The 69951-nt window shown below is 46.3% G+C and overlaps 6 protein-coding genes and 1 non-coding gene across 12 annotated transcripts; 6 read left to right on the forward strand and 1 right to left on the reverse strand.

Moving 5' to 3' along the window:
- Positions 1-10788: 10788 nt before the first annotated feature.
- Positions 10789-13615, forward strand: LOC101783273 (putative NAC domain-containing protein 94). The gene is made up of 3 exons (XM_022823702.1): positions 10789-11383; positions 12083-12387; positions 12729-13615. Exons 1-3 carry the CDS (start codon positions 11197-11199, stop codon positions 13404-13406), a joined length of 1170 nt encoding a protein of 389 aa, XP_022679437.1. The 5' UTR covers positions 10789-11196; the 3' UTR covers positions 13407-13615.
- A 2965-nt stretch (positions 13616-16580) lies between these two features.
- LOC101782870 (probable galacturonosyltransferase 9) lies at positions 16581-18505 on the forward strand. The gene is made up of 2 exons (XM_004953808.4): positions 16581-17835; positions 17946-18505. The coding sequence occupies exons 1-2, from the start codon at positions 16642-16644 to the stop codon at positions 18222-18224; spliced, it is 1473 nt and encodes a 490-aa protein (XP_004953865.1). The 5' UTR covers positions 16581-16641; the 3' UTR covers positions 18225-18505.
- A 4671-nt stretch (positions 18506-23176) lies between these two features.
- LOC101781929 lies at positions 23177-28215 on the forward strand. Of its 5 annotated transcripts, none has more exons than XM_004953806.3 (4): positions 23177-24034; positions 24580-24696; positions 24791-25155; positions 27733-28215. In XM_004953806.3, exons 1-4 carry the CDS (start codon positions 23414-23416, stop codon positions 27884-27886), a joined length of 1257 nt encoding a protein of 418 aa, XP_004953863.1. In that variant the 5' UTR covers positions 23177-23413; the 3' UTR covers positions 27887-28215. The 5 variants fall into 5 exon arrangements, with proteins under 5 accessions (XP_004953863.1, XP_022681895.1, XP_004953862.1 ...); XM_022826160.1 differs by having other exon boundaries at positions 27738-28215; XM_004953805.3 differs by lacking the exon at positions 27733-28215 and adding an exon at positions 27012-27690.
- A 143-nt stretch (positions 28216-28358) lies between these two features.
- Positions 28359-30597, forward strand: LOC101781523 (sphinganine C4-monooxygenase 1). The gene is made up of 2 exons (XM_004953804.3): positions 28359-28937; positions 29710-30597. The coding sequence occupies exons 1-2, from the start codon at positions 28704-28706 to the stop codon at positions 30250-30252; spliced, it is 777 nt and encodes a 258-aa protein (XP_004953861.1). The 5' UTR covers positions 28359-28703; the 3' UTR covers positions 30253-30597.
- Positions 30598-31558: 961 nt separating this feature from the next.
- LOC101781128 lies at positions 31559-36332 on the forward strand. 2 transcript variants are annotated; one of them, XM_022825205.1, is made up of 8 exons: positions 31559-31934; positions 32429-32510; positions 32610-32662; positions 33068-33420; positions 33664-33875; positions 34797-35053; positions 35147-35325; positions 35726-36332. In XM_022825205.1, the coding sequence occupies exons 1-8, from the start codon at positions 31766-31768 to the stop codon at positions 35834-35836; spliced, it is 1416 nt and encodes a 471-aa protein (XP_022680940.1). In that variant the 5' UTR covers positions 31559-31765; the 3' UTR covers positions 35837-36332. The 2 variants fall into 2 exon arrangements, with proteins under 2 accessions (XP_022680940.1, XP_012702209.1); XM_012846755.2 differs by having other exon boundaries at positions 35729-36332.
- A 307-nt stretch (positions 36333-36639) lies between these two features.
- Positions 36640-39868, reverse strand: LOC101780726 (cullin-3A). The gene is made up of 2 exons (XM_004953803.4): positions 39539-39868; positions 36640-38994 (listed from the first exon to the last, which is right to left on the reverse strand). Exons 1-2 carry the CDS (start codon positions 39706-39708, stop codon positions 36954-36956), a joined length of 2211 nt encoding a protein of 736 aa, XP_004953860.1. The 5' UTR covers positions 39709-39868; the 3' UTR covers positions 36640-36953.
- Positions 39869-50256: 10388 nt separating this feature from the next.
- Positions 50257-50328, forward strand: TRNAM-CAU. The gene has a single exon. It is a non-coding gene; the product is annotated as a tRNA-Met (tRNA).
- Positions 50329-69951: the final 19623 nt, after the last annotated feature.

Consider the following 69951-nt stretch of genomic DNA (forward strand, 5'->3'; position numbering starts at 1 on the left):
TAACCCAAGCTGGTTTAAAGCTACATGCTCATTCCCATATACTACCAGGCATATACTACTCTCTTCTTTATGGCTCGCCTTTTGTCATCTTCTTTTTGGATTTGCGTAAATTTTGGTTCCCCAGTCCAAGGGAGTAGCTTGGTCTAGGTGATCATGATCGATTTTGTTACCCAGCCGTCACTGTCCTTGCATGATACTTAATGATGCAAACCTTGTTGAGAAAGGCGGATCGATCACTAGATTTTTTCTTCAAAAGAAGCATAAAGAAAATTTAAATAAGAAAACTGGATTTGGAATCAACAACTAGCGGCTTAAAGTAAGCCATCTGTAGTTGGAGCCTGATGATATTTGGGACGGATGCTAGACCATCATTACCTCTTTCTAACAAAGCTAGAGGCTCACAATTTCAGACAGGTGGGCTCTACATGCATCTTTCCGTGAGATGAGACAGGATTACACAATCATGGTGATGTAACCATTGCAACACGCACATTAAGAAGTGGTGTGCCGCGTGCGTCTAACAAAAGTCTTCATCAGGCGTTTAAGTGGTCCGTTCCCCCAAGTGCCCGTCATACTCTTCTTTGGGAATGAAAAAATAAGAATGCAGATGAAGAACAGTGTTAGTTCCAAAATCTGTCATCTCAGTGCAGGAGGACGTGTCATACACACAATGAAACGCTGCTGCACAAATGCCGCTACACGGTTCGACTCTGGAATAAAATCTTCGACTGGACGGCCACACACACCACCCAGGCAGGATTGGTCCGCCTTTTCATCCGTCAATGAATGGTGGACGTAATTAGGATTTATACCTGGCACGCTCCGGAAGGATTTCAGATCCCTCAGCATTCTTGTATCATGGGAGTTTTGGAAGGAACGCAACGAAAGAGTTTTCCAACGAAAGCTCAAAAGCTTGGACCAGCTACTGCGCAAAATTAAGGAGGAAACACGATGTTGGATTCTAGCGGGTGCAAGACACCTGGGCGATATCTGTCCGCTTGAGGAGTGACTTCATTTTTTTAACATTGCTGTATAGTTTGCTTCTTTAATTTTTTCGGCCTAGGCCTGTAACTCTCTTCTCTATTAATTAATACAAGCCCGGTAATCTCTACCGGATCCGCAATTTCAAAAAAAAAGTGCAGGAGGATGGAACTTAGCTCATTAGAGATGCACAATTCACTGCTCGTTTTATGGACATGGGATCCGAGAAAAAGATAGCCACACAAACAAGCCGGCACTCTTGATTCTTCGGCACACTCCCAAGGGTTCGCACAGTCGCACCCACTTGAGACAAAGAATACTATGATGCCTGTCACTTAATGCCCCAAAACTGTCTTCCCTGTCATGGCCTCACGCCGCAGAAACGCAGAATCCAATCACGCATTGATCGGACACAATCGAGCGAGTCGTTATATGCTCGGCGTTCGCCATTGTTCCAGGGCCCCCAAGCATCTAAAAGCAGTCGCTGAATGGCTTCGCTGCTGTTCCGGTTGCTGTCGTGGATGGCCTCCTAGCCTAGGTTTGGGGCCGTCGCTAATCGATCTTGCAGCCGGGAACCGGTCGCCATGGCTGGCCTACCATCTGTCCGTCCGTCGGCGTCGCCACTGAATTCATGGCACTGTTTGAGAGAAAGGAGCATCATGGCGTGCTCGAAGAATCTAGACATCATTTGATCTGTGACCACACTTTTTTACTCATAAGAAAGAGGATCATGCTTTACACATGATATAACAGTGTTCCGTACACCACTCCAACAACCTATCTTCTGCACGACTATAATCTTAGGAGCCATAATCTCTACAGTAAAAAAAGCAAATCGCCTTTCGATACGTCGGTCCGCCATCGATCGCATACTGTCCCTCCATTGCCTCGCGATGCAGCCGCGCTCCTCACGTACGCCGTTGATCCGATCGATCCCCTCTAAGATATCCCTCACCTCCTACGACGACCGCGCCTCCCTCTCTGGCCCTCCGATCCAACCCTAGGCGCCCTCCCTCGTCACGTTCGACACACATTCACCGCCGCCTCGCCTCGACCCCACGCCGCTGTCTCCTCTCCTCCAACACCCGGTGCCATCGTCTCCTACGACCCGGCTCCACCATCTCTGCCAACTTGCCGTAACAACCGCGAAGGCAACACCGTCTACATCGCACTATGCCTCCGCAAGGCGACAATCCAACCCGGCGAGTGGTGTTACGCTGTAGCCCACATGAAGAGGAGGGCCCTCCCTTTTTGCCTCCGCCGCTTCACTGCGCTCTCCCTTCTTACCTCCACCGCTCCTTGCCCCGCTGCCGCTCCTCACCACATGTAAGAGGTGAGGGGCGAGGGGGGGGGAGGAGAGGGGTGGCGATGGCAGGGGTGACAAGGGGATCAATCTGTGTAGGGGAGAGAGGCGCGGGTGAGAGACCGGATGAGGGGATGAGCGGATAAGTACGTGTGGGGAGGGGGGTGAGCGTGGGGTGAGAGAGAAGGAGGGCTGACACGTGAGGGGAGGTACCCGCTTCACCCGGTACTAAAGGGGTCACGGGGGCTCCTCGGGGACTAGCCGTTAGGTCCGGTATTAAGGATCACATTAGTACCGGGCCAAAATGCAACCGGTACTGAGCCTCGGGATGAATGCTAAGTTTTCCAATAGTGCTAGATACCATGACTTATTCACTTGAATACCATTGCTTGGATACTTGAATACCATGATTTAGATATCAAGAATACCATAGCTTGAATACTTAAATACCATGATTTGGACCTTATCATAGTTTGGTTTGCATTCTTAGGACCTAGAAAACCTACAAGATACATGCTAGACAAACTGTTAGTCCCAATAACTATGTTGTCACTCAATCACTAAAATCACAAACTATGGTTTAATGGGATCATGTTCGCTACAAAATATATACTTATGGCTCATGCATGTATGCATACTTGGTTTGTATGGTGGCACATAACATTTCTATATTTACTCTGACTCTCCGAGTGCTACTGCTGTCAAAGACCTACACGTCCACCGCTACAATCGCTACCAGTAGGCTACTGAAACCAAACAAAGAAGTTTCAGTTTGCACACGGGCCCAGCGCATTGAGAAAAAGTGTAGATAGATCATAGATGCATCGCACGCATCGCGCATCATTGGCCACTGGTTAATAGCGAGGTGACGGTAACGACAGTATAGTACGACACTGAGGTGAGCTACAGCTACTCATTTGCGTGCGACTACTACGCCACGTACCTTTCCTTTGGAGGTCCAAGCTGCCGCCATGGAGTAGGACGACGACCCCCTAGCGAATGGGGCAAGGTCGTCGATGGCTTGGATGATGGGTTGGAAGTTGGAACCATGCAAGTCAACTTAGCAGGCCGGCTTTGTGGATAATAGAGAGGAGTTGCTGTTGCCTCATTGCCTGTAGTCAAATGATTAAGATCGCAGACTACCAAGTTGCGAACTTGCCTATCTGCGATGAATAATGTAGTAGGATAGGAATAGGATGGTCTCTCCTGGGGAAAAAGCGCCGCGCAAATAATCTGGGTCGAGGACGACAGTCACGACGAAGGGCACGAAGGAGAGGTCGATCATGGAACACTCTGCTAACGACGCTATCCTGATAGACACCAGACGGTCAGACTCTGATCCGGCCATACTCCGGCTCCAATTTGGTGGGTTCGTCGTCGATCTGGTCTCTGATGAGACCAGCGCACACTCACAGATCATCATCAGTTCCTGAACATCCTAGACCTGATCTCGTAACGCAGTCGTATGTGCACCACGAGTCACAGTGCTGATCTGAGACTGAAAGACCGGCGTCGCTTTACTGCAATGCAATGGCCACCGGGGCTAGCAAAAGCAAGCAGCATTGGCTCCTGAATCTCGCCGCGTGCACGTACGGGCAGCATAGTCATGTCAATTATTCGTCGATAGATGTCACGTAAGTCGATCTGACAGCGAAAAACTACCGTCCCGCGTGGTCAGTATCGAGTGACTCGAGGACCGGCCGGGACGTGGAAAAGCACGCTTTTCCGTTGCCCAAGTGAAGTGCTCTGCTTACCCTGACCAGCAACGATGTGCTTTCAACCGGCCGTTCCATCCGCGCGGGCGATCGACCGGCCACCCGGCGGCACCTCACCGGCGCCGACATCTGACGACCCGGCCCTCCTCGCCACTACGCACGCCGAAAGACGCCTCACCCCCAGTCCCCACCGCTAGTGCACCGGGGTCGCCGTCACCTCGACCGCGCGACGCCCCCGAAAGAAAACCCACGCGGCGACGTGAACCATCCAAATCCATCACACACACGGCCGCGACCGGGCGGCCGGCCTCCACGCGCGGGCGAGGCCGGAAGCGTACGTCGCGACAAGCTCTCCGCGTCTCGTACGCGGACGGGGCGAAGTCCCCCGAGCCCCGGTACGGCGAGGCAGCGCCACGCCGCGCGCGCACTAGCGACTAGAGCCAGCCGCCCCCGTGACTTCTCCCGTTCCCTCCTCAGGTGCGCGTCCCCATCGCGGGGCGCGTGCGGTTAAACTCGTGCCCGCACCACCGCCGCCGCTTTTCCGGTCGAGGTAACGAGCGCTGGACTCGCTCGCCGTATGATTGATCGGTCACTTGGTCTGCTGGTCACCAGGGCGCCTTTTTTGATCGGCCGCGGTAGCGGCAGGATCTTTTCCGTCACCAGCTTTTTGACGGATCTCTGGAGAAAGGCGACGCGGCTGTGCGCGATCACTGGCGCACTGGTGCACTACCAGCAGATCCATCCATCCATGATGCATCTACAATGCACAGCCACAGCTCGGCCGCTCCCGTGTCCTGTCCGTGCGGGTACAATGCTTGTTTATGCTGGCACGTATCCGGCGTCGCTTTACGGGATGCCACAAACGCAAAAATAATCGAGGCCTTTTGCTCCGCGCCAGAGCTGGAGGACGATCAGTGGTGGCTGGGATCCGGGTTTATCTTACGGGTCTGCTAATGCAATCTCTTTTTTTTTGGAAATATCAGAGGATCACTTTACTAATCTAATCTAGATTGATTCAAAAGCAGGGGGACAGTGGCGCTGGCGCACTCGTCACACGGTTTCATTCGCTTTACGACTGGTCAGGTGCACAGCAAGAGGATTCAAATTCACCTTGAACGACGCTAGAAGAGACGGGGTATCAGATTGTCACGTGCGGCCGGTCCTTTGTTTATGAAAATTAGTGGACGCATCAAGCAGATTACTCCACCTGGCACCTGGCGCATTCATCAAAGTGCCGGTAGATCCATAGTTGCGTGATTCCTCAGCGCAAAAATTGCTTTTTGCATCTGCAATTGCATCTCGTCCATCTGGAACAATAACGAAGCTAGCAACAATGCGATTATGCAACCCCACCATTAGCTGCTTTTGATGCTCGATGTGGCATCTATCATGCGCCCTTTTTTTAGAAGTTGGAATGGCCATGCGTTTTGGGTGGTCGTTCTTTGATGTTCTTTTATCTCCAACCAAGATATATGTGCGCGCGCATGATTGGGATGGGACTGATCAGAGCTTACTGCGAGCTGAAGGAACTGGAGTGCATCCATATCGTCCTTGCCGCGACAAATTTGTCATGCGATAAAGGGATTAGATTCAGATGATCATGTCACCTTTTTTGTTGGACATAAAGTACCTGTTACTTGCATCATCCGCTTTTTAGGCTCCAAAAGCTCTTAGATACAGACAAGAATGTAGGCACCCTTGTTCCTAATAACACCACTTATCAAAAAAAGTTGCTCAGCGCAGTATATTGTTGCAGCCTTCCTGCTGGCAAATTGTGTTTGCTTGACTGCTCATTGCAACCCACAAACATTGGTGGGCTGCGGTTGGGTAAGGCCCATTAGTCTTCACAGCAGAAGCCTTCCTTCTGTGAGCCCAACAAAAAAAACATCGTCTTCCCAAAGAAATTCAATATGATTTAAAAATTAAAATGAAACAAAGAAGTACAACCCAACAAAGTACGTTGTTTCTAAGGTGTTGTCTGCATCAAGAAACCTTTCTATTGTACTGCAATAGCATTAAACCTTTTGTTGTCCCTTAGAATGAACGGCTCATCTCTGTTTTGCATTTTCGGTAGGACAAATGTTTTGAATTTTCTGCCAAGAACCATGCTTAACCCCGAGCAATAGTAATAATACTACTATAGCACTGGGTTTAATGGGCCTGAGAAGGAGTAAGAGAGGTCTGAGTCTGACCAAGAGAGGAGCCGAGTGATATGGAGATTTGACTGCATGAAACCTTGCAAAACGTACCACTACCGAAGAATGGATCTTTCATCCAGTGTATTAGTGCCGGTTGGAATTGAACCCGATACTAATGTGAGCATTAGTACACGGCTAGTTCTCTAGGACCGCCCCGTGACCCTCCTTTAATACCGGTTAGGGGCACCAACCGATACTAAAAGGTGCACATTAGTACCGGTTGGTGTCTTTAGTACCGGGTGGAGCCTCCACCCGGTTGGAAAGGGGTCACCCATCTTATCTTCTCACCTGGCCCTCTCCCTCGGTCCCTCCACCCTCTCCCTCTCCTCTCCATCTTATCTTCTCACCCGCCCGGCCCTCTCCTCTCCGCCCTCTCCCTCTCCCGCCGGACCTCCCACTATCGCTGCCCCTCCCCTCCCCCATTTGCTCACCCCTCACTCGTGGCAATGAGGAGCGGCGGCAGCGCACGGGGATGCGGCCGCCCACGCATGTGGATGCGGTGGCGACAGTGAGCCCCCCCACACTCTCTCTCTTTCTCTCTCTATGATCCAAGGGCGAATCCAGCCGGTGCGGCGGCGCGAAGCTGGGGCGCACGGCAGGGGATGGCGGGGCGCGGGGCGCATCTCCGACGAGGGGCCCAAGGGCGGCGGGATGGTGCAGCGGGCGGCGGCGGGAGGGCTCGGGCAGGGTGATTTCGTTTTTTTATTTTTAAATATCCTTTAGTACTGGTTATTTCAACCGATACTAAAGGTCCCTCTTTAGTACCGAACTAGCAATACCGGTTGCGCAACCGGTACTAAAAGGAGTTCCCAACCGGTATTGATGGAGCTTTCCCTAGTAGTGTACAACACCTAGAAGTACTGCAAAAGTCATGCACTTACATGGGTGGCTCGTAGAAACGCGACCTTTCAATCAGGAGCACTTGCTTTACACCCAAGCAACGCATGAAGCCTCAGTCAGCGTTCCCAGTGCATCGTACACGCATGGTGAAAACAGGGTGAGGCTGGCACGCTATCTTTGTGTCGTTCCGTGCTCAGCATTCTTTTTCCTCGCTCGCCTCGTTCCCAGCCGACGCGAATCGGTTCCCGGCCTCCGTGTTTCCATGGAGCTGTTCTTGGTAACAAGTGTGGAGTGCGGACTACTCATCGCCCCTCTTTGGTTTTCCCCAGTTTGGGAATCGGTGAGTGTAGCGTGGCTTCGTTCACAGATGTACTAATTCTGGCTATAAGTCTTGGAGTACAGTCAAGATGACGCGGAAACAAGCGACAAAATTCGATGCACTAGTTGAGTAGGACTGTAGGAGCATCTTGAAGCTTGAGATGCCAAGATTTCCATGATCCAGCAGAGTCAATCTGTCCTGAAACTTATTTTCTCTCTCTAGCTTTTCAGTAAGTGCAGTGAACGAAGGTTATAATTGACAATATTCAGCATAGAAAGCATGTGGAAGCCTGAAATGTTGCCTGCACTCTGATCTACAGCAAACATGTTTAACTACAGCCTACCCTGCTTGGGACTAAAAGGTTTTGTTCTCGCTTTTGTCATCGCCAACGGAAACTATAACTGTTCAGATGCTTAAGCCTAACACGCGCCTGAAACACTAGTTGCAGGTTTGAACTGATGCTGAAACGCCAAGCATGTTTATTGGGCCCCAGGAGCCACTGTCCCATGCCACACGTGCACGGGCGCAATGCCGATGTGCGAGGCTCGGCGCACAATGCAGGTGGCAGCGTGTGTACACGCACAAACACAGCTTGAGCACATCGATTAGCCGCGGAAAAGAGTGCAGGGGGATTAAATTGGGAGTCTGTACCCTGGAAACATGGGATCCTGGATGCTAACAAACTTATTACCGCAGGGGGGAGGGGACGCGCGTGCCGAGGCCGCATGAGAAGAAGAAAACTTGAAACGGAAGGGTTTGACCCACCCGATCGAGTAGGGGCGTAGCAGAGGCCGCACGAGCGGGTGGTGTGGACGTACGTGTGGTGTGGCACAACAGCTCGATCGAGGTCAAGCAAACAAGAGACAAACAACATACCTTCCGAGGTGAGGGAGAAACGGCAGCTGCATTTGGCCCACCCGTCAGTGTCTCCAACTGGCATCACCATTTCCCGCCTTTCAGGTTTCGGACACCGTTAATGTGCGAGCATTGAGGTCAAGAGATTAACTGGCAAGTGCAACTTAGGCGACTGAAAGTCTGCAGAACAAGAGCATCAGCAAGAAAAATTAATCTGAAAGATTTTGGTAGCAGTACTACTGACAATGGGGCCCATGATTAAAGAAACACTGGTAGTACAAGAATAAGTATAAACTCTCAATAGAAAATTGCGTCGGTTACCACAAACCGACCACTGGCCTACGTGCTCAGAGATTTGACCCTAGAACCCTCTATAAACCCCTGTTAGTGACCTCTGGTTTCATTAATCATAAGCTTCTTACACTGTTGGGTGCTTGGAGGACAGGGTTTGGAAAACATGGCCCATGGGATTTTGGGTTCCATATTTTTTTTTGCCCTTGCTTTGTTATTTCTGGGCCATGTTTAGTTACTCCCAACTCCCAACTTTGACACTATGCAAAAAGAAGATTCCCCATCACATCAAACTTGCGGTACATGCATAGAGTACTAAATGTAGATGAAATTAAAAACTAATTGCACAGTTTTGTTGTACTTTGCGAGACGAATCTTTTGAGCCTAATTAGTCAATATTTGGACAATAATTCACAAATACAAACGAAACGCTACAGTGTGCTACAGTGCTGTAACAGTAATTTGGCACCTCCCAAATTCCCCAACTAAACAAGGCCCTGGTTGCAAGGGAGGAATGGGAAGGTAGCACTTGGATCCATGCAGGTTTTTCGCATCAATGTCTGTGGAAGTTCTGCTGACGAGCCCAATGCAGCACCGTGTGCACGAATGGGCAAGTCTGAAGGTTTTGGTTAAAGAATTGATGGCATGTGACTATGATGGTGACCTAGTGATCAGTGAGGTACCTTGGATTTTGCTCATACATTTTTTGGTAACCCAGTCAGCCTGTTTCATCTCATCCCTGACACCATGGTGCACTGCACACATCAAGCTGTGAAATTAATCCAATGACCGAACAGTTTCTTCAGAAGAACAAAAGCTTTAATGGCTAGATTATACTTAAACCAAAACATATAAAGGTTGTCAAGTAAGCAATCCTTGTTGGAAGCATGTATTGGCTGCCAATAGTCAAGAAAGGTGTGCATCCCAGTTCATAAAGGTTGTTGTCCATCAAGGACAGGCAAATCCAGAAATTTCAGAGTAGCGACAACCAAATGGAGCAAAAATCATCTCTAAACGACAAAGGTAGTTAATAGGTTATGTTTGCAACCCCGCAATGGCGGCACATTCGACAGCAGGGATATAGAAATTGATAATCTAGGGATGAGCATCATCTTAAGTTCCTGACAAAGCCCCTTTGGCCGTAATACCTTATCAGCAGCGAATATGTCACTATCTACACAGTAAAATAATGATCGAAGGATTGAGGTTACATTTCACAAGAGTTTGACTAATCACAACATTACAAAAGCCAGAGACAATGGCATTGTTCCATCAATGAATGGTAAAGAACTTTTGCAAGACATGACTCCGGATTTTAGCTCTATCCGTGGGATGTGAAAAGCACACTTCCCTCAGCTTAGCTAAGTTCCATTTGATTAGATGGCAAGGGGAGCAGAATGCCAGTTCGGCACTTTCATAGCTCTATCCGGATTCATAATTAGGTGGCATGCATAAGCTTTTTTACAAGCAGTTTCATAGATTGATTTATTTTTCCCATATCTGATTCGACAATCTATATTATTCAAATAAAAAAGAAAAAAAATCCTTCTTTGGAAAAGAACAGACTATGCCATGCGCCCACATGCTACAGAATATCAGAGACCGCTATATGGTACTCAAAACTGAGGAAACGACATGTACATTTTTCTTGGAAACTTTTTTCAAATCCTTTTTGTTTGTGTTCAGAAACCTCTCCTCCAAATTTAATTATAAAGGTGAAAGAAGAAAACTATATGAAAGAAGGGGAAGCGTGTGGACCAAAAATGATTTTGGGATCATGAGAGAATGAAAGGTATATATGCACATACCAATGCAAATATATATATTGTGAGACGGAATTAGACTCCAAGAATATGCACAGTTACTGTTCTAATATAATATTGTAAGTACTTGGAATATGCAAGTCTCTTAATGCCTTGGGAATTGTTCTTATCTATCACTGATAGAAAATTCCAGGGAACACAATTTTAAATAATAAGGTAGCCGTCTAACGAGCTAGATTATTCTGTAAGCTGGCCTAATTATAAGCAACAAGACATAAATTAGAGACAAAGTACTTGGTGTTCAATTAGTTTATTAATTAGGTGAGTTTTAAATCCAAAGATTGCTAATCCCAATCTTACTGCAGAAGTCGAACATCTCATTGAGATGCTCATCATGAAAGGTCTAATGAGACCTTACGTGAGTCACAGTAGGTAGGGTTTCAAAAGTTCTGCTATAAGTAACTGTTCTTTAGTGCACGCAAGGGTGCAAAAGATTAGCCAACTAGTAGGAAGGTAAACCCTACAAAGTGAGAAACCAAGAGAGCTAAGACTGCAAGTCTGGCTTCCCTTTTCTCTTTGAGTATCTGCGTTTTCTCTTTGAGTATCTGCATGCCATATTCTCTCAGAGCTTTTGTGCTAGCTTTGCTCCAAATTCAGCTCCTTGTTGACAAGAGCACAAGCAGTTCTTAGAAAGCCACCTTGTTAGGTCTGTAGAAGTCAGTGTCATATGGTGGCCTTTCATTAAGTGGAAGAAAGTCCAGCAATCAGTAGAAAGAAAAATCTTTGGCAACTGCCTACCGAGTGAAGTTTAACCATATTAGAGTTTGTAGCTGGTAACTTCTTGTAAGTTGTAACTAGAAGGAGGTGAGCACTGAGCACCACCTGAGACACACAGCGTCCAGCCAGTGGTTTGTTTTACTGTGGTAAACATATGGATGAGATCAGAAGTGATGACATGGAGAAGCAAGACGAAGTTATGTTACCTGGCTTCAGGTTTCATCCAACAGATGAAGAGCTCGTCAGGTTCTACCTTAAAAGAAAAATCCAGCAGAAGTCTCTCCCAATTGAGCTCATCAGGCAGTTGGATATCTACAAGTATGATCCATGGGATCTCCCAAGTAAGCATCAATGCATCTTTTCTCCTTGTTAACTACGTTATGTTTCTCTGTACAAATCATTAAAGAATGTTTTAAGATAAGGCTGTTTTGCTACATGACGCTTATGAGAAGCGTGGGTCATGCATGTTTATCTTGCACTCTTGCTTATACTATGCATCTTAGTATATCTTCAGAAACTTCTACATGCATATGTTGCTTCGTCTGTATCATTTGAGGTTTTACCTACTTGAAGATGCTGTAGAACGTTCATGTTTATGAGGTAAAATAAAACTGGTTCTTGCATTCAACTAAATCTCATTAACACGGATACTAAGGTTTGCACAAACCCAACAAACAACAAATTACTTTCCTGATGTATTTACTATGTCTAGCCTGCATGTTTAAGCTTTATGTGATCACATGATTACAGCTCTGAGCTATGATCCTGTAAGTTCTTGCCGAGCTTATGCTTTCAGCTGTATGATGCTGTGCTTTATAACTGATTCAAGATTAGGCTATCCAAGTTTAAAGAGCATGCAGGCAGTACACACCTTATATTATGCATGCATGAATGCCTATCACATCTTATCTGTTGAACCTCCAAGTTTCAATGATGAAAACTAAGTTTAACTAGATCTTTGGTTCTAAATGGTATAATGAAAAGACACCATGAATCTAACATACAGTTACTTATGGAATCTTCTTCCTTTTTCCATAAAGAACTAGCGAGTACTGGAGAGAAGGAATGGTATTTCTACTGTCCAAGGGATAGGAAGTACCGGAACAGCACAAGGCCGAACAGGGTAACTGGAGCAGGTTTCTGGAAGGCCACTGGAACTGATAGGCCAATCTACTCTTCCGATGGAAGCAAGTGCATAGGCTTGAAGAAATCTCTTGTCTTCTACAAAGGTAGAGCAGCCAAAGGGGTCAAAACTGACTGGATGATGCATGAATTTCGGCTGCCTTCACTCACTGAACCGTCACTGCCACCGAAGAAGCCACTTGAGAAGACCATTCCACCAAATGTAAGCACCTTACATGCTGCAACATTTGATAGAGAAAAAGTTAGCACGGAACTATTTGACCCTAGAAAGGTATAAGTGTAGCTTTTGTGGTATGCACTATAAACCATTCATAGCATCACCGAACAATACAGGTCTCCAGAGATTACACTGAGATAACTTGCAGTAAGAGCTGAAAAAGGCCTAGTGTTTATAGCATTATTTAAATGGTTAAAACATAGCACATTTTAGCACAATTGCTGCAGTTTATTTGTATCTTCCCCTGTATACATTGTTGAAATAGAAGATATAAATTATCTTGAATTGAAAACCAATAACAAATTTAATTTCCTTTTCATAAGCAGGATTCCTGGGCGATCTGCAGGATTTTCAAAAAGACCAATTTAACAGCACAGAGAGCCCTCTCACACTCATGGGTATCTCCTCCATTATCCAGCACAAATGAAAACTACATTCGTCCTTCCTCGCAGGCTACACATAGAAGTCAGCACAGCTCAGAGAACACATCATCTACAATGACCAACATCGTCTCCTCCACCATCAAGTTCAATGGCAGCAGTTACATGCCTTCAATAGTTTCCTCTAGCCGCAACCCTTTGAGCATCATTGATAGCAGCAGCAGCAGGCCAGCTGCATCCCTTGTGCTTCCCCCATCAGGTGCAGAGCATCAGACCATGAGTGTCCTTTCAGCAATTCCGCTTGATCTTCCAGCAGGGATGGACAACACATCAATGGTCCTCAATGCATCGCACAATACACTCCAGAACCTAGACAGGATCCCCACAAACATCGAGTTTGGCCAACCACACCATCCCAACAACAGCATTATCATGGCCAACAGATGCACGCTTGATTTGCCTGACATTGGCAACAGTGCCAACAGCGCTCCACGGTCGATCAACTTCCCATTCAACCTGCAAGGAGCACTGCCTGATGACTGGAGGATGACACTGCCCTGGGATTCTCTCCCTTGCACAACTGAGGTCTCAATAAACTACCAATCGACCAAATGCTATACTTAGTTTGTACTCTGTCTGTACTAATGTGGGCTTGGTTTTACAGTGCAGCAGTGTAGTGCCTAATTCACCCTTTGGAGCTTCTACCTCCATCTGCTAGTCTTGCTGTTAGTGTTAGCATGGAGAAGTATTAGAATTTCGTTCTGCTAACAGTGAAGCTAGCAGAGTCATTAGGATGTTTTATTCATGACTTAGTACCTTTTGTGCAATGTAGGGGCAGTTGCAACCTTCGCACTTCATGTGCAACTCTGTAAGACTGCAAGTCTAACTTAGCTTCAGTTTTGTTCATAGCTCCATGCACTCAAAAATCTCAAATTGCGTCCAGTGAAGTAGATCCTCTGACCCCACCAGTTCTCTTCAGTATCCTTGTTTTCAAAAATGGGGAATTATCAGTGCACGTAATTCAAAGATGGACGACTATTACGAATCAAACTCTTGTATGGTAGTAACAACTCAAGGAAGCTTACTTGCAACCTAACTGCGAGGACCATGTGTGCCGTAGCAAGCAGGGCCTGGACTCTGAATCGGGTTGGACTACGTACGGGGACGGTTGGGCTTAGCTTCCGCCGTCCGGCGCCCCGGTTCGCGCGCGCGATGCAGCACCGCGGTGGCGAGCCCGAGCCTTCGCCGTTGCGAGAGGAGGTTTTATGTGGGGCATTTCGCCGGACGGGTGGCGCGCATGCCCAGGCCGCCGACTCGGTATCATGCTCCAACGGCAGGGCCGTCGATTGCTTGGCGCAAGGGGCCTCCTAATCAGCAATTAGTAACACACTTGATTGCAAATAAACCTAGGAAAACAATACTTAATTAGTCCGTTACTCCTATCTGCTATTGGTTAATCTCTTTTCATACGTCAGCAACCGACATAGTTATACAATGGAATCTAAATATATTTAAGTTTATTTGTATTTTTTAAAATATAATTTCATTTTATATTTCGCACCGGGGCCTCAAAAATCTTTGGTACGGGCCTGTCCAACGGTTGAGGTTAATTAGCACTTAGCACCGGTCATCGCCGGCAAGCCGACCGCCGCAGCGCCTCGCTAAATCGCTGGTGTCGAAACGCGATCTCGACGGCGCAAACAGAGTCCTAAGCGGCGGATGCCTATATGAGATGATGATAGAATCATAGAAGGGCAGTTGGCGGCGCCGCTCTGAACTCCCCCGCTGCCGATTTGCTTAGAACTCTGCTTCAACCGGCAATTGGACCCCCTTCCATGAAAGATTAGTTTCGGGCAAAGCCCATAACCGCGCAGTAGAATCATGGAGAAATTCCCCATGGGCCAAGCCCATAGCTGTAACTATAGTAAGTTGCCTATTCTCAATTCTTCTTTAAATCGTATTATCCTCACCATATGTTCACCTAAAATGTTACTCCTACGTACCAAATTAATGGCGTCACTTAAAAACGTCATTAACACCTTTCATCTCCTCTCCCGGTTATTAACATTAACGGTTACGGGCACTTAATTGGGGTTTACGCTCTCTATATGAATGGACTCCAGGTGAACTAATGGTCGTTGCTGACACGTCCAACCCCAGAAAGTACATAGCAGAGTCGACCAAGCAAACCAAGAGACAGTTCCAGCATGAAGCGTGGTGGCGGCCTCCTGACCATCCTGTTGCTCGTGGTGTTTGGAAGCGTCGCATCGCCAGCACACTGTAAGCATCACACATTTCACAAGTCCTTACGAGTCTCCTCCTTTTTCCAACGCTTTTTACACGCGCAGTACACTCTCAAATCAATTAACATTTTTCTATCAGGCCGTACACATCTTCGTGATGCCAGAAATGCAAATGCTGCATCAAGCAACTCCACGTCGTCAATTGATGAAGAACAAGGTCCACCTGGTATTTTGCGTCACCATTCCATGCCCGGAACGGGGTAATTTTGGCACTAATACGACCGATACTAAGTATCACGTAATCCCTCCGTGCCACTGCTGCCAACAAGCGCAGCAAGTGTGTTACAAGACGGAGGAGGAGTGCAAGGCCAAATGCGCGCCCTGCGACCCCCAGTGTCCGCAAAGACCATGACCTGATGGGTCATGTTTCATCATAAGTAAAGTGATCCCGCGTCATCGATCATCAAAAACGAGTAGAAAAATAGTGTAAAAATGCACGTGGTATTGAGTTGAGTGGAATAATAAAAGATCAAGCTCGTATGGTTTATTTGGGAGCAAAATAGACATTGGTCCAGTTCTTGTGTTTAAGTAGCTAAATCCCGACCTTAATTTTCTTAGCCACCGCCGAGGCGCCTATACACGGCTACCGCAAGTCCGCAAGCCAGTGGTCTAGTGCCGCTAGAGATACAAGTGGTAATGGTATTTTTCGGCCAGCTATTAATTAATTAATTACATCACACGTTATTCTAGTTTATTTTCTTTCCTAAATTAATTACGTGTCGTACAATCCATACAGCTTGTATTTATATTCACCTACACATGATCTCAGATCACTGCATATAACACCGTGAACTTTCTGACCTATAATGACGTTAGATCTCATCGTAGTTCGAGGGGCGAATCCAACATTGGGGCTGTGGCTCGTAGAGCCCTCCAAAGCCCTACTACAAGTTTTAACCATATATGAAGAGGAGAAAAAAAATGGAAAAGAGAGAAGGGAAGATGAGCCCCACTAGCCTGGGGTCTATGAAGAAGGATCTTAGATATAAGCCATGAACAGCGTGATGCGACTCCGGTTACCATGGTATTTAATTTGTTAGGCAATCCTTACGCACGCCCCTCCTACCCAATCAAGTAAACATCCGAGAATCCGACCAAACCAGAACCACTATTCCGTTAATCCTTTTATTAATCCGAGAATACTTTTAACACGCAGTGGTTAATGCTGAGCCATGCAACAAGCTGACAGTCGGCCCGGACAGTGTTAGCATCACTACTGCACTAGAGCACCCAACTCGATCACTAGTGCTTCACCAAGTGCAGGCCAACCAGACATGCCGGACAAAATCCACTCCAAAAGTCCACTCACGATCGGTGACGGCGCCACTAAATCAAATGCCCCCCCTGTCAGCGACATTGTCTCCCCTCTCACGTCAAACCGTTCAAGACCCAACTATAACTGGCTTCGAGTCGCTGACAAGCGGACCCACGAAAACACAACCGAGCCTTCTAAAAAGGTCCAAACCAAACCCACCTGGTGTTGGAAAGCACTGCGCGCCATTTCCTCGCCCCGGCCCTCGATCGGACTCGCCCGACCTACGCTACGCGCCCGCGCCATGGCCGGCGGCAAGGCACCCGCACGGCGTCGCGCGGTGCTCGCGGCCGTGATCACGCTGATCCTACTCGCCTCTGTCTCGTTCCTCCTGTCCGCCACCGCCACCAGCTCCGCCGCCGCGAACTCCCCGGCCTCGCGCCTGGCCGTCGTCCAACGCCACGCCGAGGACCACGCGGCCGTCCTGGCGGCGTACACGGCCCACGCGCGCCACCTCAGCGCGCTCTCGGCCTCCCAGACGGATGCGTTCCTCGCCATCTCCTCGCGCCTCTCCGCCCTCGCCTCCCGCCTCTCCGTCTCCACCGTGGGGGCCCTGGAGAAGGAGGCCAAGGCCCAGGTCAAGCGCGCGCGCTCCCTCGCCGGCGGCGCCAAGGAGGCGTTCGACACGCAGTCCAAGATCCAGAAGCTCTCCGACACGGTCTTCGCCGTGGGGCAGCAGCTGCTCCGCGCCCGCCGCGCGGGCATCCTCAACGCCCGCATCGCCGCGTGGTCCACGCCCAAGTCGCTCCACTGCCTCGCCATGCGCCTCCTCGAGGCCCGCATCGCCAACGCCTCCGCCATCCCCGACGACCCGCCCGCCCCACCGCCGGAGCTCGCCGACCCGTCGCTCTACCACTACGCCGTCTTCTCCGACAACGTGCTCGCCGTCTCCGTCGTGGTGGCCTCCGCGGCGCGCGCGGCCGCCGAGCCCTCGCGCCACGTCTTCCACGTGGTCACCGCGCCCATGTACCTCCCGGCGTTCCGCGTCTGGTTCGCACGCCGCCCGCCGCCGCTCGGCGCGCACGTGGAGCTCCTTTCCGCCTCCGACTTCCCGTTCCTCAACGCGACCTACTCGCCGGTGCTCAGGCAGATCGAGGACGGGAACAGGGACGTGGCGCTGCTGGACTACCTCCGGTTCTACCTCCCGGAGATGTTCCCGGCGCTGCGGAGGGTGGTGCTCCTGGAGGACGACGTGGTGGTGCAGAGGGACCTGGCGGGGCTGTGGCGCGTCGACACGGGCGCCGCCGTGAACGCCGCGCTGCACACGTGCTTCGGAGGGTTCCGGCGCTACGGCAAGTACCTCAACTTCTCGGACCCCGTCGTGCAGGGGAGCTTCAGCCCCCGCGCGTGCGCCTGGTCCTACGGCGTCAACGTCTTCGACCTCCAGGCCTGGCGCCGGGAGCAATGCACCGACCGGTTCCACCGCTTCATGGAAATGGTAATGTTTGCCTTGATCTTTGGCAATTGCCAATTGGCAGGGCACAGCCGATGAACCAAAACAATTCCTGGGCTCAATTTGCTTTCCGTTCGCGTTATTTTGGTTGGCAGAATGAGAACGGGACGCTCTGGGATCCGGCGTCTGTCCTGCCGGTCGGGCTCATGACATTCTACGGCAAAACGAAGCCGCTGGACAAGTCATGGCACGTGATGGGGCTCGGCTACAACCCGCACATCAGACCCGAGGACATCAGCGGAGCTGCCGTGATACACTTCAACGGGAACATGAAGCCATGGCTGGACGTCGCGTTCAACCAGTACAAGCATCTCTGGACCAAGTACGTCGACACCGAGATGGAGTTCCTGACGCTCTGCAACTTTGGCCTCTGAAAGACTGACGGAGCCACATCAAAGTTCAGACGTAGCTCCGCGTCTGAACATCTTCAGTGCTGATGACCCGCTTGATATTTGTTGTTTGCCTGCTGAGCCAAGCATGTGGCCAGCACGAGTATGCTCTGATTGTATTTATGTAGCTCTCGGGTTTTCTTCTGCAACTAAGCGGAAGTTGCAGCCTTGTTGCTAGACAGCATTTTGCCTGTAGATGCCGTAACCTACTTATTATGATTTGACCCCGTTTTTCTAATTAACTAGGTTGTGCTTGCCCATTCTGATAGGATGAGAAAATGAAAATTCGTTCAACACGGGTGCTCTTTCACAGGCGTTCGGTCGGATGGCTCTCATAGTCTCATGGAATCCGTCCACCCCGGACATGGGCAGGCCCCGTGGGCACGCGGCTCGCCAGAGCGCCACCATGTTCCCGGAGCTGCTCGCCGGATGGTGGTGCCTGGTGCGTCTCGGGAACATGGTGCCACGCCACGGTTCTACTTGAGTTAGACTTGCATCGGACCCGGCATGGAACGGTTCCGTCTCGACTCTGTGCATATCTAATGGAGGTTAATTAGGGGCACGCCGGCAGCCGCCTCAGATGGCCTGCCCGGGCGTTCCCAACGCCGTCGATGTCGCAGCCGTTGAGGCCGTACGTCCTGGGGACGCCGATCGTGGGCACAGGCGGCGTCCTTCTCCGGCACGAGGCCGTCAACGTCGTGTTCCCAGGGTACGTTCGCAGACACTGCCGACGGAGCACTAGACTGGCAGGCGCTGGCGCGCGCGTCGCTTACGACCGCGTTCACGCCCCACCGGCACGAGTATCTGCAGACTGCAGCTGTAGGCCGTTCCATAGCGTGACCAGAGTGAGAGCTGGCCGCTCTCGAAGGAAGCAGCCGCGATACTGTCAGCGTCCTCATGCAGAGCAGTCGTCACCGTCGAGCTCCGCCGGCCGCTGCGCCGTGCTCGCACGTTCCACCCGATCTGGGCCTCAAACCACCCGACTTGAGGCTCCCGATCGAGAAAGCGAACGAGTTCAATGCGGCGTTCGATCGGATGGCTCGGAGGGACCCCAGGGGTGGACGGAATACCGTCCACCCCGGACATGGGCAGGGTCATGGGCACGCGGCTCCTCGGCGAGCCTGGTCTGCCAGACCCATGAGCCAGGCTCGAGCTAGCCCAACTAGGCTCGTGAGGTGTAGAGATTACGTTTGACAAATTTGCATCTGGTGGTCCTGGCTCATTTGAGATTATATTTGTTAGCCTGTGCAAATTGGTGGACTTACCTTACGGTGGACTTGCCTTGTGTTGACACCAGATTTTGGATGATTTTCCAATAAATTTCAGAATAAGGAAAATAATGGATTCACACTGCATGGCGAAGGGCGAAGGAAGTACAGCATGATCCTGTCTGTCCGGTTCTGATGTGAGGCGTGCGTACAAGGAAGTCCAACGTGTTCCGGCCAGGAGGAATCCGTGACGTCTACACGAAGGAAGCAATGGTATATAGAGCAAATCACGTAAGATTCCCATTATCTAGAGTGATTAGCAAAGTGGCTAGAATATCATATTATTTCCTTTGGGTCTTGTACGTGATAATTTGTTATTATACGTATGGCTAGGAGGTAGGATATGGGATGTTAATTATGGTAACCGAATTAAGTTAGTCATGTTCGGTTTAAGCCTAGAGTCTTGCTTTGTACGAAAAGTCCACTGCACCTATAAATATAGGTACAAAAAGTCCACCGCACCTATAAATATAAATATAAAGGGTCATGGCTCATTGACAACGATCAATAAACAAACATATTTATCTTTACGCATCTACTTTTCGACTTCACGCCATTGCCCTAGAAATAGGAGTAATATAGCTTCTCGACGAGTTCCTTCAAGCTGGGCTGCATCGACCTCGATCTCCGGCGAGTTGCAAGTTCCGTCACTAGATGTTCTAGACTTTAACTACCGGATGCATCACTATGGTTTCGTCTAGTTTCATCTACCAGTTATCGAGTATCTTGGATCTTCGACTTACGGCGCATCGCTTCTGTCTCGATCTACGGTATTCACCAGTTATCATGCTTTGATTAAGCTTGCATCGGCTGATATTTATCTGTTCTATCGTCTTACCATTCAGTTTGCTTTAATTAGCTTTAGATCAGTTCATCATAGACGATAGATTGCTTAATAGCCTGTTGCATCTTAATCTTGGCTACCCTTCGAGTACTGTTGGAATCAAGTTCCATTGTGATTAGATTCATCGGCTCGCGAGGTTTAGATTGACGCTCTGCTGAGTGTTTCTAGGCTACAACTACCGGACGCATCGCTGTGGTTTCACCTAAAAATATTGGTGGTGACGTTAGTTTAGATCTCATCGGTTTGTGGCTCTAGCTATGGTGGAGCAAGAACTCGACGGCGCTCCATTTCCTATCAGCTTACTAGCCAATGGTTATTGCTAAATTATGTTGAATCGGCTGGATAGCCGATGAACCATTAACACTCATCAAGGTACTGGAATCGGCTTCATAGCCGATATATTTATTCATCATGCTTTATTTTGCTACATCATTATTACTGCTGGTGCCAAGATCACATCGGCTTGATCGGCCGGTTGCCTCGGACTTCAAGAGGATCATCTTCTTTTTGTCAGTTGAATAGTCAAACTGGCTGGTACGCCTATGCACACTATGCGCACCGATCTACAGGATCTGCACCGGAGTATAGCAGATCTCCCAAGCCTTGTCGCCTACTGATTTTTGCGTCAACACCTTGCCACCACTCGCCTGCAACAGCTCGCCGCACTCGCTGCCCCGCCGGCCGCTCGTGTCGCCTCTGCTCGCTCGCCCGCCACCCGCTGGCGCTAAGCAGGTTGTCAATCCACGTGAAATTTCACCAGAGCAGGTTTCCCGCCACCCGCTGGCTTGCCATGAAATTTCTTCAGAGTTTTGGTGTATGAATTAGCGCAAGCTTGGCTCATAGTCCGGTCTGGATGCTCAAGCAGGAACAACTCAACAAGGAAATCCATGGTGTAAGTGCTCGTACTTTGATGGGTATGAAGAATACTTGTTTTCTGCCGGCCGCTCGTAGCACTCCCCGCGTCCGCAGTGCCACTCGCGCGTTACATCGTCAATTGAAGCCGAATCAAAGCAGCACATATTCAGGCTCGACCTGGGACGAAGAGGACTCGGCGTCGTCGAAGGTGTGGGAGTGGTGGGCGCGGGAATGTGAGAAGCTGACGAGGGAGACGGAGAACACGACGGCCATAGCTGCCGTGAGCGCGAGAGAGCCCCCATTGATGAGGAGGAGGAGGACAGGGGCGCCCAACCCAAACGCGCCCGTAGCGACAAAACTTCTGAGCGACCCATTCACCGCCGCCGTCCCCGGCTGCCGCTCTGCCTCCACCGTCGAGGCATCCATCTCGCCCACGGGCTGGGATGCCTCGGGAAGGACCATCAGCACCGCCGCTTCTACTGGATCTAGGAGCAGGGCGTCACATGGAAGCCCTCCTTGCCGAGCGGCGAGGAGGGGGTGGCGGCGACCGTGGTATAGGTGGGCGAGCGGCATGCTCTCAGCTTGGGGTGCTGGTTTGGAGGCCGTGCGCATGTTGAAGACTACGTCGCCGCCACCGTGCGCAGGTGGTGTAGGAAAAGGAAGCACAGGAGGTCACCGTAACCGCTTGGGCCGCACGCGCCTGCGTGCGTGGAACACCGATTTTCGCGTTACATGCGATGCAGATTGGGAAGCATCTATTGCACGTGACGGACGTATGGTCCATGATCCCGTCTAGCCTATCAATCATGACTATCTGCATCATTTGAGCATGGTCCAAAGGGGATGCAGGCTGCCAAACGAGCCCAGAGCTGCTCGCCGGATGGTGGTGTGCCACGCCACGTTATTCGTGGCGGGATAGCGGTGGCGCTACCGACCATCTTGCCTGTTCACCAGCATCCAAGAAGGTGTCAAAGCACGAGGCGGCAGTCAAAAATTTCGCAGCTGTAGTGATGCCGTCACCCGTGGTCGAGGTCGCCACGGTATGCGTCGGTCGGTTGCCGACGAGGGCCTTAATTGAGCGTTCTGCGAGCTCGAGCACCTGCAGGGCGCCGCGATCGCATCATCGGTCGCACGCGTGGTGCCGACTTACACAACCCAGTTGTTGACGCGTGCTCAACTGAGTAAAAAGATGTGCAAAGCTTCGCCATAATGTTGAAGACATATTTTAGCCTGAGTTAATTCCGAAAACCTACTGCTAATTTAACATAATGTTAAAGACATACTTTTACGCTATTCTTTGATACAAGTGTGCATTGCATTGAGCCTCTTGACCCTAGTGGTAGCCTTTCACTTCCCTTTCGAAAAAAAAAGGACGGGACTCCTCTGCACTGCAGCTGTGTGCTGACGTGTGGGGCAGAGAGGTACAGAGGATCCTGTAAAAAAAAACAGCCTTTCAATTCTAGTATTGCCTCTTTCATCTTCCTCGACTGTGTCACCACCCCGTATAGAGGGGTAAACTGAAAAGGCCTCGGGAAAGAATTGGATCGTCACCCAATCGGTAACGCAGCCTCCGTCCCCGCTGAGCGCTGACAAACCACCACGCGCGCCGTCATATTTAGGGCCTGTTTGGCTCCATGGTGTTAAAGTTTAACACCCGTCACATCGAATGTTTGGATGCTAATTAGGAGTATTAAACATAGACTAATTACAAAACTAATTGCACAGATGGAGTGTAATTCGTGAGACGAATCTATTAAGCCTAATTAGTCCATGATTTGACAATGTGGTGCTACAGTAACCATTTGCTAATGATGGATTAATTAGGCTTAATAGATTCGTCACGCGAATTAGCACAGGGTTCTGCAATTAGTTTTATAATTAGCTCATGTTTAGTTCTCCTAATTAGCATCCGAACATCCGATGTGACACTGTTAAAGTTTAGCACCTCGTATCCAAACACCCCCTTACCCGTCGTCTCCCTCGCTTCGCATGTTCGTGCGGTCTCCTCACTTGTCTCGAATCCTCATCCAGGGTTTATCCCCCTCAGCCAAGCTTTCGTGGAAAAACAAATCCATCGCCTGCGATTCGATTAGATCGTACCAGAGGAAGCCCACATGGATCTAGCTTGATTTCTAGCGGTCTCAGTGCGACCAATCCGTGGTGATCCGATTCGCTCTGGTGATTTGTGGGAGTCGTCCCGATTAGCCATGGTGAGGAAGCTCAGGCGCAAGGGGGACGCCTCCGCGGCGCCGGCGCCCAAGGCCGACGCCCCGGGGTCGGCCGAGAAGAAGGCGGTGAAAAGCGATTCGGAGAAGCTGAAGGCGGCCGCCGCTGAATCCGCGGGCACCGCCGAGGCGTCTGCTTCGGCACCGAAGCGGGTCGAGGCGAGCCCGGCGTCCGCCGCAGCGGCTGGCAATGGTGGGGTCGCTCTGAGCAGAAAGGAGGACAGGAAGGCGAGTGGGAAGGAGCCGATGAGGGGGAGGGAGGAGGAGAAGGTGAAGGGGCAAGACAGGAAGACGAGCAGTAGGGATGAGGATAGCGTGAGGAGGGAAGAGAAGAGGAGGAGGACGGCGGGGGAGGAAGAGGAGGATGGTGATGAGAGGGGGTTTATATTCATGTGCAACGCGAGGACGAAACCGGAGTGCTACCGGAGCGGCGTGTTTGGCCTGCCCAGGGGGAAGATGGATGTGGTGGAAAGGATCCGGCCAGGGGCGAAGCTGTTCTTGTATGATTTTGACCTCAAGCTGATGTACGGGGTCTACAAGGCGGATACAAGTGGAGGTTTGGATCTTGTGCGACACGCATTCGAGGGGAAATTCCCCGCGCAGGTGATTCTTGTGTCTTAATGTTTCCTTTGCTTGTAGTGTAAATTTAGTTTTGCAGTTGAGCTCAGTAGTATATACTTGCAGGCTAAAAAATTTGTCGAACCGAGGTGATAAAATGGTAAAGAGATAATGTGCTATAGTTATGATTGTGGTCATCCATAGGACACAGGAGTTTCTTGGTTGGGTCACTACTCACTACTATAGAGTTCATGATCAAGACATTCAAGAGACAATACTTAATACACTTGTATCCTTTCCTCTAGCTTTCACTGGCCTATTTTTTCTCTTGTGTATATCTACCATCCTCATCTCTAACTAATGACCAGACTTTAATTCACATGAACCAGTAAAAATGCAGGGACCATAATGTTGGTATTTTCTTGATGAATTGCTTTTGTCCAAACTTAATGGCTGCAAAATATCATGCACATTTTGTTTTTCCAGTCATCAAATTAGAAATTTGACTGTGAGATGGATGGCAAAACAAAGTGGATTATGTTTGAATGGTGACATTTTTATTGCTTAACTAATTTGTATACTTGATGCAGGTTAAGTTTAGCGTTGACATAGATTGTCTTCCTGTTCCGGAGAGTAGTTTTAAGCACGCCATTAAGGAAAACTACAATTCAAAAGGCAGATTCACCCAAGAGCTCAGCCCTAAACAAGTGAGTCATGGGAACCTTCTGTATTGCAAAGTTGTATATGTAAAAATGTTGTGAGGTTTATTTCATCCTTTGAAGTGATGTCATTATCTTGTAGGTTCATAGGCTATTGGAGATATTTCAGCCCATTGGCCGTTCTCAACCAGCTCCACAACATATTGAAGAAACACGCCGGCCACTTCTTGTTGAAGATAGGCGAGAATCATATGACTATGAAGAAATACGATTACCAGAACATGTTGAAGAAAGAGGCATACCTATTCATGCCCGTTCATATCCTCTCGAGGATCATTACAAGATCACACATTCATTACATCCTCCACTTCTTGATGAGCCTAGGTGTATTTTGGTGCTAGATCCTTATCATATGCAAGAGCCTCAACATGTTCCTCCAAAGTACTATCACCAAGTGTCTACTAGTTCTTTAAACCATCAACCTCACATGGATATTCTGCATGAAAGGTGAGTCTTCTAACTGATATCTTTTGCATTTCTTAATTTGGGTGCTGGGGCCAGTTTTGTAAATCTTAGCCTTTTCCAAATGCCTTGAAAGCTCATTTCTATCGCCTTTGCCATGTTATGCTCCTTATTTCTGAGCTCGAAGGCCGTTTTGAAGCTTTTATAGATTTGTTGGGGGTTACACTGTTGCATGTTACAATTGTTTCAAGGGGCAGCACGTTCATTCTCATTGATGTCATCTCCACACTTGATATCCTTTTCCAGTTAGATGTTTTGGACTTCCAGATTGAGAATTGGGACTTTCAAGATTTTCGGTTTTCGAGAGAAAGATTTGAAAATTTTCAGTTCAAGATTTGAACTCTTAAATTGGAACGAAGGACTTTGAACAATAAATTTTACATTCAAGTTGAAGATTTTAAACATTAAGAGTAAAGTTTGAATATTTAACCGTAGGTTTCAACTTTCATCAAGGGATATCAACCTCCAACTAGTAAAACTGGTACTTTAATTTGTGGTTTCTCAACTTCAACTGTTATGAACACTAGGGGATATTGGTGGCTGTATGCACTGGTGGCGTCTGCCAGGGTGGTTGTGGTGCTTGGCGCACCACTAGTGTGTGTGGCAATGGCTCTCTGTTGGATATATTGGGCATGCATTATTTCCTGAAGATCTGCCCTTGCAAGTATGGAAGGAAAGTAGAATGGGGTGATGAGGATTTGGGAATGGCAGAAATTGACCGAAGAGCAGGTTGCAGAGTATAGAAGATCATGAACTGACAATTTGAAGCATTATTATGCCTAGCTCTAACAGTTTCCCCTCTCTAGTGTTTGCATATTGCAATAGGTATATCTAAAATAGTTGTTTCATAGACTTGGAGTGTCACCCCATGGAGATTGACAGATTTGTCTTAGGTTCACTTTCAAGAAGCTTATATGCTGCGGCTAAAAGCTTGCCAAACTTTGCAGTGTGGCAACTGATTCAATTGATGTGTTGGCTGCTTGTTAGTTCAGCTTGATTCTTAACATTTGTGTTCTTACCCCTACTTTGAAGTGTAATTGTGATTTTGCCCTCGTTTTTTCAACTTTGTGATTTTGCCCTTCACTATTCACAAGTCAATGCGATTTTACCCCTAGTCAACGGTCAAAACAATGGCAAATACGCAAAGACCAAGGGCAAAATCACATTGACTCATAAATAGTTGAGGGCAAAATCACAAAGTTAAAAAAATGAGAGTAAAAACACAATTGCACTTCAAAGTAGGGGTAAGATCACCAAAAAACCTATGTTTTATGAAAGATAGCCTTGGATATGGTGTGCATTTTAAAATCTCGATTGAAAATATGCTTAAAAGGTTTCGCTTGGTAAATAAGTATGGGAACTTCTGTGATGTTTATAGTTTTGCACTATTAAGTGATCCTTCAAAAGGTAGTGATCCTGCAACTATTGCGACAATCCAAAATTTGTATCGTACAGGAAGCATAATTTCATGATCACTGGCAGTTTGCTATGCAAAAGAATTTTTTATGAGGAATGGAACCTGAAAAACGTTGCACATAGGTAGTTTTGTTAGTGTGAATATTTAAATGCATGATTATTGATGAACTAAGCGTGTTTTATGTTTCATCTTTTGTATACTGTTCACCTTATTGTTTATCAGTGGCATGCTATAGTGTTTTTTTTTTGCTGTTATATTGGTTTTATTTTGTAAGTTTTGGTGGTAGCCTATAGGTGACATTTTGTTTGAATTTAATTCAATGTTTTATGGGAAGTTCCTTTTACTCACAAGTCAGAACCTGTATTTTCTTTACTGTTTTGTACATGATAAACATTGAATTCCTGAACTTCACTGTTGCTTCCAGAACTGCTGCTAAGGCAACTGTTAGGGACCCACTTCTCGCAAGAGATTATGGAGCACTGCCAGGGGAGCTTGCTGCACGCTCCGAACGTGTGGATGAGCTGTACCGTTCTTACAAACTTTCTACGCGTGCCATGGACCTCCAGCCAGGACCGTCCTACGTGTCACCCTATCAGAACTCCTCTAGTCTTTACTACGGCGAAAGTCTTCAGAGGCCTGTTGTTGCAAGGGTTAGGGGCCCTAGTGTGCCTGTGTCCAGCCGTTACTCCTTTGGTCCACCATGAAATGCACAGCCCCAGTCAGTTTTACCAGCCAATGGCTTCTTGTACACCTTTGGAAGCCAGGATGGAACTTGATGGGTAGTAGCTACTGCAGCCTATCGTAGCTTTTGATTTGTTCCGCTAGGTTACTGTATGGAATGTGGGTCTCGGTTCTCTTTTTGTGCATCGGTTGTCATTCAGAATCTTCTCTGTTAATCTGTATTCGGTGATATGTCGCCGCAGTCGTTCAGTCCATCATGGCCGCTTGGCTTAGAAACAAGGGGTGGGTCGAGTAGTTCTTGTGAAACTCGTTCTGCAGATAGAACTCTTCACAAGCAAAGCTTCAGAATTATTAGTCTTGGATGAAGTTTGTAGCAACTATTGCAGGGAATCAATTACCGCAACATTTGCCGAGTCGTGCCATTCCGAACTGGTCGTCTTAACTCCCCCCGTCTCAATTGACAGTGCAGCTGGTGTCCCTTCGACCCAAGTGAAAAGAACTGCCGCACTGCGTGATCCCTGGCTGCAGGCCGTGCAGTGCCGAGGTAGCACTGGTGTCCACGAAGAGCATCCGCCGCCGTGCAGCACCAGCTCCGGCCGGCTCCAAAGATGGGCATGAAAGCGAGCGGCTCAAAGATGGGCATGAAAGCGACGCTGATTGAGGCATCAAGCAGGAACCTGCAAACGTTAACGTCACAAGGCCTCTCCTCTCGTAGAGTTCCAAGACTTCTAGAGTCAACACATGGCTGCTTTTGCGGTTCTGAAGGCCTTGTTGGCTTCTTGTTGCCCAGGTAATAACCCAGACGGCATGTCAAACAAGCAACCGTTCGGGAAAAAAAGAAAATATCTAGTCACTGTAAGAATGGGGAAAAAAAATCATCTACTACTACTGCTGCTCATACAGCCCTGCAAAAAATAAAAAATCTAATGATGGATTTGGACCTGAAATGCTGCGTGTATCATCGACTTGTGTTCTTAAAATGATGTGAGCCGTCCGTTGCCGCGCATCAAAGGGCCAGGAGCGCAGGCCGGCCTATCTACGCTACCCCGCGGCGTCCTCACCTCGCAGGCAGCATCGTCCGGACGGGTTCGTCGGGAAGCGACCGAACCCCCTCCTCCCCGTAGCAACCAACGCCCACCCGCCCGCTCGCCCGCCCCTAACCTTCGTTCTGACCGACGGCGACCGCCGCGCCCGCCACCGCTATATACACATCTCCCCGCCCCTCGCCCCCGCCGCGGCCACCAACCTCCCCCAGGAAACCCAGCTCCGGCTCCTCCTCCCTCCCTCCCTCCTCCCCGTCGGAGAGATCCGGGTTGGCCCCGCCCCCCCGGTAATCAATCCCTCGCGTCCGTCCCGCCCGCAATTTCGCCTCCAGAAATCGGCCGCCGGGGGGCGCGGTGGGAGTGGAAGGGGGGCCCTTCTTCTCCCTGGGGCGATGGGGATTGGGGCGGTGTCGGACGAGCTGCTGGGCACATTCGTGCCGATCGCCGTGTACTGGCTCTACTCGGGGCTCTACGTCGCGCTGGACGGGGTGGGGCGGCTTGATGGGTACCGGCTGCACACCAGGGAGGAGGCCGCCACCAAGAACGTCGTCTCCAAGGCCACAGTTGTCAGGGGCGTCCTCGTCCAGCAGGCCTTCCAGGTCGCCGTCTCGCTCACCCTCTTCGCGGTAATCTTCTACTCCTCGCTGCCGCATGTCCCCTTATCTTTACCACGGATTTGTAGAGTTGTTTAGGTTTTAGATGAGCCTCATGCTCCACTTGGTTCTTCCTTTGGGCGTAATCATGCTGTGAAACGAAGCAAACTCGATAATTTTAATTGCAGAAATGATCGATTGAGACAGAAGATACTGGCTAAATATGAAGCAAAATTGCTGTTTAAGCTTCCTAGGTTGTTCTCGCATCCCGTTACTGCATAGCCCTGAACATGCTTCAGCATGCTTCTTTTTTTTCCCTTCTAGACTAGTCTCGGCACTTGAGCATCCATCCTAACCAATGAAATATGAAGAAAAACAAATCGGATCATGTTTAAAGCTAGTAGTGCTAGGAGTTTGGTCAGCAATGACTTTCGATGATCTTTGAAAACATGTCTTGTTCACATGCTTTGAAGGTTCAGAAGCTGAACATGACATTCAATATATTTGTTATTTGTCAAGTGGGTTAAAATCCTTGTCTCAGTATAGTGGGTGTTTGTCAGGTTGATCCATGTTGATTGGAATAAAACTAATTATTTGAAGCAAATATACATGAGCCCAGGGTCACAAGAATATAAACTGATGAAGTGAATATCCAGTTCTATGATCAAAATTTTGAAACCCGCTTGCGCTTGGTACCATAATCTTTCTCTTGGGATCCTTAAAAAAAGAGTTCTTCAGTGATTTACCCAATACTAATAATCTAGATGTAAGTTCTTCAAATGCTGACATTTCCTTAAACCCACAGGTTATTGGTGATGAGAGTGGTACTGGACAGAAACAACCTCCTGCTCTTGTGATAGTGTTGCAGTTTATCACTGCAATGGTTGTTATGGACACATGGCAGTACTTCATGCACAGATACATGCACATCAACAAGTTTCTGTATAAGCACATCCATTCCAAGCACCACACTCTTGTAGTCCCTTATTCCTTTGGAGCTCTTTACAACCATCCCCTCGAGGGCCTTATTTTGGACACCATTGGTGGTGCACTCTCATTTCTCGTCTCTGGTATGACTCCACGGACATCCATATTCTTTTTCTCCTTTGCTACCATCAAAACAGTGGATGATCATTGTGGGCTGTGGCTTCCTGGTAACATCCTCCAAGCACTGTTCAGCAACAACAGTGCTTATCATGACATTCACCATCAGCTCTATGGCAACAAGTACAACTTTTCACAACCCTTTTTTGTTATGTGGGACAAGATACTCGGAACTTACATGCCCTACTCTATCGAGCAACGGAAAGGAGGAGGGGTCGAATCAAGGCCAGCTAAACTCGACTGAGCTGAGGAGATCAAGACTGATTAGTACATGCATGCATAGTTTCTGATTCTTGTTTTGACTCGTCCAATACCCATGCCTTGTGGCACTGCTGACTACGCAAATGCTGTAAAACTCGCACCCTGGTTCATAACTTCATATAGTGAGGCTGTTCTTGTTCTCTACATTCTTTTTTGTTTGTTTTCGGGTGTTCCATCTTGTAACAAGGTACAGTGAGTAAAGTATTGTAACGTACCAAAGAATACTCAGACCACTTGCTTTGGTGTCCTGTGAATTGGCATGTACCTCCATCGATTCTGTTGTTACAAAAAAAAAGTTGATATTGGCACTTCATATAGCGTTTGCTCATTCGTTTTGTCATTGTGGTGCATTTGATCGTTGGCTTTCCTTGACCTTTGTCGTGGGCTATTGGCTTGCACTAATTTAGTCTTCTGAAGTTTTTATCAGGTTATGCCACCGCCGGAGGTTTGATATACATAACCTGAATTGCTTCATATCCTGAACTGGTTCGTATTCATTGCATAGCCGAATGAAGGGCACATTCATGCCATATGTATGGTATATATTACAGGGGCATGATGGGGAGTGGCAGACAGAACCTTAGGATTGATTGGTCTGTGATGAAGCTATTTAATAGATCTTGTAATGACCTTCTTTTTCTCTTGTTTTCCTTGTTAGTGATGTTGTTACAAGGAATGTAGTGAGAGACAAACTCAACTCATTCGTTGAACTAAACTACATACAGATGCCAAGCATACCAAAGCCCCGCAGGTTCACATGCCCCAGTTTGTCATCCGAAATCACTGCTTCAGTGAAGCACTAGAAGAGAAATACAGTCTCCGAATTTGGGCGGAATAGCCAATTTTGTTCCCCCTACTTAAGAATTTGAGCCTCTGGTCGGGCCAAAGTTAAGAAATTGACCATTGCACTCCAAATTGGCCAAACATTTATGCTTTTGCGAAACAAAATGAATTGTTCTCTTTTGGACATGGTTGTGTTTATTTTGTTAGTTTTTTAAGTCAATAGTGTACCGGAAATGCTTATATAATGCTCCTATAATACTATCCAACAGGTATATAATATGATAATAGTACGTGTTTGGTACTAAATTACTATATAATACTCCCTCAAAGAAGAAAAGAAATATCGTCGTTCTTGTCACAAAACAATTTTTTCACCACTATCTCTAGTATAAAGTATATACAAAATGTAACAAAATATAAATTCAGATATCAATTCAAGACAAAATAGTATTGATAAAATCTTAATGCAGAATTTAAACATGTTAAATGCATATAGCCCAAAACAACACTCTTTTATGACCGGAGAGTACAACAATAATACAAGAAATTTATGCAGCAGGGCTGATCAAGAAATTTGGCATTTCCCGGTAAAGGAAAAAAAAAAGAAATTTGGCATTTCAAAAGTCGGGATTAAGACACCGAAACAGTAGGGAGAAAACACAAGGGGCAAATTTTCGCCCGCTTTCTCGCGGTGCCGTCTCGCGGCGCAGGGCATGCCGGAGCGCAGCCTCCCGATAACCGCCCCGGCTGCGGCCGGATCCCGCCGCCATTCCCGGCGGCTGCGGCGCCGCTGCCGCCTAATCCTCCTCCCGGCCTTCGCCCTCGCTCTCCTCTGCCTCGCCTACCTCTCCTTTTCCTCCCACGCCAACCTCCCCTTCCACGGTAAGCGTTCCAAACAACCAGGCTAGAGATCCGTACTTTTCCCGTTGAGAACTATTATTTTGCTTTGGAATTGCAATGTTGTTGCAACTGTCAAGGTGTCACGATTGCAATCTGCTCTCTGCTTATGTGTGTGCGGGCGAGGGGGGCTGGTGGCATCCGCATACGTTTATCCATTCATTTTCTAATGATGTAATTATGATCGCGTAGAATCACCTCAGATACAGGCATGATACATTGGCATTGTCACCTTAAGTGAGAAGGGGTCTAGGTGAAATGTGTGTTTTCGGTTCTGTTCTGTTCTGTTTTCAGTGACATGGAATGCACGTTCAGGTGGGCTCCTTGCCACCCCGTTGGTTCGTTGAGAAAAATGTTTGTTCAGGTGTTTGGTCACAAGAAATCAAATCATTTTCCTGTTATCTTGAGCACAAATGATTTACTTCGTTGATTATGTTCTCATATTTCCTCTGTATGAAATTGGACGGTATGTTTTGCAGTGATGCATAATGGCCTGCCTAGGGAGAACCTTTTGAAGCAAAAAGATTTGGGATACAGCCCATATGTTACTAATATTTCTATGTGAGTTCAAAACGAATATGTATACATCCAGTTGTTTGTAGTAGCCCGTGCCTTTGTCTGTCACTAATTATCAGTCTTCGGATTTACTAATTCTTTCAGGAGTAAAGATGAGTTGGAACCTCCCAGAAGTCGAAAGAAACCACACAAGCACTGTAAGAGATTTTCTCTCTACACTCTGTACATTGTGCACTTTCAAAGATGGGCCGTTTTAGTCTAATGCAACAAACAACTTTGATCAGCGTTTTTACCGCAGATGCACTTATTTTTGTAAGAGACTTTTTTTGGTAGGTTCAGTATCTATATATTGAGTGTGTGCCTAACTGCTGCCTTCAGGTTCTGCCAAAAGAAAAGAAAATGCCTGCAGCCATCAATCCCAATCTAGTTCTCTTACTGATATTTCTATAATCTGAATCCCCCCTTTTCTGTCTAGGAACATTCCTTGACATGCCCTTTTTAGGCGACGCCCTCACTAGCTTATATTATACGCGCTGGATGAATAATGGTACAAAAGTTATATGTTAGAACTGTCTTTTGACTTACAGAATGAAACATTGCAGATGCATCGTGTGAAATTCGATTCTTGCCAACAGTTGATTATCTTGTGGAGCCTGCTCACTATGGGAATTTTACACAGTTCTCTTTGAACTATATACTGAATGAAGAAGTGCCTGGTAATGGCTTCTTTGAACCATTGTTTGGTGGACGCCAGAGCCTTCAGGACAGAGAAGAGATGTACCATGCAAAAGACCAAACTCTCCACTGTGGTTTTGTTAGAGGGCCAGATGATTACCCTAGTACCGGATTTGATTTGGATGAAAATGACAGAAGCTATATGGCTACCTGCCATGTTGCTGTGTCATCATGCATTTTTGGCAGCTCTGATTACTTGAGGAGACCAACTAAAAGCAGGGTGATTTTCTAATCTCTTTTGTATGCATGAGCTTGAGTGTCTGTGTGTGGAAAATACCTTATTTTCCCTTAGAAAATGGCCAGATATAAGGTATATACCTCTAGTTGATATTATATTCCCTCATGGTAGTACATTATTCATTGGCCTTTACTCCTTGTCAATCTTTTACTTTCATGAATATTTCTTCTTCTTCTTTTTTGCAAGTTCCATAGTAATTGTACAATGTGCCAAAAACTCTCACAGATTGGCTCTTACACTAAGAAGAATGTGTGCTTCGTCATGTTCATGGATGAGCTAACACTGGCAACCCTTTCCTCTGAAGGACACATGCCTGATGAACATGGCTTTGTTGGCCTATGGAGAATTGTTGTAGTTAAGAACTTACCATACAAAGATATGCGAAGAGCTGGGAAGGTGCCAAAATTTCTAGCTCATCGACTCTTCCCATCTGCCATGTAAGTATTTGAGGGAGTACATGTGCGTCTTACCTAATTGCACAGCAAATTTGTTTATTCCCAACAATGTCTTTACTCTGGAAAATTAAATTATTGTAAATTCAAAAATACATGTATGTGTTGCTTACAGCCTGCCTACCAACTGGTTGGTGCATGTCATCAGACCAGCTCTGGTTGTAACTAGGGCTCTGTACTTTGCTTTTCGTTGAAGCATACTTATTTTTTTTCTATTTGAGTTACGAATGCACATTCTACTGTCATTGCAATCACACAAGAGTGTTGTTTGGGCATAGTATCTGAAATGCAACATTGACCATTAATTTCCACAGTAATATAGTTATAAAACTTTTTTTCTCGAACACGCAGGAGATCTGGATATCTTTGTATTAATAGAAAAGAGAACAGTGCCCCTTACAAAAAAACTGTCACATCATAAACTGAGGCTTGGTCAGGTTGCTTAACTGTCAAAATCAATCACCAGGCATACAGAAAAACAACCTGACCTGGAGTAAATGACCTAGGCTATCAACTTCACCAAGTCCTAGCTCCAGAAGCCCTCTAGCACCAGCAAGGCACCAGAGATGAGCCTCTTCTCTAAGATTGTGCTGGACATCTGAATAGAGGGGGAAGCATTATGAAATACACATTTGTAGCAATGTTTCCAGTTACAAAACTTTCTTTAAGTAAAACTATAAAGCCCTCTAAAATTTCAATATTATGAAAGTAGTACCTTCTAAAATCTGTGCACATAACTTTATATGTTTAGTGTTATTATTCGTAGATATCAATAGCCCATCTTTTTTTTAGAAAATATGAATTCTCTAATCCTGAAATGATGTTATTTTGTCGCTAGAGAAAGTTTTTTCCCCCTTATTCTTTATTTTCTCACCTTGGTTAACAGAAGGGTATTTTGCTTTCTAGGTATTCTATATGGTTGGATAGCAAACTGCGTCTCCATGCTGATCCAATGCTTATCATTGAGTATTTCTTATGGAGAAAGAAAGCAGAATACGCCATTTCAATGCACTATGATCGCTCTTGTGTATGGGAGGAAGTGCTCCAAAATAAGCGCTTGAACAAGTATAATCATGCTGCTATTGATGAGCAATTTCACTTTTACCAGTCTGATGGTCTTGTCAAGTTTAATGACTCTGGCCGACTTCCTGTTCTTCCAAGCTGTCGGTATCCTGTCATATGGTTTAACAAATGGCTTCTGAATATATATTTCTTGATCAATCCAGGAGTTGACCCTGTAAATGAACTTTTTGCAGATGTGCCTGAAGGATCGTTCATTGTGCGTGCCCATACGCCGATGTCTAATTTGTTTTCATGCCTTTGGTTTAATGAAGTCAACCGTTTTACCTCACGTGATCAGTTGAGTTTTACATACACTTACTTGAAGCTCAGGAGAACAAATCCAGGGAAACCTTTTCACCTCAACATGTTTAAGGTAATAACAATGCTCACTGCATTTCAGCATGCACAGAGACTAAAGTCAGTATGTCTAAAAAATAGTGAGGACATTTGACCATATGTAACTGCACTGTATGACACAGTATGACTAGTCAACGCCGTCAAATAGGGGTATAGTGTGTATGTAAGAGTTACTGATAGAGCCTTGTTTCTTTTCCTGAATTGCTTCTGGCACCATATATTAGCAGATAATTACTGTTTGCAGCAGCCCATGCTTTTGCATATTGATTTGCTAGGACCATATATCAGTAGACAATAATTGTTTATCTTTTTGGGTCCTCCATAGGTAAACCTACAGAATCGAGTAATCACCATCACATTTGTTAATGGCTTTATATAGAATCATTAATATTGTGGATGTTGATTTATTGTTGAAGCAGGACTGTGAAAGAAGAGCTATAGCTAAACTGTTCCATCACCGAACTAACCAGACTACAGGTGCACCACCAGCTAATCTTCGAGTGGACAAGACTTCCATACAAGGCTGAGACTGCTATTTGAGAAATTAACAGCAATGCAACTTCAATTTGTTGTTCCAAATGTATCAAGCATCCAGCTCTTGCATACAGGGTACATGTTGATCTCCTTGTGGCATCCAAGTTTCTACTTTTTATTTGAACAGGCCAAGCAGGAGAGCTACTGAAAAAAGAAGTTAGCCCAGACTGGGTAGAACAGCAACCCACCTTTAGGGCCACTGATAAAACGTCCACTCGAAGACTGGTATGCAGGTCAGTCATTCGAGGCACTTTAGTCTTCTGCTGTGGCCACTGACCAGACCAGAGGATCAGAATAACGCCAGTGTGCCTAACATGCTTGTAGATAAAATGAATGTAACCTTTGCACAGGCGTTGGCGGTAGAATTGAAGATTTGCCATTTGCCAGTGGTTGTTCCTCAGGAAATTCATTTTGATTTCAACTTCGTTGTAATGTTCATGCAATAAATGGAAGTGTTAGTATGAGGCCTTTTTTATGCCCATCGGCACATATATGATTTTCAAGCTTTGTACGTGCATATTCCTAGAGTAACTTTTTATGATTTTTATTCATAATGGAAAGTAAGTGGTGTTGTATATCTGAATTTTAAAATCAACCGGTATTGCGTCGTTCAGCAATTAAAATTAATCGCATGGCCAATGTAGACTTTATGAACTACCTATGTAATTTGATTCATTGGATGTAACTTTATATTTGTTCATCACCAACATTGTCACAAAAACGAAATACAGCTGGATATAGCTCGCAATGAAACCTTGATGTCAAAGGGATAGAAGCATATATGTGACACTTAAAAGAAAAAAGGTGAAATAGATTCAAAGGCAACAAGGGAATTCTCAAAGGTCAGACGATGCAACACAGGAAACAGATAGTATGGCTTTTTGCAGTCCTGTCACGGCACCATCAAACGAAAAGAAAGGGGACTATGAAATTGGAGCAGTACAATACAATCCCCACGACAAAGTCCCGATCCACCAATAACCAATGTTTGATACCATCTATAACCCCAATGGCCAATGCAACTGATAAAACAGAACTTAAGCATAACAAAAACTGTTTTACAAGAGCAGAAGGATGCCAACCGCTCATGAATTATCACATGATGGCTTTCTATGCAAGGTAACGATATAATTTTCTATCTACTTTGTCTCTTTCCAAGAATTCACGTTCAATTAGAGATTCGATGCGTTTCTTTATGACAACGGGGTTCGGCAAGAACCGGGCCTGCAATTGCTTGGTAACCTCAGCTACAATGCTATTATGATCCAGCACCCTCCGGGATTTCATGATCCTGACAATGGCTGCCTCAATCTGAGGTTTCCTGTCCTCCTCAACCCTTTGGCGGGTCTCCTGTTTCTCTGGCTCAGATTCCTTTTGTGCCACCACTGTCCCAATCTTCACTTTAACAAGCTTGCTTGTGAACTTATCATTAAAGTAGAATGCATCATCCTCTGATATATCCTTGCTCATGGGCTCCTTACGGAGAACATTCTTCCCCTTGACACAAGCAAGAGATTGTAGACATCTCTTTAGGTCTGAGGCAGGTATCTCAGTATCCCGTTCAATGTCTTTGTAGGTCAATCCATCAGCATTGTTAAACAGCATGAGAACACACATCTGATAAGTGGATACATTCAACTCATGCTTCTGGCCTTTTCCAAATGTGGCTTTTATGTCAGCTGTACCCATGTTTGTTTGCCATGTCAATCTCCGACCATTGTGAGTTCCAAGATAATATGACCGGAACTTCTCACAAACTGCAAGGATTTCAGTTGGAAGGTTGCAAGGAGGACTGGGTTGCGTCGGCCAAGAACCAGTTGTCAAAATGTGGACATCAAGCGTAGGGCCATCCCCAAGTTCCTCAGACTTCTTGGCATAGAAATCTTGCATGGTGTCCTGAGATGTTTTCATATCCGTAAACATGCCCTCTAGTTTGGAAGTGAACTGGTATCCACATTCTGTCTTGAGTTTGACTATCATACTTCTCTCAGCATCATCAGAAACAGTTTTACCAGATAGGAGCCTTTTCGCCAAATGCTGCTTATAGTACTTCTCAAACACATCCTTCTCTTGGAGGTACCGGAACAGCATCATGACTTTGTCCAGTATAACCTCCACATCTTCTTCTGTAGCCCCTTTTAGTCCTTTTCTGAGTTTGTCATCAACAAACAATGATATGAATTCAGGTGATCTGTTGTTTAAGTTGATGAAATACTCAAAGGACGAATTCAGAGCATTCTGGAAGGTTTTGTCATTGCCAAAAGCAACACTGATGATCTTATCATGCTTGTCCTTCTCATTTAACAAGCGCTGAACGAATTCCACTGGGTCTTTCAACCTTTCTGGATCTGTCACTAACTGCTTCCCTGTTTCCCTCAAGTAAGAAGTCATCACATCTCTGATCGTTGATAGACCATCAGGAACCCTTCGGAACAAGGCATACATACAACCCAAATCTTCGTACTTGTCATCTACTAACATGTTAACAAGCCCTGAATTTTCCATGTGAACCAATCTGTGCATGTGATTGGCAATCATTTCTTTCTCCACTACACTAGTTATCTTTGCCTCACTGCCAGCATCCAGGTAGTGTGAGACACGCTCCATTTCCTCATTTAGACGCCTCTCAGCCTTCTTAAGGTAGTTCCCACAGTCACAGCATTCAATGAACTCTTGAGACTCCCCACTGTAGAAGCTGGCTGAAACTTCCAGAAATGGTTTCTCAAAATCATCTTGATACACAGCAGGGCCAAGATCCATCAGCATCTTTGTTATGCTCCGCATCAGGCCTCTGTTAATCACTTCACCCATTCTTTCCCTGTCTATAAGATCCAGAAGGGTGTCAAGCAGCCGACTATGGATCGAGGGGGAGTGGATAATATGATCCCTCCACAAATTCAGACCAAGTTCGTGGACAGGTGTCCTATGAGCTGTCGGGACATATGTCCTATCCATGTACATTAGAATATCTCGTATCATCTGTAACGCCTTGTTGTGATCCATCCACTTTGCATTCAGCTCCTCCAGAAATAAACCACCTTGTGCAGTCTCTATCGATTTCGATATTTCCTTCAAGCGCCGTGTCATTGTGCTCTGAAGGCCATCGTAGAGCTTCTCACCATACTTGTGTAGCACCATGTTGTACGCACTCCTGCACAGAGGGGAAAAAGGTTCGCAAGTTACAATCAGGCAAGATCACACTATATCCTGGTGTAGTGCACCTACATGCCACACCGGATATTTTTGTACGGTAATAAGTACTAGTATTTTTTTTATCAATTTTCTGCAACACAACAGGCACTGAGCAGAGACTATAACAAACTAAATACAAATCATACTGCTCACATGGTGATATTTTGGTGAAGTGCGACATCAGCTCCTAGGTACAACCCAGTCTCAGATAGTCATAATTGTTGACTATAAAATCCGTAGAAAGGGGTAGAAAGGATCACAGGAACTGCGATTCAGCTAACAGCCATCTAAACAAACTGACAATTTTGCCCGAATTTGCACGCAATCTCTACTCCGAATCACATAATTCTTCAAATCGACACAGGTCAGGATAATCGCGGTAGAAGGACGGCTATTTAGATAGGCAAAGTCCGCAAGTGGTTGCGGCGGCGGAAGGCCGAAAGACGGCGACGGCGAAAATGGCGTCGGGTTGGGGGGGGAGGGGAGTGCGGCGTTGGACCGACCTGTAAAGCTCCTCGAAGGAGAGGCCACTGGCGTTGTGGTTGTAGATCTCGTGGATGGCGTGCTCGAGGACCTTCCATGTCCGCTCCGCGTACTTGGGGTCGAGCTCCACGCGGTGCTTGAACGCCTCGATCTTGAAGTTGCGCTTCCTCGGCGGGCCGCCGCCGCTCATCTTCGCCGGCGGTTAGATTTGGGGGCGGGGGTGGGGTGGGTGGACGCGGGCGGAGGTGGGGTGGACACTGGATACAGGGCAGAGCGGCGGCGGGGAAGAGAACCGATGGGGGAAAAGAACCAGAGCACCAGACGGCTCCTGCCTTCTCTCCCCTCTCCCTCTCTTATTTTCTTTTTCTTTACGTTCTCTCTCGATGAGATGGCTGCCTTCACGTAATCGGGTATTTAACTATTTGTTATTCGTAAGACTCTAGTGGCCATCCTAACAGCTATAAACGAATCAACATATTTACTATTTTTACACACATAGCGCGCCAACTCATCATGCAGTGTGGAATCGGGACACGAAAGGACTAAATTGCCCCTGCCTTTATCCTTTCTGCTCAGGCGCGCCTCCGAACCCGCAACCGAGCGGGTTAAGGAGGGATTTCACTGGTAAAGCAGCTAATCGTGCTCTGCTCGGCGTCAGTAGCATTCACGAGCAATCATACAATAATTTTTTTCCTCGACGCAAATTTTTACTCGACTTGTGTCCGTATCCCAAATTTTTACTCGACGCAAATCCACCACAATTTTTTTCATTTCATCAACCAGTAACAGACCAACCAACAAGGTGAGCAATCAGACAACTTTTTTGACAGTTGAATACTCCCAGTCCAACCAACATGGTGAGCAATCAGACAATTTTATCACACAACAAGGTGAGCATACTCCCAATCCCATGAGTCCAAACTCCAAAGTAATTGACATATGTCCTGTCAAGCAGTCAACTACATGATACATGAATGGTGAAAACCTTGAAAACCTTGTAGTGTCTGGTAAAACTAACAAGAGGTGGGAGGAGCAGACCAATTAGACTACTCAAGTAAAAGCATACAACTTAAGGGGAAACCCAAGTACTTCTACTTTTTTGCTAGTGAATTCTTTTTGACATTGGTGGCTAGCTATTTCTTCCTTGGTGTCATCTTCTTGGCCACATTTGTTGCTTGCTCCAGTGGTGCCTCCAAAGCCAGCCTCCTGGACAAACAACAAAAGAGATGGAACATCATGTTTAATCCATGGCTAGAAATGACACAGAAAGGGAAAAAACAAACAGGTGCGAGAATATAAGTCTTTAACAGATGTACAAGTGCAAGAATATAAGGTTTTAGTGGTATTTCAACGTATATGCTACTTCATATCCTACACAAACAACACAAGGATGCTTCAAATGGAACACACATGTGACATGTGTGACAAATATCACCTCTTAGTGGATTGTATTGATGTTGATGCTTCTACTTCATTGGCTTATGTTTCTGCTTCCTTGGCTACTGCTATTGCTACTATTGCTGCCTCCTCAGCTGCTGCTGCTCTTGTCCTAGGAGTTGTTAACATTATAGCTGAAGCATATTCTTCCTTAGCCTTTTTCCTTCCAGCCTTGATAGTACTCTTCTTGGTTCTTTTCCTGCAAAACAATGTGTTCAGTATGTGAATGACAAAAATTAAAATGACTTGAAGTTTTAAATAACACACATCTTCTTTGTCCCAGTTAGCTCACACCTTCAACTTCCCTTTCTATACCCCTTTTCACCACAATTGTTACACTTTACTTGCCTTTTCACCTTACTAGTTCTTTCAAGGCATGATGGTATTCTATTTTTTCTCTGTCTACCTACACCTCTCTTCTGTGCCACAGGTGGATATAGCGTAAATCCTTTCTCAACTTCAGGCTATTGGTTCCTGTCAGTGTTAGTAGGCCATCCAAGATCATATACTTGCTTGAACTTCTACACAGAATAAGCTATATCCACAAATTTATCATAGTTTGGTTGCGTGATCATAGCCAAGGCATGTGGGCAAGGCTTTCCTGTCACTTGCCATTCCCTGCAGGTACACATGTGGTCTTTGAGGTACACAACATGCCTTCTTACCTCTTCATCCTTGTAGATCTATATGACCTCAGCTTGATCAGGAAGGCCCTTGGTGACTTTGAGGTGGCCTAATCCCTTTGAGCTAGCATTTAGTTGAGGAATGACAGCTGGCAGAATGACTTCATGAAGAGCTCTAGAGATCCTTCTCCTCTTTGCCATCATGATCACATCCTTCTCCCTTATAGCATCTACCATACAATGAAGTGGCAGATCTTTGAATTCTTTGATCCATACATTCCATGACTCAGCTAGGTGTAACAACCTAGCCTAATTAAACCTTGTTTAATCCTAAGTAAGGCCATTAGAGCATAAGAGAAGATTTATCTGCTGAGTATACAAGTAAAAGGTCGCTTTTGCCCCTCAAGAGCTTAAAGAATGTTTAGCAGTAATTCAAATTTTTATATAAGAACTTAAAAATTTATCCAACTAAGAGTTGTAGAACTCGTCTTCCCTAACAACTTTTGTTTTTGGCATTTTGTTTGAATCTGAGCAGAAGGCCTTCAAAAACTCAAAATTTCAAATTTGTGCCAGATTAAGAAAAACAGATGAAGTCCAAACTTTGGAGCTCTTTATCTTAAATTGTTTAATGTAAACTCAAGCTGCTACAAGCTTTTAACAACTTTGATTAAATGAGTTAGGCCAAAATCTGCACAAAAGGTTTTCAAAAATCAGGTCAAATTTGACCAAAATGGTCAACTCGGCCTAAACCTGCAAAATTATGCTAAGTCTGAAATTAGTTCAAACGCACATCTTGACATGAACTTATCTCACAAAACTTGAACAGAATACCAGCAAAATCCTTTATAAGAATTTGAAAACTAAGTTCACACAATAACTTCATCAATTAGACCCTGGCCAAATTCACATCAGAAGTCCTTCAAAACTGGAGCTCAAGTCAGCCAAAACCTTGAAAACAGCCAAACTGATGAAATTGCCTAAGTCGCGTTCCCTCAAACTTTGAAGCTTTCTATCTTCAAATTTGCTGCGAATTTGAACTTGAACCAATTACAAGAATTGAACTTGGATCTTAGGTCTGCAACTTTTGTAAAGGGAGTTAATGTCGCGCAGTTCAAGAATCTGAAGTAAATCGCGCTTGAAGACCGTCTCGTCGCCCAATCTCGCAAATCCCTCGCGCCCAGAGCGCGCTAGAGCGCGCGTGCGCCGCGCTCCGCTCGCCGCCTGCCCCATGGCATGCGTCCACCAGCGCCACTTCATAGCCCCGTCCCCTGCCGTGACCGACGAGTTGACGCGCGCGTCCCATGGCCAGTGAAGCCCTGTCTCGCGTGCAGCGCCCTTGCCCCGCTGCTCTGCTGCACGCATGCCCCCGCGCCACCGCCGCCGCTCCACCAACCGGCGCACGGGATGGGACGCCTTGAGCGGCCGCTTCACCAGTCGCCCGCGCCGCCAAAGCCGCTTGCAGTGCCTCGCCTGCCACGCCTCGCGTGCAAGCTCGCCCGCCAAGTCGCCTCCCTTGTCCGCCTTTACCACCGTCGCCGTAGTCGACCCACCGGCAGCGAGCGCAGCTCCTTTAGCCCTAGATGCCAGCCACAGCTCCGCCTCGCTCGCCTTCTCCGCCCCGCCCTATAAATGGAGGCCCTGCGCCTGCTTGTGCCCCTTCCCCGCTCGCCCAACCTCGTCGCGCTCCCCCTGCTCTACTTCGCGCTCGCCACCGAGCCACCTCTCTGTGGAGAGCCCACCTCCATGTAGCCTCGCTCTTCGCTGTCGCCGCAAATCGCTCCGCCACCACCTCGCATAGCTCGAGCCGCTGTCCGTTGCCGTCACCAAGCCTCAATGCCGCCGAAACGCTGCCGCCCAGCTCCACCGCAGCCGCAACGCCGCCCTTCATCGTTCTGTCGCCACCAATCTCCCTCTATGCCTGAGCCTTCGCCAGCAGCCCCACGGTGAGCATACACTCCTCCCCGCGCACTTGTTGCCCTGGAACCGCCGACGAGCCGACAGAATCTTAGCCCCGCCGCCACGCGCTGCCATAAGGGCATAAGTGTGATTGCGAATCTCGACCAAGGGTTTAAGTGTAAATAGCGAGGGTGTGGTTGTGAGTCTAAAAGCTTAGAAGGGTCCGGTTGTAAAGCTATTTCGGTTTAATGTTTTTTTCCAGCAGAAAATAGGTTTAGCTTTGAAAATGCACCAAAATTCGTAGAGAAATTGGGCAAATGTCAAATCAATTTTGTTAGACTCAGTGTAATGTGTAGTTTCCTTTAAAAATACTTTTGGCACATGTCTCTGTTAGAGTTAATGTTATATGATTTAATCCTTATTTAAGCTACTTAAATCATAGTAAATCATAGAAAAATGCTAAAAAGGTAAATCCAACTCTCAAGTGCTTGTATCAGAGAATAGAAGCTTGGAAAAATAATTTGGAGCCTAGCTCAGATGTTTAAGTCTATGTTTAAGTTTTATAATTGCAATCTAAGGTAAAAATGATCTTTTGCATCATATTTAATTCAGAGCTGAGGAAAATGTGAAACCACATGGAGTAAATCAGTGATGAAGTATAGTTCACAATAAAAGTATCAAACCTTGTCTGGAAGTAAATAAAACCCACTCTCCTTTTTAGAGAAAGATAAATAGGAGTAATATATGTGAAATAGAGGTCCTTCACCAAAAATTATGAGAAATTCACCAAAGGCTCTGTATCACCCATATAACTCACTGTTAAAATTTCCTACCCAGATTCAGTATGGTTTGTGTGTTAAAAATAGTTAAGTGCAGGCTACCTTAGGGTACTAAAAAAATTTATTTATTTTTAGGCACCTCCAATGGATCTTAAATTTATGCAGTAGCTTATTTATGACAAAGTTAAGTTGCTGTTAAATTTGTAGCTTCATAGCTTGTTGTTTGGTTAATGAAATAAAATTTGGAAAATGAAGCTAATTAAATAGAAGAAAGAAACGTTAAGTAATAATAATGGTAATTTTCGGAAGAGGTATAGAAAAACATTCAGAAACAGGATGACTTTCCCAATGAACCTTGAGCAACCCTAGAATGACCCCACCTTTCTTGTGAAGATCTAAGTTGTAAGAACCTTAAATGTGTACACAATCACCATCAAAATCAACCCTGAGTTTTATACCACAACACACCTTACCTCATGAAGATAATGAAAGTTTAGAACCTTGTTTAGGTGAATGTGGTCGTAATGTAATTTACACTTCAACAGTAGTTCATGTTTTGCATCCTGCATGAGAAAGCATGGAAGATTGAACTTGTTGCATTTGCATTTCGTGTAGAAGTGAACCTTGCTAACGGCACGTATGAGCTGCACCCCGCGCCGGAAGAAGAAGCCGTAGCAGATCTGCACCACGACGAAGTCGAGCCCGTGCCAGAGCAAACCGAGGACCAGTTCGCTAACTCCAAGTGTGAAGGCAAGCCCCGGTGCATGATTACCTGCTTTAAATACATGTAATATGGTAATATGGTTGATGCTTTGATTGCACATTTACGTTTCGAGGAGTTGATTGAAACCTTAGATGCATGAACCTAGTACCCTTTGACATGAACACTAGTATGATAAGTCGAGTAGTTGCAATTCTTAATAGGACTCGGTAAAAGTTGAGTGATTACCTGTCACTCGCGAGTTATAGGAATTGATTGCTTTACTTATGTTGCAACTATAAGGATGATGGACGAGGTAGGGCTCTGTAAACTGTTTTTGATGGTCGATGGATTGCCCCATCTATCTACATGAAATTGGACTAAGGTCGAGATGTTATAGTATTCGTGATCAAGTGTTTGAAAGTACTAATCTCATACCTAGTATGGGATGGGGAAGCCTACTACTTGATTGAACCGGGACGTGAGCGGATCACCCCACTGTCTCTAGAAACTTAGTTTTCCCCTGGTGTATCATGTGGTGACAAGTGCGGTCATAGTATGGCGTAGTCCGGGTCTATGGAGCCTTGTACCAAGGGAAGTAGGCCCGACATGGGTTTGGGAATTGACGGGATGGCTGACAAATGAAGCGACCACTCGTGGTGCGCGGATGTCGTGGGATTAGGTCGCTATGCATGGTTAAGAAATTCGAATCGATTCGTCTGCCTTTCACTGTTTGGGACTACTTGATCGCTATGCTACACTGAGTAAGAATGGAAATTGATGATGATGTTAATACTGATGCTTGTCATTAATTTGCTTGGAACCCATAATTGCTTAGTATAGATGCTAATTTAGACTGGTCAATGAACTTAGAACTTGTGGCTAAAATATTGAAAGTAAGGACCTACTCTAGTCGCTTTTGGCAAAAACAAACCCCAGAGCCAAAAAGCTTACGTGTTGATGGAAGTAGTTATCACCCGTTGGGTAAGTCTTGTTGAGGATAGTTGCTCATCCTTGCTTGTGGCACATCTTTGCAGGTGATGTTGATACCTTTGAGTCCGCTGCAAGTGGTACTTTGCCTACCCAACTTCCTCCTGGTTGGACGGTCAAGTGGGATCCCTCCTCGGACGGCGAGGACAGGGATCATTGATGTCATGATCGGCTTCTTCATTATATCATGCAACGATGTCTAGCTTTTGCTTATTTATTTTCGCTGCTTGAAAACTCTGCAAACTATGTTTGAATTTCGAACTTGATGTTGTAATAATTCGATGCCCTTGTTTAATCTGGATGGACTGTTGTAATCTCTGTAACCACTCACCTTCGTGTGAGCTTTGCTTTCTCGATCCTAAGTTAAATGGTCTATCGGATGAAATCCGACGGACGACTGAGTTGACTTGCTTAAAGTACATGATCGCGTGTTAGGTGACTTAAGTGTACTTTAGCCAAGTTAATTTGGACGGTTGCGCCACACTAGATTGTTTAAGATGTAATCACACTTGATGTCAGTTGAAAACTTTGGTTTAGCCCATAGGAGATTGTGGTGCTCTTGAAGCAATTTTTCTACATCGGGACTACCTTCAATTACTTTGTCCTTGAAATACTTATGCTTCCCAGGTGCATTAGCTGCAGGCCACATGTTTGTTGCATACACTTCTCCTATAAAGTGTTTCTTCATGTTCTCCATGAGATGCCTGAAACATTCTCTCTGTTCTGCCCATGGAAAGACATACTTGACTACAACTTCTAACCCCTTGCAAGCATTAGTGCATACAGCCAACTTTGGAAGTTCTCCAATGGCCTTTCTTAGTTGCTCCATGAACCAAATCCAGTCATCCTTGGTCTCTGATTGGAAGAATCCAAATGCTAATGGAAACATCCAATTATGACCATCTAAAGCTAATACTGCAGGCATGTGACCATTCCACTGCCCATTTAGGGCAATGGAATCTATGCTAATATAAGGTCTGCATCCATATAAAAATCCATCTATGCTGCCCTTGAAAGCACAAAAAAATCTAGTAAAGTGCCTCTTGTTGCCAATTTTAACATTGTCTGTCTCAACCACACTACCAGGTGCCCTCAATTCCACCTCTGCCTTGAACCTATACAATCAATCAAAAGAATCATCCCACTTACCAATTAGTTTTTCTGCTGCTCTCTGTCTCCCATACCACACTGTTTGATAATTAATCTGGATTTTATACTTGTCCTCTAAAGCCTCCTGCACTTCTTTAGCACCCAAATTTCTTTAGCACCCAAATTTGGCTTCCTCTTTAGAAGGGGAATTGCCCTTTCAGTAACCCACGCTTGGCTAGCCATTGTGCCATACACTCTGCTTCTTGAAGCACACTTGTTTATTTATACCTGCATATTGCAATAAACTTTAGTTCATGATCATAACACACACATAAAATATATATGCATCTTATAAATAAAAGTATCTTATAAAATCTAGTTAGTAATTGTACCCTGACACACCCATCTGCTTGTGTTCTAGCTCTAATTATCCAAGGGCATCCATTGACCTTGCAATATCCCCTAAATCTGCTTTGGTCAGATTTCTCTGTCCCAAGCTCAAAGTCTTGCACTATAACATGTTGCTTGACTGCCAATCTGAAATCAACCATGCAAGGATATACAGTACCCATTGCCATCTCTAGGTTGTCCCTATCCTAATCCAACACGGGCTCTGAATGCTCATTGTCATGTACATCAATACCTGCATCATTCATATCGTGTAGAAGGTCTTCTGGAATGACTGGAATAGCAGCTTCTTCCTTAGCTGCTTGTGCTGCTCTCTCATCAGCTGCTTTGAATCCCATTGCTTCAAATACAATTTCCTCATCAGCTAACACATAAGGTTCTCCATCTTGATCAGGATTAGGGATAATAGTTAACTGACTCCAATCAATAAGTTCAGCTACCTGTTCTAATTCTTCTGCTAAGGTAAATGTATCACTTGTACTTTCAGTATGAGATGAAGGACATACTGGATCAACATGACTAGTCACACCCGAATTGGCTTTGGACCAAGTTGAACTGTGCAGTGGTTGATATCCAGCCTTATCAACTACTTCAACAACAATATTTAGTCTAGATCCAATCATTTTCTCAAAGTGCTCATTTTTACTAATCTTCCACTCAGCGGCACTGTCAGAATCTACTGCCCACACCACAAGTTCTTGACTAGACCCCCAGATAATCTTGCTTGCCATATCAGTCACAAAGTTATCCAAATTATACCCTGAACATGTATCCACCCATAGATTATGCCATTGCTCTGCCATTTCTATGATTCCATAGTCATGAATTGCCTTATATTCCGCACATTTAACAACTAATTTAAACACATTGCCGGGATCAATCCTGATAGAATCATGAACATACAACAATGTTGGAGTTAGAGAAATCCAACCCCAATACTATGACTACCGTAGAACTCTACATTCATGAAGAGGGAGATGATTCACTTAGCAAGGAGGGCACTCACTAGGCGTCATCTTCAGGTAGCGGCACTGCCTTAGTTAGGGTTCCAGATCGGTGCCACCATAGAGGACGTCGTCTCCTCCACGCTAATCCCCCCTGCTGCAATGTAGATCCGGCCGCGAGCACACTACACGCACGCACAAACCAGGTTAAGAACCGAAGCACAACAACCCACCTGCTCCTCGAAGCAGAACAACGGATCGGAGCCAGCGAAGAGAGGAGCAGCGGCACATGGAGGGTCGAGGGCAGGCGCGTGCGGCGGGGAATCGCCGGTGGGCCCCAAGGGAGCGGTGGCGGCATCGGGTGCTCACTGGGCAGCGGCGCCGGAGGTAATCGACCGGCGGCAGCATAGGGATCCCGGCGATGCACGGAAAGAGTCGAGGGCAGGCGCGTGCGGTGGGGAATTGCCGGTGGGCCCCCAAGGGAGAGGCGGCGGCGTCGGGTGCTCACTGGGTGGCGGCACCGGAGGGAAACGACCGGCGGCGGCGTAGGGATCCCGGCGGCGCACGGAGGGCGTGATTCCCTTTGCGCACGGGAATGGGGAACCCGCTCGGTTGCTGGTTCAAAGGCGCACCTGGGCAGAAAGGATAAGGCAGGGGCAATTTGGTCCTTTCGCGTCCCGATTCCACGCTGGTAGGATGAGTTGGCGCGCCATGTGTGAAAAAATAGCAAATATGTTGCTTCGTTTATAGAGGGGTAGCAAAAATGTAAGGACAACAGTAAGGATGGCAACTGAAGTAGCGTCATCTGTAAGGATGGCAAATAGTTAAATATCCCTCACGCAATGGTCTCAATTTTAGAAAGAAAGAAAAAACTTGAGATATTGCAGTCACTGATTGCATCAAGTTTACTGCTATCACTAATATTAGTGGTGATACATACTGTCCCCCTTCAAAATGTAGGTCATTTTGGTTTTATAAAATATTTTAGTGTTGCAACATTTTAGCGCAACTTCAAGATCCAGATGTTCCAAAATCTATATATATAGAAAAACCAAAACAACCTACATTTTTACATTTTTGAACATTTATGATTTTATAAAACATTCCAATTAATCTACATGATAAGATAGCCGGTAAAAAAACATTATATAGGGTGGACATCTCCTCGTGTAGGAAAATTTTATGCCTCCAATTCACTCCTGCGATCGATCGTCTCATATTTGGCCTGAACAATTTTTCATTTTCTTCCTAATATATGACGTATGATTCTCTTGACGCCCGGGTGGTGACACCTCATTTATTTCAAGCTCCGCGTGACATCTCATTTGTACACCGCGAACTCTAACCTAGAGATGCTTTCTTTTCTTAGAAAAGGAGAATATGAGTATTGAATATTTTATGTCCTCCCGATCTTTTCTTTATGATTCTCTCTTATCCTTTCCTCTTGTTCTTTGCTTGATTCCGTCAAAACGAGCTTGATTCCCATATGGATTTGGTACTAACTAATCACTTTATACCAGCACAAGATAATTGGTGACAGATATACTGGTACAGTTGCACGCTCAGAATAATCCTTCTAATCTCCTACTATGCGCATGGGTACTCATCGTGACAAATATATGCCTATGAGCTTCCTAACTAATCCCTCGAATAACGAGCCAAGAGCACTCCTTCCGGTTCATGTATATGACCCCCATGTCACGTTTAATCAAATTCGATGACGGAACACGCAAAATAGTTCATTTACCGCGTGAAAATTTTAACTGCATTTGCGGCCATTTGGTTTTCATTTCGTTCACGGTTCATTTCGGATGCAGTACATGGTTAATGAAGTATATTGTTAACTATGGTAAACAGGAAGACATCACAAAAATCAGAGTGGCGCAGCGGAAGCGTGGTGGGCCCATAACCCACAGGTCCCAGGATCGAAACCTGGCTCTGATATATATATATTTTGTGGCTTCTGATATTTTTTTGTTTTTTTGGACGGCAAAATCGTGGAGGGGACGCAAGGAGCAGGCCCAGCCCAGATTATAATGCAGCGCACGACGAGCCGCCGATTGGGCCACGCGCCATGTTTAAGAGCTCATTGGGCCACGCCGTTAGGTCCCAGGATCGAAACCTGGCTCTGATATATTTGTGGTGGCTTCTGATATTTTTTTGTTTTTTTGGACGGCAAAATCGTGGAGGGGACGCGAGGAGCAGGCCCAGCCCAGATTATAACGCAGCGCACGACGAGCCGCCGATTGGGCCACGCGCCATGTTTAAGAGCTCATTGGGCCACGCCGTTAGGTGCAAGTGTGCCTCTTGTTTCCTCATTTTCCCATGCGTTCTTGGCTGCTCACCATTTCACCAATGGCTGCCACGGCGGTTTGCTGCTCGTCGCAGGCCCGCCGTACATGCACAGCGCCAACAGCATCACTGACTCGAGATCACCAGGCCACGGGGCAGACCCGAGATGCGGTACGCGCACATCCCCTCATCACGCGTCGGGGCCCGTGCGTCCGATCCGCGCTCAACACAACAGCCAGCTAGCGCTAAAGGTTCCCCTTCTAATCCCCTCACCTTTCCCTTTTGCGCATGCATGCCATGCGCCTGCTCCTCACAGTAGTCCGCGCGCACAAAGGCAGCAGCAGAACCGGTCGTCGTCGAACAGCAGCCTAGCTCGGCGCATCGCATTGCCATCGCATCATGCATGCGCACTGTGGCTGTGGCTGTGCCAGTGCCAGTGTGTCACAGTGCCGGCACTACACATATCGCAGGCGACGAGAGCTAGCTAGCGAGACGCACCACCCATGGAGAGATCGTACGTCATCAGAGAACGATCAACATCGCTGGGCTCATCCTACGCGCATCTCCAGCGATCCCACTTGCGAGGTTGCGATGCGCACTCGGCTCCTCCTCCCGTCGGAAAGGCTACCCTTTCTTTACGCCTGTAAAGGATCCCGGCCGGCGCGCGCGCGCGCAGCTGTTGTTCGCCGCATTATTTCCTGTGAGCGACAGCTTCGGGATGCATGTGCATGCATGCACGCAACCACCGTCTCCTCTCTCGCTCTCTCTCGCCCTTTTTCCAAATAAAGCTACCCCGGGTTTGCTTTTAGAGAGGCCTAATTAAGCTAGCCCTGGCCGTGCTGCTGTCCTGTGGCCGGAGAGATACCGAGTAGCGCAGCAGGAGCGTTAACTTGCTCTGTCAGCCGAACAGAGCCCTGACAAGATACACAGAGATGTATCGGAGCCTCTGAGCAGCTAGCTCTGATGACACGCACTACCAATGGCCGGCAGGCCAATTCAGGTGCGTTTATTTCCTTTGCTTATTTTTAGCACGTGTCACTTCGAATATTTAGGTACTAATTAACGTAGATTATTTATAAAACCTATTACATCGAAATTCACATCGACTGGCAAATACACAGCGGCATCGGCATATAAAGCACAGTACCTGGGATCTACGTCTGCGCAGCACGACAAAACCCTATGGCGCTGCTGGGCGCCACCGAAATGCAAATTCTTCGCATGGCTTATTCTCCAAAACCGTATATGGACGGCCGACCGCCTCGCGCGACGAGGATGGCCTCACTCCCCTACATGTCCTTTATGCCGTGCACAACAGGAAACCGCACACCACCTGGTAGCTCAATGCAGATACACCAAACGCATATGGAGCCTCGTAGCCACCTGGGCATCTCAACCAAGCATACACCCCTCGGAATGGGCCCCAACGGAAACCGCTCTACAATGGTGGATGAATATGACTACCAGGACAGAAGCGCCTAGAAAAGGCACATGCTCTATGACGCTACTAATACTATGGGAGATCTGGAACGAGCGAAACAGGCGAATCTTCAATCATCACGAGATGACAACAACCTCTTTGACCGCAAAAGTAAAAGAGGAAGCAACCACGTGGATCCTAGCAGGGGCCAAAGCCTTAGCGTTTTTTCTCTCTCGCGAGTAATCATGTAACAAACCGTAATCCGAAACTTCTCTGTATCACTCTGCTCTATCAATGAAATAGGCACTGTCTCGTGCCCATTCGTTCAAAAAAAAAAACCTATTACATAAGTGGAGGCTAAACGGCGAGATGAATCTATTAAGCCTAATTAATCTATCATTAGTAAATGTTTACTGTAGTAACACATTATCAAATCATGAACTAATTAGGTTTAATAGATTCGTCTCGCCATTTAGTCTCCACTGGATTTTGTAAATAATCTACATTTAATACTTCTAATTAGTATCTAAACATCCGAGTGACGGGTGCTAAAAATAAGTAGGAAAAACCAAACCAGCCCTCGGTCCCCACAGCTCTGTAGCCCGTAGTTAAACGAATGGTCGATCGATCGGCTTGCAATAATTGGACACGCATATATATAAATAATAACTACGAGCTCGATCGTACGTGCGCCGTCAGAGCGAGATCCGGAGCAGAGACGACCATAAACGTACGCGCGCACGCGTCGGTGGCGTCAGTGAATGTGGAGCGCGGGCAGCCATGCTGTGCAATGCGGCGTCATCATTTCCGGCTGCTAAATGGCTAGCTCATCGATCGATCTACCGCTGCGATGCTGCAATGTGTCCAAGGCTCTTATTTCACTGAGCTAGTTTTCCATGCAGTGCTTGTCGGTCAAGGAGTCAGGAGTGGCAATGCGACCGACCGAGTAGTGGTCGTCACTGTGACCGGCTAATCTAAGGGCCTGTTTGGCTCCACCCTATTAAAGTTTAACACCTGTCACATCGGATGTTTGGATGCTAATTAGAAGTATTAAATATAGACTGATTACAAAACTAATTGCACAGCTGGAGTGTAATTCGCGAGACGAATCTATTAAGCCTAATCAGTCCATGATTTGATAATGTGGTGCTACAGTAACCATTTGCTAATGGTGAATTAATTAGGCTTAATAGATTCGTCTCGCGAATTAGCACAGGGTTCTGCAATTAATTTTATAATTAGCTTATGTTTAATTTTTCTAATTAGGATCCGAACATTCGATGTGACACTATTAAAGTTTAGCACCTCGTATCCAAACACCCCCTAAGTGGCGTGGACCGGGAGGTGCCGATCGAGAAAGAATGAGATGGAACAGGAGATGGAGGATGCTTGGCTGGCGCTTTGTCCTTGGCCTGCACGCTGCCGGCGCGCGGCATCGATCTGCGGGGGTGTTTGGATACGATGTGTTAAACTTTAACAGTGTCACATCGGATGTTCGGATGCTAATTAGGAGAACTAAACGTGAGCTAATTATAAAATTAATTGCAGAACCCTGTGCTAATTCGCGAGACGAATCTATTAAGCCTAATTAATCCACCATTTGCAAAGGGTTACTGTAGCACCACATTGTCAAATCATGGACTAATTAGGCTTAATAGATTCGTCTTGCAAATTACACTCCAACTATGCAATTAGTTTTGTAATTAGTCTATATTTAATACTTTTAATTAGCATCCAAACATCCGATGTGACGGGTGTTAAACTTTAACAGGGTGGAGCCAAACAGGCCCTGCATCTGCTGTTCCTGCTTCAATCAGCACAGTACCAGCACGGACTGATGCCACTGTTCTTCGCAGTGTGCCTCCTCGAGAGCATCATAGGCCACCGTACGCGCGTACGGGTCCATCCCTCGATCGCGAGCCAGCCAGCCGGTCCGTCTTATGAACAACAACAGTATGCTAGCTACTGTCTTATTACCCAGCTGCTAGCTAGCTCCAGGCTCTATAGCTCGCACGTGAACCATGCGTGGATCTTGTGCACGTACGTACGTGTGTAAGGCCCTGCGGCCCTGCCTGCCAGAGGATATCGTGGATATTGTGTAGGAGTATATGTGCACGGAAGCCTGCAGCTGCTGGACAGCTAACTGGATACGTCCGTCAGCAAATGGATCAGATGGAAACGAGCAGGGTCGCACGGGCAAGTACAGCTTTTGACTCGTCAAGTCTCCAACTCTACGGCACCGCACCGCACCGCACGCGTGGTTCAGTCAGCCGGCCGTCCAAAACGGCGCGGCGGCCGCCTCCTTCAGGTACCAGCGTGCCACACACGGCCGGCCTTCCAAGCACGATCGAGCCGGCCGGCGGCCGCTGGGTATCCAAGCATCCAGCAGAATGCACCATTTCATTTTAGCAGGTAGCAGCCTTGGCCGTGATCCGATATGGTGGCATGCATGGCATGGGTAGCCTGACACTTTTCAAAGCCCTCCTCTGAAGCCTTGAATTCCGGGCAACGGATGATGGGCGAATGGTTTGCGGCGTACGGCCCCCCTCCCTGCGCCCCCAGCGAATTGGTGTGCATGCACGCGCTGCGCTTGCAAGCATGCCACCAATCGGGCAGCGGCGGCGGCAGAAACTGAGTTGACATGCACCGTACCGGGCCGCTGCCGCTGGACCTGGCTGTGGCTGGACTGGCCAGCCAACTGCGACCGCGCATGCGCATGCGCCCACGCCCACGCCCACACAACACACACTCTCGCTGCTGCAAGTCTGCAACTGAGGAGGCTGGGGCCTGGGGGGCCAATGCCGCGGAGGCCGGCGCGGCGCTGGGCCGGGTCCTGAAACCTGGAGAACTGGCACGCTGTACGCTACAGTGATCGCTTAAAAGGCCCTGTCTCGCGCATCTACCTGACCGAACACGCGTACGCACGTAGGTATACGTACAAGATACCAGAGGGCCAGCCAGCCAGCCGCGCTGTCGTCACGTACTACGTGCACATACGACGGGCGGGCATGCATGCACGATATGGTAAGGTAACTGCTGCAGAGCCAACGGCTGCAGGGGTATATCTCCCGTGGCCCACCGGGCAGGGAGGAGGGGACCCGTGAGCCCTGAGTCGGCCGTGGCCAGTCCAATTGGGACTGCCCAGCAGACAGCAGCAGCTGCCTGCTGTGTTCAGCCGCTGCACATGTCATCGTCCAGCTCTGCCCGTTTTGCCTCCCTCCCCTAGTAGTCTCTCTGGCTCGAGATTTTACAGCCCAATTTAAATCCAAACCCAGCCCAAAACCCCTTTTTACACGGACCAGCTCTCCTCTCCTCCCGGCCTCTCCTTTTTTTGGTCCTCGTGAACACTATGGCTCAGGCCGGCCAGCATGCAAAGTGAACCCCTGCGGGACACAGCATGCACCGGCGTGAATTATATTTTAGTACGTTTCTGCCGGTGTGTCCGTACGTGGCGCAGGTGTTGTTCCCTGCCTGCCTGCCTGTGCCTTAGCTTGTGGTAATCCGCACTCGAGCCATCCATCCATCCATCCGCACGGACGAACTGGACCTCTTGCACACGGAATTAACGCGCTCTGGGGCACAAGCACAGATCTGTAGGGACGACATCCAATGATCCCAACATCCAAGCAGCAACAGCTTGGAAAATAATGCCATATAGCCCACAAGAAGATATATGCATGCATGCTTGCAAGCTTAGTCCCATGCATGTTACCTATGGATCGATCTCCAGTTGTGTGTAGGGATGGCACGAATGCATCAGATTGCACTGTGTTGGATTATTGACTAAGATGGGTGGCCTGATCTACGAACCCACATATACGGACGGGCCAGGGGATGCATGCAATGCGTGCTCCATGGGTCCGTTCAAAAGAACTTTGTCTACATGTCTCCTTCAATGCCAACCGGAGCTAGCTACAGGAATGGAGTTGAACAAGGGACATGTTGCATGATTATGGATCTCATCCTAGCTCGCTTCTATTACCAGCTCTCCAAAAAACATAAGACACTCACACTATATATTGGACCAGCAGCTAGCTATACACGCAAAACCAATCCTGCTAGACTCTGATATTCTGCACTCGCGTTTATTTCTATGACTAGCTGACTATCCCCTTGCACACTCGGTGACTAATGTACAGGTTGCAACCCATGAGGCCATGAGGCATAAGACTATATTTAGAGTGCCTCAAAGATATCAGAAATTTATGGTGGTGAGTATAACAGATAAAAGGTGTTGGGACAGCTCTCACCCATTAGTCTAGTCTTTTAAGTTGAGTTAGGTCTAAAGTCTTTGTAGGCTTGAGTTAGCTGGACTGGATCCGTTGCGCATTCTAATAAGCAGTTGTATCAGAGCTAAAAGTCAGGAAACTTGAAATATCCCAAGGTCGTAAAAAAAACCCTCTCCAGCCACTATTATTTATTCAAATATAGCTATAGCATAATAGTCCTTTGAGATACAAAAATACATTTTAAGTAGAATACTTATATGTATTTTATTTTCTAATTAAGCTAAATATTTTAAAATTAAATACTTCCAAAAGTTACCAGATCTTGGTCAAAGCATACTAACCATGGAGACAATCCTATGGATGGAATTTATTGTTCTGCGGATAGAAAGAAGTTTTCTTAGGCCAATCCCAGTGCATGGTTTCATCGCACTCTCACCAAGACAGACATGTCGTCTTCTTAACGAAATGAAACTGTCACTCTTAGTGCACACTTTCACAGCACAGTTTTATAAACAGCCCGTAGCATTTAATTTTTACGTAGAGTTATGATCGAATATGTCATGCGATGAAACTATAACATCCTCGGTGCAAGTTTCGTTAGGTTTCATGGGACTTGATAAACTATGCCAGGTGGATTTCATGGGGATGAAACTCCCTTCTCCTCCCTCATCATAATTAGGTTGCCAAATCAGCAAAATTGCTGATGTGGTATAGGATTTAATGCCCATAAAACCCTCCACGACACCCCACCAACACTAGCCTTACTGCGAGAGGTTTTTAATGTACAATTTGCACGAAGCAAACGCACGCATGCAATGAATTGTGCAATGCCTGCATGGAGAATTTTAATGTTAGTCAATGTTTGAGGCCAAAGTTTACATCAGACTTCTGCTCTGCTGCATGCATGCAAAGCAATTTGTTCGGGTCAGCACTCACCAGCCGTATCAGAGACGTCCAGCTGCATGCATGCTTATTCAGTCCGTAAGACCGTAACGTGGTTATTGCGGCTCCCTCCCGCTTTTACCTTTTCCTTTCCATTTTGTGGATTAAGGTGGCATGTCGGTCTCACTGCCAACTGTGATACAATATCACTAGTGCTAATCATCATGAGCCATGAGCTTATGTTTGGGATAAAGAGTGAATTATACGAAACTCTAGCGTGATGAGCTTGTTCTGTTGGGCGTCTCTAGCTAAGTACCGAAACACATTTTTGTCAGAGGAAAAGGGCAAAGTGATTGCTCCGATTAGGAATAATACTTAATTGACATTTCACCTTCACTGATTGGTATGTAAATTAAATCAGCCACATGAATGACACGTTAGTAAGTAAATATCACTTTATTACTGGGTTACGATCCACGCAAATATACTACTAATATCTTTTACGTTTATGGGATCAATAAGTCACTCCCTTTACCGCTTTTCCAACGTTTAAACCCACACAACCTCCTATCCGCAATAGCACCACCTCTGACTCTGACCCCTTTCTTTCATTTTTGAAAGCATCCAGGAGTTTCAAAACTTGGTGCCTTGGTGGGTAAACTAAACTAGGGGCGCACGCGCAATGGCGTCTCCTACCATCCAACAATGCATAGGCCAGACGGCAGAACGTTTCACCGATGAAATTCAGGGAGAAAGGGACATTAGAGCAAAAGCAAATCTACTATCAGATAATCATGAAGAAGTAGAACTTCGAAAGGTTGACACAGGAGGACAGGAGGCTTAGCCTAACAGTTGAAATGAAAACCAGGACACTTCTTTGATCCACGCGTGCATGGGCCGATGGGTGGCATTCAAACTCACGGCTCAAGCCAATAGCATCAGCAAGTTCGTTGATCTCAACCGTCCAGCTGATGATGATAAGCTTCTTCAGACTGGTCTGAGCACACCGGTCGGGTTGTCCAAAGGCATGCACCTACCACACAGGATCACATCCACAAGATATCCGGCCAGACACATGGGGCCTCTGAATTGATAACCACAGACGCCAACACATGGCGATGTTCAGCTAAAGCTAGCACGTAGCATCTCTCCCCGTCAGAGGCCGGGTTTCATTTACGCGCGCATATTTTTGAGACACTGTTCTACTTGATGCCGATGTGTGCATAGTTGCGGGCACTGTAGTGGATTTGTAAGCTTACGAGCTCACGCGTCAAGGCTGAGACGTTTTTGCTAATGCCACAGCTAGTAGCCCAGGATACGAGGTAATAATGCATATTTTCATCTTTTTTAAAAAAAATAGGAATAGTCTAGAAACGCCAGGAAGGCCAGCGGCTAGCCCATCATCAAGATTAGGAGTGTTAATTTATGCCAGTCTGAGAGGGAGTTTCATGAAGAATTTTATGAGTATTAATTTATACCACATCACCAATTTTGCTGACTTGGCATGGTATATATGAGGAGAGAGAAGGATGAGTTTTATCATATGTGAGAGAAGTTTCATCCTCATAACACTTAACAGGTACAATTACCTAGTTTCTGATTTTGGTAACTGTATAATGAAACTATGTACTGAGACTAGCCTTAATCCAATTAAATAAATCCTGGCACGTCATGGGTGAATGGCTAGCTCGTCCAGAGTTGGAGTTGTTTCCTGAGAAAGAAAGATTATGGGCGGCGCGTCTGCAGTTAAGATGGCGCAGGGCGCCACATGCGCCTGTTTATTGGCCGTTGTGTTTGTGTCATTGGCAGTGGCAGCGCGCACGTATGGTCACAGTTTCTCTAGCTTGGTGACCGGAAAACAACACGTTCCCTCGGACAGCCGGATTCATTCTAGCCTAGGTGCATCAATTACAATCTCCAGATGTCAATGGTGTTACTGTAAACTGCTACAAGATCAAAATGAACAGTATGCCAGCCCGGGGTTCAGGGAACAGTTGGAGGAGCATGCTCTAATCTCTACTACTATACAGTAACAAACTGTGCGCATACAGAGTGCGTTGTACTAAGCATGAGACTCGAGAAGAAGAATCTTTGTGGACTTTTCTCTTTATCCTCTCTTACGTTTAGCTAAGGGCCTGTTTGGCTCCATGGTGTTAAAGTTTAACACCCGTCACATCGAATGTTTGGATGCTAATTAGGAGTATTAAACATAGACTAATTACAAAACTAATTGCACAGATGGAGTGTAATTCGTGAGACGAATCTATTAAGCCTAATTAGTCCATGATTTGACAATGTGGTGCTACAGTAACCATTTGCTAATGATGGATTAATTAGGCTTAATAGATTCGTCACGCGAATTAGCACAGGGTTCTGCAATTAGTTTTATAATTAGCTCATGTTTAGTTCTCCTAATTAGCATCCGAACATCCGATGTGACACTGTTAAAGTTTAGCACCTCGTATCCAAACACCCCCTAAGTATATAATAAACTAAAGGACGCAGGAACCACATTCCTGACATGGAACGGAAATATGCTCGGGTGAACGAAGCGGGTACAGAAGCAGCGCGTACAATTCAGCGCACGGCGCCACACGGGCCGCATCGATCCCAAGCTCCCAACTTGGTGCAGGCGTGCAGCGCGGCAACTACGTACGGGGTACGGCGCCGTTCGTCCGCGCGAGCGCAGGGGCAAGCTGCAGGTCTCTCGTCTCCGGGGCAGACCGCGTCTCCGGGTCAAATCAGTGCTCGGTGCAAGTATAGGAAGCGGAAGCCCCAGCGCCCAGGCGGGGTGGTCCGGTCCGGCCGGCCGGGGCGCGGAGGGGCAACGAAGACGCGTGCGCTTGCCTCATTGCCTGCGTTGCGCGTCGTCGTCGGATCGGAGGCACGCGCGCACCCTTCCCTCGGCGAGTGGGGTGGGGATCATTACCGGCCAGCCGGTTGACTCGGCGCCATCCACCTGCGCGCGCGCGGCACCCGTGGGAGGGCGCCCCGGCCCACCCGGCCGGGCGCGGGCGCGGCACGCACACATGCCGCTGGATCACGGGGCGCGGCGTCGTACGCCACCTGCTGGGCGGGCAACGGATTCTGTGGCCGCGCGCGAGATCGATCCCAATTCCCATCCAGGCGGCCGGCATCCAGCCGGAGCGCCGGTGGGAGTGCTTGGCGACGCGCCGGCCGGCCGGGCCACCCGGCCGGGGTGCTTCTCGTCACGTCTCTTTCGCCGTTTTCGCGGCGCCCCCCCCCCCCCCCCCCCCCCCCACCCCCACCCCCACCCCGCGCGCGCGCGGGGATCATCGATCGACCCCGGCCTCTGTTCGGCTGGCCGTGACGCCCCGGTCGCTTCGGCCGGTAGCTACTAGCTAGGGTGCCGAACGCTGGACGCCCACCGTACCTGACCTGACCCTGCAGTACTGTACTGATCTCACGTCCTCATCCTGTCATCCGCCGCGTGAGACGGAGAGGGGCTAGCTACTTTGTCTAGAGCACTGTAGTCTCATCAGTCAATGCGTACCTCTAGGACACTTCTTCTTCTGCGGATGATAACGAACCACTTGGCGATCGGCACGGTTTTTCTGTAGCGCCAAGCCGCCAAGTGAAGTCGGTCGATAACGATCGATGGGTTGCTTCTCTCTACTACGTGCAGGCCGGTGTGTACGTGCATGTTGTAGTTGTAGGGCAGATTCCAGAAATCGCTTGAGGACAGCGACTTGATGGCCTGATGGGGTACGGCCGGCCATGTTGGATGGATGGATAGGCCCCTGAATTTATGAGCTGCTCTGGATCATCGGACGCCCCCCATGCAAGACCACACACCTTTGCCAGGGGAAGCTAACCCACTATCAGGTGTGGCAGCAGGTGTCCGGGATAGGACCCCGCACCTAGCAGCTTGCCCAAATGTCGTCCCACTCTGGACCATCTCTCAAATGGAGAATGGTAAAGGCGAATAGGCGATCGACGTGAGCTATAAAAGAATATCCAATTGTTCGTGCAACGAGCTAGGTGACGACGGTAAACGGCCGGACAACCGCGCTGCGGTTTGCCTGCCCGGTAGATGAACTCAAAACAATTTGAAGGGGGCTGCTACTGAAACTTTTAGTTTTTTCAGTCAAGGGCCATCCGATCAAGATTCAACTATTCAAGTTCCATTCTTTCCTCTTGCTTAGGGCACCACACATCTTGATCACTCTCTCTTCCTCATTGTTTTTTTTTTGAGACGGAGGGAGTAAATGCTATTGATATCCCTATGAAACAACAAAGCACAAATGGTGGTATAATGATGGCTATATTCTCTAATAAGTTCACATCCAAAAAAGTATAATATTTGGCGAGATATGACCATAATAAGCGCTCTAAGAAATCCAAAAACAACACAAATTTCAAATTAAAGCTACTTTAGCACTGAACAATATAAAAAAGTAGGGTCTGCAATGAGATAATAGCAATCGCACCCAATCATTATATTGATATGCAATAATAATAACAATCTTAAAATAGTGTAACCACTTCAACTGGAGTGACGTGAAAGCTCACCAGTACCGAATTTAGCTAGTTTTTTTTTCTTTTGTCAAGGGGCTAATCATGCGCTTCTTTGAACCAACATGTACTGATAGTTATACTTCCAACTTCCAAGTAGCATTGCAATTCAAAAACCTTCGCGCACAAAATCGATGAAAAAATCAGCCTAAATTTCAAAATGCCGAACACCAGGTAACTATGATGTTTTCATATGGCTGCAGCCTACCAGCTGGTTCCTTTGTGGACATGAACGGGATCAGCGCAGGAACCGGGAAAAAGAAAACAAGAAGCTTCGAGTGGCGCCAAAGGAAGTTCCTGCCTCCAGGCAGCATGGTAAATGGCTAAATGCATGGAATTGTTGAGAGATCGAGGTCATGGAAGAGGAGCAAGACGAAGAGGGTCTCTAGCAACTTTTGCTACCATGCTAGCCTTGCTAGGGTGCTGCTGGAGCGTGCTGGTTAGCTGGTTACCGTCCGCAATAGGCGGGCTGGGCCCGCGAGGCAGGATGTGACTGGAGCCGGATGGCCCACATAGCGGGGTGACGTCAGGGAAAAGTGATTGATTGCCATGGCCTAGGGATCCAGGCGGGAAGATTCCAACTGTCTGTATGACGTGGCAAGGCCCATCCAATCCCAATCACCCTCCTACAGTCCTACGGCCCGGCCTACTACCTCTGTCTACCTGGTGGCTGCAGCTGCTGGTGACTCATGCCATGCATGAGCTATATCAGTGTTCGTCGATGAAATTTCATTCTGTTCTCCACTCGAGGCATATTCATAACTACTCCTGCCTGGTTATACCATATTCATAAGATCCTAGTATATATATACTGATTACCTAGATAGGCCAGATCAAATAATTTGTCGAGTCTTTATGAATTGAACGGTTTCATGTTTGTAGATAAGCATCACTCAAAACCATTGTGTGTAGGCTTAGCAAATAATGAGAGACATCAGATAATCATGGTGTGGTCAAAACTATAAAAATCAGCACGACATGTACTCCCTTCTGTTAGAAATAAGTGAGCCTGAAGTCCATCATTCCAAACTTTGACCACACATTACTTTTTATGTGTTGGGTTTCGTTGTTTGGAAGTGATATCCATAAACCTGGCTTGAGAAATAGTTTCATTAAAGTATATATTTGCTATATGTTATAGATATACAATGATAAAAGAGGTAGTGGTCAAAGTCTAAAATGGTTGACTTTAGGAAAGCCCAAAACGTCACTTACCAGTTTTTAGCAACAAAGTACAGTGTCGGGCTGACTAAAGCCGCACTATTTTTGAGTAGTGCGTTGGCGTGGTACGGCGCCGTTCCAATCTAACCAGCTCGTGTTCGTTGTTTTTTGTTGTTTTTTCGTTATCTGCCCATTCTGAGTTTATTCTTCTTTTTAATGTAATCGGCAGCTCTCCTGCCTGGTTCGTTTAAAAAAAAGCTGAACTATTATGCAACAACTAATAACCGGGCAAAACTAATTTTCTTTGTGCATTTTATTAGAAAAAAGGAAAGAAATTCTTTGTGCATGGATTAATATTTAATTTCAAAAATTAAGATTTTAAATTTATTAGGAATAATAAAATACTCTTTACAACAGATTAGATTGACCTTGAGTTTGCCGACGCACATCATGGGCACAATGTCTCCACATAACGTTTCGATTCAGAAATACTTGACCAATTTGATTTTCACTCGGTAAGGCCATAGCAATTGCTATTGTATTAAAGACTTTCCTTCCTGAAACTTGATAGCCCATCCGTAGGGAGTTCCATGCTGGACGTTCAGTAGAGAGATTAGATAGCAGCAAAAAAATTAAATAAAGAAAAAAACAGTCATGCATGTATGGGGATAAGAAATGAACTGTAGCTTCTCTTATGTGTGCTTTGACTGGATGACTCGATTGATATTATATTATAATAGTCTGCCAAATGCTTATCTTTCACCTTCTATATAAATAATGTATCAAATTGTCTGTAGACAGAAAAGCTGCAGTAGGGTTGGATCTGTCTCTTTCATGATTTCTGTTCTGCATGCTTGTGAACAAGATAGACATATCTTGTTGCTGGTTTCTCCCAAGTCTGAATAGTTAGTCAATTAAAAGCAGAGTTTGCAAAACATCAGTAAAATACAAATAAAACTAAGACAGAGAATCGATTCATGGCACAGTCCATTAACAAGCATGTGGACGCTGAATTGCATATGCATGAGGTGCCATAATGTATTCATCAACATGTTGGGGAAGCCTCAGCCCATCGAGTCGAGGATCGCCGTAGGGGCAGAGGGATGAGCCTTCTCTCAGGAATCCACAAATGATCGGGCATGCATTTTTGCCCCCAACAAAAATTTTGACTAATAATATGGCTGCCAAGCAACTATGACATCTGAGCCTAGATAATTAACATAGAAAATGAGATGCATAGAACTTAATAAATGGAATAAAGTTTCTAAATTTTTTTTTAATATTTTGGAATGTGTTCATTATATTCACTCTTTTCTATAATAAAAAAAACTGTCTAGAGCACCGATACAGTCTCTATGATAGCACTGTAACCAACTATTCATATCAAGAACAAATATGTTTTTTTGAAAGCAAAGCAACTGTATATTAAGGGAAGTACTATTCAAAATGACAGTGGTATCGACCTTGTGTTGTAAATGTACACACCTGTTATATAAAACACGCACAGAAGACCATGCGGAAATAAGCTAGCGACGGGATCATCATAATATAGTTCAGTGATGTCAGATTAATTAATGGAAGACCCTCCCTTTCAGAAACCATAATCATTAACATGCCACAAATTGCAGCTCTGCATAGGCCATTTTAAAATTGATTTGATAAGATTATCTATACATGTCACAATATACCGTAACTAGGACAGCCAGTATTTTATATGCACACTCTAATTAGTACCTTGGCACGCATTAACAAACCTGATCATTTGTTTGGTTAGCTTCTCAATCATTTGATATCAGAAGTTCATGCTTTATTTTATTCCGATGCCTCCATTGATCACATAGCGAATATTTTCTTTGATAGCTTGACAATTGCGGACACCTTTGCTTTCAGCAGTATCTGTACATATGCCTCTTCTACATGCAAGTTGATTCTTTTTTTTTTTAGAAAAGAGGATCTTTTTGGGTCAGTTCTTTAAAACCACAATGTTCTAAGGACTATACATAAATGACAACAGTATTTATACCCATGACTAGCTTGATAATAGTCAGGTGGATGCCAATTTCTCTGTGTATTTTGCTATTTCTTATACTATAGTTCTAGTTTGTGAAAAATAGAAAATTTAACTCACACGCTATGTGCTTAAAACAAATTGTTGGTAATGCTGCCGTGGTTAGTGCATATATATAGTTATGAAAACAAAACTGTCCCTAGTTCAATTTGTGGGAACAATAATAATGGATAATGGATTGATAATTACCACCCTAGTTCAAGTCATATATCCAAATTTAACTTGGTGACTTTCGCTTTCTTAAGTTAGAAATAACTAGTTTCTCTTAATCTTGTTTTGAAAAATTACCATGCTCTTGACCTATATGTACGTGTGTGAGGGAGACGATTACTGCAAGATGCTCTTTCGTTTGCCTAGATTTTATTTTATAGTAGTGGTACACATTTTGCATGCATGTGAAAGATCCTCCACTAGCTCACAATTTCAGGCTCCTCCTCCTGCTTAATGCATCTTAACCTGTCCATTTGCACTCTTTCATGGTTCCTACCTCGGAGGTGCTTGACCCAAGTCACTCAACCTTATACTGTGCCACAAACCCACCTTGTTGCTAGGTCTCAAAAAGCTGAGGACTGGCCTGTGCTCTCCACTCTTTTCTACCCCTTTATTCACATAGTGATCCCATATTCAACCCTTTAGGTATTTGGCACTTGGTGTCATCCAACTTTAAACAGAAGAAAAGTGGATTATTGCTATATGTACCAAATGTGATGGGATATGTGCTGAGTATTAGTGCCAAAAGGTGACGTCTGCATGTAGATCATACCCCAAGCGTGCAATGTTGCTGGCTTTTGTACTGTTCCAAATTAATATGCAATATTTTGATAGAACTGTGTGCATGCATACAAAAGGTTGTGCGTGGCTGAGCTGCACTGGAAAGAAGAGATGCACGAAAAGGAAAGGCTGAGTACTTGTTGGAGCATTGTTGTCTGTCTTACCTGTAACAACCAACAACTTTTGCTTTTATCATTCATCCATGTGTTAGCCCCTATTACATAATAATAACCTAATGCTGATGAGCAGCGATGGTTTTGTTCACCAGTTTGAACACTGGGGCATGGGGATCACACTCCCTGTTACATGGACCCGGTTCAAGGATTATATATACAAGAGGTAATACATGTGGTTGGTAATAGATGTATTTCTTCCAACACTGTACTAAGCAATTTCTAATAACTGAATGGAGCAATGATAGTGCTGAAGTCGTTTCACTCGTAAAGAATACGACACAAACAGAAACTGCATTTGTAATTTTGTATATATGTAAAACAAATCATGAGTACTTGTTCAGTAAGAATGCCTTCTGATTAGTCACATCCACCTTAATCAAATCTCCTCCACCAAAGGGAGCATTCAAGAGGTTTCTTGTGTATCTCATTGAGCTTTTTATTTAAATACTACGGTAACATATAAAATTGATACTGCTGATTCTTTAAAATTAAAGATCAATATCCGTGTAACATATATCACCAAGCACGCACAAACCCATCAGCACTTCAGCAATATACCTTGAGAATCATTTGCCTTATTACTTCTTTTACTGAAAAAATTAAACATAATGCGACAGGGTTAAATTTATTTGAAATAGATCATCTAAGTACAAATTCCAGTGCGTACAAAGTAATGTCCACTGTATTTAGTGATCACTATAGAGTGCAAGTGTTGGAACACCTACTTGAAGAATATTCCACCAGAAAAAAGAAATAACATGAAGAAAGGAAAACAGGGAGCTGGAAGACAACTCTGTACTATTTGCCTGCTTATAACAGAAACACCAGCTGGTCATATTTGGTAATTTTTATTGATTCAATGTGGACAAGAAAAAGGAGAGAGAAACATCAGTCAATGCAAAAGGTGCTGATTTTTTGGGTGATTTCTATCTACCTATGGTCCTATCCCTCCCATCCATCTTCCCATCACCGATCTTGTGATCATGTGATGTATATATTGTTGTGGCAAACACAGTTGACAGGAAGGTGAGAGAGATGAACTAGGCCCACTTCAGAGAATGGTCGGAGAGGAAAAAGATTGGGATTTGGCAGGCTCTTGGTTGGGGCCCTTCGGAAAGTTTTAAAAATGAAGTTGCAATTGTTTTATGTCACTAGACGACATGATGTTGCTGGAACTTGGTCAGGGTGGTAATTAAATCGCTTCCAACAAGGAAGAATGAAAGGAACGTTTAGGGGGCCTTAATCTATCGAGCCATATATTGGACTGCCCCTCAAGAAATGATTAGAATTAAATGATCGAACTCTTTTGATGGACTGGGTTTGGTTTCATTTAGAAAGCGATAAGAACTCATCAAGCGTCACTTGCTGCATGATGTAGGCCTTGCTATATATTGAGAAAAAGGACATTGTTTGAGATAGCCGCTCTATGTTAGGCTATTCATTTATATGTTGAAATAATGTTGGTTTTGTAAGTAGAATGTTTCGCCTATTATGTCGCTAATTTTTAGAGTTACTTATTAGATAAGATATAGTGTTCTAACAGCGGGATAACATTTGGTGGAGAGCTCCTGGCCGCTATAGCGGACTATAACACAACACAGCTACATCTCACGATTTAGTACAACGCTATCGTGACGGAAGTTGGCGGTAGCCGCTATAGCCCGCTATTTAAAACACATGAAGATTGCTATGAAAGATGGAGCCGATTGAAGTACATAAATAGACATGAAGATACGCACCGGATGTGGTGGTTTTGGAGTTCTTCAGTGATAATAGTGGATGTTTAACAATATGCGGGTTTACTGCAGGAACACTATCGGAAACCTCTAATTTGCCGAGTGTTTTTATGTTTGCCGAGTGCATTCTCTTTGCCGAGTGCTATGCGAAAAACACTTAGCAAAATAATTACACCTTGGTTTGTTGAGTGTTTTCTTTTTTTGCACTCAGCAAACAAAGAGTTTGCCGAATATTTTCTTTTTTGCACTCGGCAAAAAAAAAGGAGAAGAAAAAAATGAAAAAAACTTTGCCGAGTGCCTCCGATCTGGGACACTCGGCAAACAAAAAATATCCTATTAACCCCAGCGCCCCCACGCACCCCTCCAGTCCCCAGTGCCCCCACCCACCCCTCCCATCCGGATCCACCCTGTTGCTGCCTCCTCTCGCCGGCGCCGCCCCAGATCCGCCCCGCCGCCGCCTCCTCTCGCTGGTGCCGCCACGGATCCGCCGCCTCCCTCCTCTCTAGGGGCGGTGCCCCTCCCCTCCTCCCACGGGGCATGCGCGGATCGAGGGCAGCGTCCTTAGTGCGAGCGTGCGGCACGGCACGGAGGGAGGAACGGCCGGGCCCCGCGAGCTATGCATGCAGCAGCGGCCCGGCGGTGGCGGAGCGGCGTGGCTCCAGGGCGATGCCAACGGTGATGCGCGGGTGAGGCCGCTCACAGGCAGAGGGAGCTCCATGGCCCGGCGTATGCGAGGCGGGTGGTGGCGGCGGGGCAGCGGTGGGCCTTGGCGAGCCTCGCCCACGGCGGATCCAGGTGGCGGCGAGCCTGGCGAGGGAGCTGGTGTTGGCGGCGGCCGGTGGTGGCGTGTGATGGTGGTAATTTGTTTTTTTATTTTTTTGCGGAAAATGTTTGCCGAGTCTTTGCCGAGTGCCTGACGAAAAACACTCGGCAAAGTTAGTTTGCCATGAAAATTTTTGCCGTGTGCCCTTTGCCGAGTGTTACACTTGGCAAAAGGTTCGCTGAGTGTTTTAGTGGCTTTGCCGTGTGCCTAGCTCCTGTTTCCGGTAGTGGAAGCAATAAGTCATAATCCCTTTTATTTCTTATATCATAATCACAGCTCAGAGCTAATTGGATGTGATAATATTAACCAATACGTGTGCATCAAGCATTGTACATAATCCCTCTGTTCCAAAACAAGTCATTCTGGATTCAAAATCTGTCCTGAAAAAATAATTCATTTTACAACAAGCAAGGTCATTTTACCTTCTTGGTAATCCATCCTAAAATTCCTTTAACTTTCTTGGTTAAAAATCTGTCATGAAAAACAATTCATTATATTTTACCCATTTTTCCATGTGCATTTTCAGTTGGTGAAGTTGGATGAAACCACAAAAAATTACATATGTGTACTTCCTCTATTTAAAATTGCAAGGTTCATTTTGTTTCGTTACAAGAAGCTTTGAACAATAATTACTCCATTGTCACATAATTTATGACATAAAGCTGATGTCATTACATCTATATTCAAAAGTACTTATCACATAAATAAAAATATTAATAAAGTAATTGTTGGTTAAAGTCTTGTCCTAACGAAACAAAATACCCTTGGTATAAAAATGGAGAGAGTACAACAATATATAGCTAGGCCTTTTTATTAAAAACATATTACCATAAAATTCAGAGCCAAAGCTTTACAGAGTAGGCATAAATTCCTTTTTGTTGTTGCTTTTTATGTAGCAGTCCTGTTTCGGTTTATCCAACTCCTAGCCCAAGTGGACTAGTGGAGGAGTATATACGACATATGAAGGCAATACGGAATGGTGGTGTAAGTGCACCAAGTCCATGGCAGCAGAAACTAGGGCACCACGAATTCTAAGGCTGGCAAACAAAGGAGGGAGCAAAGGCTAATATATACAAAAGGCAATAGAATGATTACTTATTGAGCTGGCCCTACTTTATTATCTCTCTTTGCTGTTGTTGCTCCCATATTTTTTTTCCAAAGTAAATATATTCTTTTAGCGACCACCTTTCATTATTCCTAGAGAAGATATGCAGTACTATATATGAATACACGCCCTCGTTCGCAAAATAATCTGCAATCTAAGCACAAAAGCCTTAAACAGATATCCGGATCAGTTCAACAAACATAAACATGATGAAATATGGACAACAACTGTGAAACAAAAAGGTTACCAGGACCCAAAAGAAAAAAAAATGTTGCTGAAGATCTACCTTGTGTATTTTGACTTGGAGAGTGGCGGCTACAGTGTGCAGTGCGTTGCAGTCTTTGGGGATTGAATGATAAAGAGCAACG

This window comes from Setaria italica, chromosome I, assembly GCF_000263155.2.
Source record: "Setaria italica strain Yugu1 chromosome I, Setaria_italica_v2.0, whole genome shotgun sequence".
Lineage (NCBI taxonomy): Eukaryota > Viridiplantae > Streptophyta > Magnoliopsida > Poales > Poaceae > Setaria > Setaria italica.

Coding starts and splice junctions, on each gene's coding strand:
- LOC101783273 (XM_022823702.1), top strand. CDS start 11,197: ATGGATGAGATCAGAAGTGATGACATGGAGAAGCAAGACGAAGTTATG. Junction 11,384..12,082: donor TGATCCATGGGATCTCCCAA/GTAAGCATCAAT, acceptor TTTTCCATAAAG/AACTAGCGAGTACTGGAGAG. Junction 12,388..12,728: donor AGAAGACCATTCCACCAAAT/GTAAGCACCTTA, acceptor TTTCATAAGCAG/GATTCCTGGGCGATCTGCAG.
- LOC101782870 (XM_004953808.4), top strand. CDS start 16,642: ATGGCCGGCGGCAAGGCACCCGCACGGCGTCGCGCGGTGCTCGCGGCC. Junction 17,836..17,945: donor TCCACCGCTTCATGGAAATG/GTAATGTTTGCC, acceptor TTTGGTTGGCAG/AATGAGAACGGGACGCTCTG.
- LOC101781929 (XM_004953805.3), top strand. CDS start 23,414: ATGGTGAGGAAGCTCAGGCGCAAGGGGGACGCCTCCGCGGCGCCGGCG. Junction 24,035..24,579: donor AGGGGAAATTCCCCGCGCAG/GTGATTCTTGTG, acceptor TACTTGATGCAG/GTTAAGTTTAGCGTTGACAT. Junction 25,156..27,011: donor ATGGATATTCTGCATGAAAG/GTGAGTCTTCTA, acceptor TGTTGCTTCCAG/AACTGCTGCTAAGGCAACTG.
- LOC101781523 (XM_004953804.3), top strand. CDS start 28,704: ATGGGGATTGGGGCGGTGTCGGACGAGCTGCTGGGCACATTCGTGCCG. Junction 28,938..29,709: donor TCTCGCTCACCCTCTTCGCG/GTAATCTTCTAC, acceptor TTAAACCCACAG/GTTATTGGTGATGAGAGTGG.
- LOC101781128 (XM_022825205.1), top strand. CDS start 31,766: ATGCCGGAGCGCAGCCTCCCGATAACCGCCCCGGCTGCGGCCGGATCC. Junction 32,511..32,609: donor TATGTTACTAATATTTCTAT/GTGAGTTCAAAA, acceptor TAATTCTTTCAG/GAGTAAAGATGAGTTGGAAC. Junction 35,054..35,146: donor ACTTCCTGTTCTTCCAAGCT/GTCGGTATCCTG, acceptor AACTTTTTGCAG/ATGTGCCTGAAGGATCGTTC.
- LOC101780726 (XM_004953803.4), bottom strand. CDS start 39,708: ATGAGCGGCGGCGGCCCGCCGAGGAAGCGCAACTTCAAGATCGAGGCG. Junction 38,995..39,538: donor TCCTTCGAGGAGCTTTACAG/GTCGGTCCAACG, acceptor CCCTCTGTGCAG/GAGTGCGTACAACATGGTGC.